At 42.1% G+C, this 60,948-nt stretch overlaps 1 protein-coding gene across 1 annotated transcript; it reads left to right on the plus strand.

The window, feature by feature from the left end:
- The first annotated feature begins 32,176 nt into the window (after positions 1–32,176).
- On the plus strand, positions 32,177–60,574 carry LOC136857832 (endoglucanase E-4). Its single transcript, XM_067136796.2, has 8 exons — positions 32,177–32,325; positions 42,238–42,399; positions 43,279–43,557; positions 46,600–46,777; positions 49,589–49,748; positions 51,333–51,497; positions 54,661–54,800; positions 60,235–60,574. Exons 1-8 carry the CDS (start codon positions 32,280–32,282, stop codon positions 60,446–60,448), a joined length of 1,344 nt encoding a protein of 447 aa, XP_066992897.2. The 5' UTR covers positions 32,177–32,279; the 3' UTR covers positions 60,449–60,574.
- The last annotated feature ends 374 nt before the right edge of the window (positions 60,575–60,948 follow it).

Consider the following 60,948-nt stretch of genomic DNA (forward strand, 5'->3'; position numbering starts at 1 on the left):
GTCTCGCCCATGTCCGATGCCTTACATGTTTAGTGACTCATGGAGGCGCTGACGATGTACAGGAACTTGCAGTATTCTTCGCAGAACTGGATAACCATCTTGCAGTAAACTCGAACTCAGGACCTTTCTTCTTCCAAGTTCTTGTAGAAAGCTGAAACTAACAAAGAGTCTTAGAAATAGCCCAGGATTCACTCTCGATGCTTTATAATTTGGCTGAAGACACTTATCTTAGGACAACCCTAAATAAATCGTAGTGAAATTTTCGAGTGTCTGAATTGCTGTAAAGTCTTCCGATGAAGCAAACGACGTCCAGTCTCTTCGGTTGCTGCAGTCAGAGTAATGCTCAAATTTAGCGTTCAGAAGTATAAAACCCTCTACAAAAATTTCCTCTGGAATTACCATTAATTTCCTGTCGTAAGACATAGGTGTGTCTCTTAATTACATCTAATTGGTGGATTTGTTGAATTCCTATGAAGCTTGTCACTTTTATTGGCTGCTCCAGTTTTACGTCACTTGACTTTCCATTTATTGATCGATTGAGATCAGGCTGCTCGCCGGGTCACGTGGTACGCACACATGTGTCTGAAGGCCACATAACAGGAATTCCACCCTGCTCCTCGTTCTCTCTGTAGGTCGGGAAAAACCGGTTCGCGAAGTGACTAGCTCGCACTGGCACGAAATACAGAATCTCACCCTCTTGCCGATTAAAATAATGTCCCAATACGCTGATGAAATAAATCATTTTATTTTTAATAAATTATTACCACTTTTGAAGGGGACATATTTCTTCCTTGGTTAAATAATGATTTGATCTGAAGATGGAATCATTATTACAGGAAATCTCCAATTAACATGTTCCCTGAAAATTTAGGTGGTAATCATGTGTCACTTCTATTTAGGGTTCTGTTCCAGCACGAAGCCTCGCGTTGTCTGCCTCGAGTGCAGCACCAAGCCGTCGAAGTTGATCCATTACCTTCTCTTGCAATTCACGGCATTCTTCACAAATCTCATCTTGTAAATTTACTCGGGTCGAAACATGGTGGTAGGTTGGATCTTCATCTATATCTCGCGGTATTTCTTCTTCTATTATGAGATTGATATGACGACCATCTACAGGTTTAGAAGAGTAATAACTTTTTAGATTCTGGGCGTTATGAATACCTTCATAATTTTTATCTAGACTTTGGATTCTGTACGCGTTATTCCCATAAACTTTTATGATTTTATAAGGACCTATAAAAAGTGGTGCAAATTTGGCGTAATATTTGCTGGTTGTTTCTGACGTAGCTGGCTTTTTCAAAAGAACATATTCATTGAGTTTGAGGGGTCGGCAAAACTTTTTATCCTTCACTCTGCCTTGTCTCCGCTCAGCTTGTTCGCGCAATGAAGTGGCGGCTTTCCGAATATTTTCTTCCAGCGTAGGCTTCAGATTACCGGGGCATTGGACAATATCGTCCCAAGGTCGATGCGGTTGTCGGTCGAAGTGAAGAGTAACAGGAATCTGTGACGTAGCCTCGTGTACTGTATTGTTTAAACATTCCATCATAATGGGTAGAACATCGATCCAAAGCCAGTGTGCATTTCCACAAAATATCCTGCAGAATTTAGATAATTCTTGCATCACTCTCTCTGCTGGGTTACTAGATGGATGTCGGATCGAGTTTAATATGTGTTTTATCCCAAGCTGTTCCATGGCTTCACGAAATTCTGCAGATGTGAACTGCGATCCGTGGTCAGTGAGAAGTGCTTTAGGCTTGCCCATATGCGGAATTAAATTACGGGTGATTCGTCTAATGACAGATTTTGAGTTGGCCTTTTGAATTGGATATAAAGTCACATATTTTGAGAATACGTCAATGGTGACGACAACATGCCGGTTACCTCTCTTTGATGTAGGAACGGGACCGAACAAATCCATTGCGTACAGCTGTTTAGGCTCGGAAGGTATGATTGGAATAGGATTATGTTGCAATAAATGAGAACTCGGCTTTACCCTCTGGCATGTGTCACAGGTTCGAACTATGTTCCTTACTATTGATCTTTGTTTGTCCCATATAAATTTTTATTGGATGGTAGCCAGTGTTTTATCGATACCGCCATGTCCGGTAATCCGATGTGCATGCCAAATTAAAGGTTCAAATAATTTCGAAGGTACAACAATTCTCAATTTCGATTTTTCCGGATCCACAAATTTAAATAGAATGTTATCTAAATACTGGTATCGGGATGCTCTTCTTCTTATTCTACGGTATCCAGGATCTCTAGGTTTAATTTTACCCTCTAGGAAATCAATGATAGGTCTTAAGTTACTGTCTCTTTTTTGAGCTTGCCGTATATATCTGAGTTTTCTTAAGAATTCATAATCCTCAGGAACTAGTTCAAGTTGGTTGATTTCCAGTACTTCCTCATTAGGATTACGGCTCAGACAGTCGGCCAGTAAATTACTCTTCCCAGAACAATGTTCCAATTGAATGTTGAATTGTTGCACAAACATTGTCCATTGAAATACTCGTTCTGATGCCATAGTAGCCTTTAGCATGAAGGTTAAAGCTTTATGATCTGTTCTAATAATGATCGGAAATCCGTAGATGATTTTCTGCCAATATTTCAATGCAAATACTATGGATAACATTTCTATTTCGGTTACGGAATAATGCTTTTCGTGATTTCGTAATTTCCGACTAACGAAGGCTAGGTAAGTTTTATTTTCCGGCTTCTCTCCGTCTTCCTGGAATAACACAGCCCCAATTCCAATTCCAGATGCATCCGTTTGTATTATAAAGGGTTTTCCAAAATCAGGATATCCTAGCTTAATGTAATTCAACAGCATCTCTTTGGTCTTGGTAAATGCCAGGTCACACTCTTCGTTCCATTTCCACCTGTTACCTTTTTTTAATAGATCTTGAAGTGGAGCTACCGTTTGTGTATAGTTGGGACAATGGCTCGCAAAGAAGTTGGCCATGCCTAGGAACTGCCGTACTTGTTTGACACGTATCGGCCTCGGAAATTTGCTAATAGCTTCAATTTTTATAGGGTTCGGCCTTATACCTTTTCCATCAATAATATGGCCTAAAAATAATATTTCGGACTGGCAGAAGCGTGATTTCTTTAGGTTGATGTAGAACCCAAATTTTGAAAGATTGCTCAACAGTTTTTCTAGCTTAACCAGATGTTCTTCGAATGTTTGACTCGCCATAAGCAGATCATCAACATATTTAGTAATAAAACTCTTGACTTCATATGTAAGGCATCTATCTAAGGCACGGATAAGAGCAGCCGAGGCGTTAGAAATGCCAAAGGGCAATTTTCTAAAAACGTATGTTTGCTGGTCAAACATAAATCCAGTCAATAATCTTGACTTTTCTTCCAAAAGAATGTGGTAATACGAGGAGGTAAAATCTACTGATGTAAATAAGTTCATGCCACGGAATTTTCTAAGGACATCTTTAATTGCTGGCGCCTGATCTCTTTCTGGTATCAGTTTGGAGTTAATATTTCGCGCATCTAAACATATTCTCAGAGATCCATCTGGTTTATGTACCACCACTAAAGCACTTATGAATGGTGTACTGGATTTCATGATAATCCCGTCTCTCTCCATTTCTGCAATAATTTTCCCTACGCGAGAATGAAATTTCTCAGGGATTGGATAAGGCTTCTTTTTAAACGGAGTCCAATCTGTGACTACTAGAGAATATTTAAAGTCAGGGATCTGGCCTGGTTTATCATCAAACACTGATTTATATTTTAACAATAACTCTCGGAGTCGGCCTCTTTCTTCTTCCGTTCCTATAGCTTGGTTAACCTTTGAGTTTATGAGGTCATACGGGTGTGTTGCATCGTCGCCCTCTTCTATAATATTATCCAGAGCCTGATTTACCTCTTCTGTGGCTTCCTGGTCTTCGGATTCCCACGGTGTCGAGGCGTTATTTATGAGAAACACACTCTGATCATTGATATCGGCTGGATTAACTATAGCCGTTTCCCATGTCTCATCCAATCGAAAAAGAATCTGGTTGGAATTCAAATCAATATTGGCATAGTAAGATGTCAAAAAGTCAACTCCTAGAATGATGTTAAATTTTATATTTGACATAGCCAAGAATACGTTCTGAAATTTTGTATTTCCAATTTCAACATCCAACAGCGTCTGTAGTTTGCAAGCCACAGTCTTATCCGGGATAATTCCTTTTATTTTAATGTGAGATACTGGTATAATCGGGATATCATGTCTGTCCTTTAAATCGTTTAGGAAAGAAGTTGAAATGACACTAATTGTAGATCCAGTATCCACTAAACATTTTACTTTTACGCCACATATTCTAGCCGAAATTATAGGTAGTGTTTTTAGGTAGTTCGAGTTCGACTCCAGATTTTCTTCGAGTAGATCATCTGATCTTGTCATCAAGGAATCAATTTGAACAATAATCCACTCTTGCGTTTCACTATTACTATAAGGGTTAGCGTCGAGACTATCTCCTACTAATTCAGGTTTTTTTTTTTGATGGCACCTTGATTGTACCCATCATCTTCCGAATGTCCTTTCTCTTCCCTTTGTTTTGCTCTTTGGTACTCCAAACTCTCCGCTCCAACAATATCAGGGTTGACGTCCTGCTCATGTATAGCCCGATGCCATTTCTTACGTTCTTGACTGGACTGCTGGAGTTCACGCAAATACTTCTCTCTCTCTTCCTCTCTCCAGTTTCTTTTCCGTCTCTCAGGTCTTCTATTCTCTGTTTCTCTTCTCCATCTGTCCCTGTTGTTTTCATATGGTCTTCTTCGGACATTACGTTTGGAATAATTCCATTCTTCATCATCTCGGCGTCCTGGTCTCGGAGATCGGTCTCTGGGTTGTCTTCCTTCGATATTTCTACCCCAATTTCTCCCTTGGTTAGCAATGTTCCTTTCTTCAGATCTGGTAACATTGGTTTGGAAAACTTGCTGTTCTTGGCCGGAATTTCGCCTCTGTGGTTCTCTAGATGTCATGTCGAGCTGTCGCAATATGGCTTCAGCTTGAATTGCGGTTTGTACATTTGAGGCAATCATAATTCGTTGCGTCTCTGCTGGAAGTTGCCTGGTAATAACCTTTATTAACTCAGCTTCCGATGGCGGTGTGTCTAGCTCTCGTAGCTTACGTAGCTGACTGGAGAAAAATTCTGAAAATCGTGTTGGCGTGGATAAGGCATACCTCTTAGCGTACAACTCTGTCTTGAGATTGTGTTGAATGTCCGTGTTCCAATATTTTTCTAGGAAAGCCCTCTTAAATCCTTCGAAATTGTCGAATGAATATCGGAACGCTGTGAACCATGTCAATACAGAATTCTCCAAATATCTTTCCGTTACTCGCAGTTGGCGCTCTTCTGGTATTTTGTTGTCCCGAAAATATTCTTGTAGTTCATTAATAAAACTCCTGGGAGTTACCCCTTTTACGTTATTAAATTTTTTTGGATGGTCTTCCTGCATTCGAATTATATTTACTATTTGCGTTTGACCTGACGTATTAAGTTGACTTACTCCTCCGCTATTATATCCTTGAGCTGGATTGGTGACATTTACACTGTTATGGACATTCATTTGGTCGTCCTGCTTCGGAGTTGAAGATAAGATTTCTCCGGATACCTTCTTTTCTAAATTACTTTGCCTTTCTAACAATGTGTTGGTTACAATATTATGGCTTTCGCCTTGCAATTTAAGCAATTGTAATTCTTTAGTGAGTTCCTGAATTCCATTCTGTAGTTCTTGTTTATAAGATTCCGAACTAGCTTTTACCTCTCCTATTTCTTTATCTATTGAGGTTTTCATAGTTTGCAAACTCTGTTGTGTCTCCTCAATCGTCTCGTAAAAATATTCAAGTTGTTCTGAGTTGGTGACTTGAGCTACTTTTATTTCAGCAATAACGCCCTTTTCTACCTGTTTCACGGTTTCGAAAATTTGAGTGAATTTCCTAGACCATGCTGTTTTGGTTGCTGTTAAGTCCTGTGCATTCTCATCGATTTTCTCCTCAATCGCTTGAAATTTATCTTGCACCTCGTCCTTATACTTGCCTAATCCTTGCAATATCCCAGTTTGTACTTTAGCCAGTCTTTCACTAAATTCATTAGACATAGCTGACATGGCATTGTCTATTCCGACCTGGATTTCTCCCTTTAAATTTGAAAAATTTTGTTTCACAGATACCAATTCACTTTGAACTGAAGCTAACTTCCCGTTAAATAATTTAACGTCCATGTGTAGCTTTTCGATATTTTCCTCTGTCTTGCTTTGCATTTCCTCAATAGTGTCTCTGAGTTCCCGCTTTAACCGGTTCTGATTTTCGGTAAGTCCATCCTTAAGTTCCCGTTTTATTAACTCACTATTCTCACTACGTTTTTGTTCTAGATTTACACTATTTTCGCTAAGTTTTTGTTCTAGATTTACACTATTTTCGCTAAGTTTCTGTTCTAAACTTTCACTAAGTTTTTGTTCTAATGATTCGTTATTTTCACTAAGTTTATGCACTAACAATTCATTAAGATTCTGCTCTAGTTTAGTTCGGTTTTCATTCATGTCCCGTTTTAAGTTATTTTGTAAGTCTGTCACTACTCCGTCTAAGAGTCTACGTAAATCCTCCATTGTTACAGTACTCATTTTTCTTTGAAATAAACGGCAATTCAGACATGGGAGGACTAAGTTCGATGGCCACATACCAGAATCTAATTCATCAGTCACAAGTGGATTGATGTCACAGCCTTCAGAGAAGATTAACGTCGCAAAATACAATCCTACAGCCTAAGTCCAAATTATGCGGAAAATAGCCGCTACAAGAAAATTTTGACAACTATCATCCAGATTTTGTTTATAATTAAACAACAAGGCCCTTCCTAAACTTAACCCGAGTGTAGTTCGCCACAAAATTTTGGGCTAATAAATGTCTCAAACAATAACCTGGGAAAATTTTATTTGTCGCCGCATCTTGTTTTTGTCCAAATTCTGGACTACAAGATCGAGTCCTTTTATTGGTACAGCCAATAAATCGGGCCTAACCACGTTGGCCGCCAAATCTATACCTGCCCCCTTTATGCCGGGCTCAGCTCGCCGGAGAGCGAGGGTCTCAGTGGTGGACCGTTCGCTATCGGCTGTGCAGAAATTTTTAAAGGCAGGGATAGATGAAGGACTAGCGACAAATGAAAGGAGACTAAAATAGGTTTACACATTTATTAAACTAACACTCTTTTAAAGAAAACAATTAAATTCACAAAATCTGGGTTTGATTCTTGAAAACATCTTCTCCTCGTGCTATCATTCATGAGGGATCTCGCTCAAATAAATTTTCAATGATTGTTCGTTTCTGCAATAATAAATATAGAAATCATTAATTTACTGAAAATTTGATTGAAAAACAAAATAATATCTGTTATCCTTCTCCTATGATGATAATCCAATTGTTTAAATTAAATACATTCCCTTCCGGATTTCACTTATTTTCCAAGAAAATGATTATTTTCTCCTCCTTATTTAAATTATTGAAAAATTTTTAATTCATTAATTTATGATTAGCAAGTTTTCCCTAGACTTTCCTTTCAACAATTACTTCATTTTCATAATTTTTGATTGAATAAACTTCTTGTAATAAATTTTACTTGAATTTATATCATCCTAACTTTTGCTCAATTTTATGCAGAAAGTGACTGTACAATATCTAACAATTAAATCTCGTGACATCAGTCCACGGACGTTGCCTTCTCTTATTCACTTTGACTTAGTAAATTAGGCCCTAATCAACCTTAAATTACGATAAAATCTTCTAAAGATTCAAAATTGATCCAATTACGGACACGCGAAATAATACAAGTCGGTCAAAACTTTGACGCACATAATGAAAATTACCATCACAAAATCATACATGAAATATTAAAAAAAAACACAGATTAGGATCAAACCTCACATCACACATTCACACAGGGGTACACGTCATTATTATAACATTATTTACACGAACACTAACCCATTATTATTAATTTTAGGATTTAATGCAAATTCGGGAAATCGTTCTCTAGATGACACTATCACACACATCCCAGGTATCAATTCAGAATGTGATAGAATTAAGGTTATCACTTATACAAAGAAATCAACTATACAACGATGTTCAAGGAGTATTTTAAACAGAAATCATCCTAATTTAGCGAGTAGAATAACTATAACACAGGTCAAAATAATAGAATACGCGCTTACGGTACATGAGTTGCGGCATTTATTTTTATTCATCATAATGTCGTGGCTCTCAATTATTCTGCACTGAAGCTCGAAGAAATCATGTCCAGTGACACATCTCTTCCCAAAATTGACTCTAATGGGTGCACAAATTATTACTCAAAATATAATGCCCATCTGCAAGTCATACACAAATTCATAGCGCAGAAATATACCTATAATTCGTCGATACTCCGTCCGGAGAATTTGCCATGTCCCAGGCTTACTTTACCTCAAGTGAGCACACGATAATACTTTCCAAAAATAACTAACATTAAACTCATGACCTTATTAAATCATTTTAGCCCGTAATTAGCTTTAATTATTCTTACTCATTATTATTATAATTATTATTATATTCCTGACCGTGCATAATCTCATTCGCAAAGTTGTCGTGTGAAGTTATTCGGATGACTCTAAATAAATTCGAACCCATAAACATGTCGTACAATCGTAGAATGAAATTCTACACGAAGAAAAACACTAGAACACTGTCCTAATTTGTTTCCAATAATTTTCCAAATTATTTCAAAATCAATCAAAATTAACGCGGGGTTCATTTAATTTTTATCTCTCCTGTCTTCTAAATTCTTAGGACAGTTAAGGTCTCTCTCGATGACATACACTCATTTCTAACTAATAGAGCAAACACACACTCATTCCAAGGTTCTAACTACCTCTCACCAAAGAAAGAAGAATGAAAAGTCAAACTACTGCAAAACTAATAGAAATCTAAATGAATAAGTAAGGCTACGCTTACAAATATTTACAAAGATAGAAAGAAATTGAATTCTTAAAGAGTACTCATGTGACTGGTGTGAACTGGATTGTGGCTGATGACCTAGCACGTGGTCACATCACCTTCCATCGAACGAAGTCTCGCCCATGTCCGATGCCTTACATGTTTAGTGACTCATGGAGGCGCTGACGATGTACAGGAACTTGCAGTATTCTTCGCAGAACTGGATAACCATCTTGCAGTAAACTCGAACTCAGGACCTTTCTTCTTCCAAGTTCTTGTAGAAAGCTGAAACTAACAAAGAGTCTTAGAAATAGCCCAGGATTCACTCTCGATGCTTTATAATTTGGCTGAAGACACTTATCTTAGGACAACCCTAAATAAATCGTAGTGAAATTTTCGAGTGTCTGAATTGCTGTAAAGTCTTCCGATGAAGCAAACGACGTCCAGTCTCTTCGGTTGCTGCAGTCAGAGTAATGCTCAAATTTAGCGTTCAGAAGTATAAAACCCTCTACAAAAATTTCCTCTGGAATTACCATTAATTTCCTGTCGTAAGACATAGGTGTGTCTCTTAATTACATCTAATTGGTGGATTTGTTGAATTCCTATGAAGCTTGTGTCACTTTTATTGGCTGCTCCAGTTTTACGTCACTTGACTTTCCATTTATTGATCGATTGAGATCAGGCTGCTCGCCGGGTCACGTGGTACGCACACATGTGTCTGAAGGCCACATAACAGGAATTCCACCCTGCTCCTCGTTCTCTCTGTAGGTCGGGAAAAACCGGTTCGCGAAGTGACTAGCTCGCACTGGCACGAAATACAGAATCTCACCCTCTTGCCGATTAAAATAATGTCCCAATACGCTGATGAAATAAATCATTTTATTTTTAATAAATTATTACCACTTTTGAAGGGGACAGTCTATGCCGTTGTGAGACCAGTGCTGACACACGTTCAACAAGAACATTTTGACTTTTCATTTAAATATTTTTTCAAGTTCGTTTCCACTTTGTTCGTGTGTTATGTGCATATAAGATTCGATGTTTAATAAACCCTGTTCAAAACAATTGTTCGTTCGTTCGTAATCTGTTTATCCTCCAGGGTCGGTTTTTCCCTCGGACTCAGCGAGGGATCCCACCTCTACCACCTCAAGGGCAGTGTCCTGGAGATTCAGACTTTGGGTCGGGGATACAACTGGGGAGAATGACGAGTACCTTGCCCAGGCTGCTTCACCTGCTATGCTGAACAGGGGCCTTGTGGAGGGATGGGAAGATTGGATGGGACAGGCAAGGAAGAGGGAAGGAAGCGGCCGTGGCCATAAGTTAGGTACCATCCCGGCATTTGCCTGGAGGAGAAGTGGGAAACCACGGAAAACTTCCAGGATGGCTGAGGTGGGAATCGAATCCACCTCTACTCAGTTGACCTCCTGAGGCTGAGTGGACCCCGTTCCAGCCCTCGTACCACTTTTCAAATTTCGTGGCAGAGCCGGGAATCGAATCCGGACCTCCGGGGGTGGCAGCTAATCACACTAACTACTACACCACAGAGGCGGACTCAAAACAATTGTATGTTGTATAATACTGCAATGCTCTTGCCCTGGATATCGTTCAAAAGGTAAGTAGACGGTTTTGTCATCAGTTCATCACAATGTATACAACAATTTTGGTATGTAGTACATTATATTATCGTCATGCTGAAACGGTCTGCAGTGAACCCCCCCCCCCCGACCACCTCAGCCCCCACACCATTACATCTTTCGTACCTCCCTAATTTTTAAATCAATTTCGCTAGTTCTCCCACCAGTTATCTCCTCTGCTGCACATTTATTTACCTACACAGCTATCCATACATTTTGCATTTAAATGTTCATTACCAGTACACTCTTGCTATAAGCACAAGTAAATGCCACACAAATTAGCAAGCTAGCTGTGCGTATCATCCAGAGAGTGCTACACTTGTCTTCGTATTTGCGTTCGAGCTACATGTCTCAAGAAAACCGTAGGTATAATATTTTGCTCTTTAACCATACAAGATCATACCTAATGTTTAAAATAACTGTTTTCAACCCCAACAACTCCCCTGACCCCCTCTCACCCTCTCACCAGGAAGTGTTCCTTAAGACTTATTTTTTTATACCGAGCTCGATAGCTGCAGTCGCTTAAGTGCGGCCAGTATCCAGTAATCGGGAGATAGTTGGTTCGAACCCCACTGTCGGTAGCCCTGAAGATGGTTTTACCTGGTTTCCCATTTTAACACCAGGCAAATGCTGGGGCTGTACCTTAATTAAGGCCATGGCCGCTTCCTTCCCGTTCCTAGGCCTTTCCTATCCCATCGTCGCCATAAGACATATCTGTGTCGGTGCGAAGTAAAGCAAAAAAAAGACTTAAGTTTACGTAAAACAATCATGTTCGTACATTAAACGGTTTAAGAGCTATAAATACTCTTGTGTTAAGGGTTGAAAAATGTACTATCGCTAGAAATCATCAAATTACGGTTCTAAATACGATTCTAGTGCTTAAACCTACCAATTCTTGCGTTTTGATGTATTTTTTACAATAAAGTGTTTTCACCTCTTCACACCTCCTCTCACACCCTTACATAAAAGAGTTCATCGATACTTAGTTTTAGGTAGAAGTATTTATGTTCATACGTTAATCGGTTTAAGAGCTACAGATTTTTGTTTTAAGGGTTGAAAAAGTACAGAATTATTTCTTCACAAACACCGAGTTCGGCAGTCAATAATCAAACCACTCAGTATCCACAAACCCATACAGGGAAGGGCAACCCTCTGTACAACTAAGCATCATCCATGGACAGGGAGGGGCATCCCACTATACAACTTGGCACCGTTGTTGTACTCAAATAGGGAAGGGCAATCAGCCGTAATAAATTCCACTAACTCCATAAGGTTGGGCAGTCCTCTGTAAAGAAGTTCAGAGAAGTTCAGCCAGCCATAAAACTGAGCTTCATCCTCCTTAGAGTCGTAGCACGGTTACCAGGTGGAGTGGCAAAGGGGAGGGAGCGGGGGGCTCAGAAAGGGGACGGGATGAGACTGTCGTCATCTTTTTTAGAACACGCACAACATTAGTGCTCCAACGTGCCACAAGACGTCAGCATCGTCGCCATCTTAGAAGGAAAATTGTATTTCCATGCGGAGGAATTTTCGTTCCGTCATGTTGGCAGCGAGAGAATTTTTGACGTCAGGTTGACAGCACTGCGCTGCCATCTTATGCATTAGAACATGCAGAGCATTAGTGGCCACCCTATATGCCTACTATCAACCGCACCATACTTGAAATACTCTCGTTCAGGCAACTACGCCTTCTTTTTTTGTTTGCTATTTGCTTAACGTCGCACCGACACAGATAATATGTCTTATAGCGACGGTGGGATAGGAAAGGGCTAGGAAGTGGAAGGAAGCGGCCGTTGCCTTAATTAAGGTACAGCCCCGGCATTTGCCTGGGGTGAAAATGGGAAACCACGGAAAACCATCTTCAGGGCTGCCGACAGTGGGGCTCGAACCCACTATCTTCCGATTACTAGATACTGCCCGCACTTAAGCGACTGCAGCTATCGAGCTCGGTACTATGCCTTCTAGACAAGAACATTTTACCCTTAACCCGTTAAGTGGGGAGGTCATAAACGAGAAATTCCTGCATAGTGGGGAATCATTTTCAGTAAAATTTTCCTTTAAAAAATAAATAGTTTTTGCCATCCTACACCCACTTAAGTATTATATTATTTTTAAAATAGCGTAAAATTACACGTTGCAGTGTAAATGCGTTATTATTTAAAATTAAAACGATTTTTCAATTCATCCAGTGTCAAACTGCATATGTGCCATTTCATATTTATTTTACTCCTATTCGGAGTATTATTTGTGTTGCCTATATTAATTGATCGTTGAAATGCGTAACACACAAAATGGAAAATGATCAAATACTCCATATAATAGAAGCACATTCACTGAAATATCACTTTATCCTGAAATAAAAAAAAAAAACGTATACTCAGCACGTAGGCCTGTAACTTGCCATTGTAGAGGGCAGCGAGTTATCCATGAGTTCATTCATCACGATTTTGTCACCACATTATACAAAATTACGCTACACTGTTCAACACTCTTCTTCTTCTTTATCTGTTTACCCTCCAGGTTCGGTTTTTCCCTCAGACTCAGCGAGGGATCCCACCTCTACCGACTCAAGGGCAGTGTCCTGGAGCTTCAGACTCTGGTTCGGGGATACAACTGGGGAGGATGACCACTACCTCGCCCAGGCGGCCTCACCTGCTATGCTGTACAGGGGCCTTGTGGGGGGATGGGAAGATTGGAAGGGATAGACAAGAGGAAAGGAAGCGGCCATGGCCCTAAGTTAGGTACCATCCCGGCATTTGCCTGGAGGAGAAGTGGGAAACCACGGAAAACTTCCAGGATGGCTGAGGTGGGAATCGAATCCACCTACTCAGTTGACCTCCTGAGGCTGAGTGGACCCCGTTCCAGCCCTCGTACCACTTTTCAAATTTCCTGGCAGAACCGGGAATCGAACCCGGGCCTCCGGAGATGGCAGCTAATCACACTAACCACTACACCACAGAGGCGGACCTATTCAACACTATTTACACTAATGATTTACACTCAATAGCTACCACAAATGACTGGAGAAAAAATTGAAAATCTGTCAGGATTGTCACTGATAGTTGCCGGCAAACAGACTGTGCAGCGGTCACCGAGTGTACACTACGAGCTTCTCAAATTCCCCGAGCATAGAACCTGAGACTCACTGGCATATTTTCAATGTTCATACTTCAGCTGTACGATAAAGCCTGAAGCAAGGAGAGGGGCACAAAACGACACTACATACTACACAACAATACTGAGTGTCACGCCTCTGGCCTTTCGCCACGCAAACAACGCATCTCTTATTTGCACGCAGTCTCGATTTTGAGGCTAGACTGAAATCTGGAGAATCAATTTGACAAGTCAACAGTTGTGGGTCTCACTGATCGAATTGGCAAGGCCGCGTTAAGGGTGGCGTTCGCATACTTCTGAAATAGTTTCTGCACAATTTGAATACAAAACTCCAGCTGAGTGAATTTACCGCCGTGTTTCTTGCATATCACGAAAGCATTGAACATTGTTATGTCCAGCAGGCGTCTAAAAATTTTGTGGTAATACTTCTTCATTTTCTTTCTCGCCGTACTGTATGGCACGATACATTGGTCCGATAAGTCCACCCCTTCCATTGAGTCATTGTACTAAATATACACGACCGGCTTCTCTTTGGTTTCTCCTTTCTTGTTTAGAACAGTGCACATTTCCGCGCCATGAATACTATTCAACATGCAGGCATCGCTCTTGTCTTTCCACTTCAAGGCCATGAATTTGTCTTTATAGGCAAAAGCCAAGTCTCCTTTTTTCAACTTTTTCCCCATGACGTCCTTCGGAAGACTTTTCTGTTAGATTTTACAGTATCGACAGTGTCTGTCTGAAACTCACTGAGTTGATCAAAGAGTTCCGGGCTACTGTAATAATTATCTAGAGCTACGAGGCATCCAATATTTAGAAGAAGTTCAGCTAGAGCAAACACAACTTTCGAGGGCTTGGTACACTGAGAAATATTTACCCCACAAACCACGTTTACCAGCTCAGTTTCCTTGCCTGTATACCACAGGATATTCCACGCATATCCTATTTAGCCTAACATTGAAGGATTCCATCCCGAAACGAGCTTTCTTCTTCGTAATGTATATTTTCCACCCCAAGCGACCTTTCCAAAGGGTAAACTTTCTTCAATAGATAGACGATCATCTGGCAAACAGGAAATTTTAAATTTCGATACAAGACTGTCTAAAACTGGCTTTACTTTGTAGAGTTTCGGGGATAGTTGCCGATCGTAAGCCTCATTATCGGAGAAATGTAAAATTTTCAGAAGGAAAAAACGTTTCTCGGACATGGTCTCGTTAAACACTGGCGTAGCAAACAATCTATTACGTGAAAAATGATGAGATAGCTTCGGGTTTTGAATTATACCCTGAAGTAAAAATATCCCAAATAAAAGTTTTATTTTTTCCTTGTTAGTTAGAACCCAATCCCTCACTCTGTTCTTCTTTTCATTTTAGCTGTTCCTATACTAGCTTGTATTGACTGCTGAGCGTACAGATTAGTTTGCTCTGCAATAAGTTCCGACAGTTCATCATCAATGAAATATTTCGTCCAGTTCCTTTTCATTTAAAGTTCACTCTGAATTTCACTTTGGTATGTAGCTGGAAATCGGGCTCTCCTACATCCCCTTACATCCCAGTCACTAGCCGGAGTAGGAGGCAAATCGCTCTCATTTTCTGACTCGCTACTCTCATCGGAGCTCGAACACGTCACCTGTCCACTGCATTTAGGCAGCAGGCCTACTCTGACGGAAGCGCTCGTGCTTGGAACATCTAGTAGCGCGATAGTTTCATCATTACTATCTAAACTAGAATCACTGCAACTATCTTTCTCACTGAGTTCGAGAATGTCACTTGGAAATCTACAATTCTTTTGGACATGTTCACAACAAACAGGAAACGCTACATGTAGAATTTAAACAATAAATCACAAGATATATCTGTATACAAACAAAACAACTTTTAAGAGTAAAACATTCACACCGAGACATGCAATACTACGCACCAGGGGGGTGACATTTCATAGGGAGCGTCCCAAGCAGTCCCGAGATGGGTCCCTCAATCTCAGCCAACTAGTGAAAACTAAAATTTCCTTTTGGGGGGTTAATTTAGAAGGCAGTGGTGCAGTTGCGCGGTACAACAAATTCATAACACAACACCGGTATCGTTACGCGAAGGAAACTTGGTTGTATGGCAAGTAATATTGCATGTTAGACGAAAATTTGTTGAGATTCTTTCGCATGGAACGAGATTTTGGATCCAGTTTTTTGAGAGTATGGAGTGAAATTAGAATTATACGCGTTCTTAGTGTGAAGAAATAGTATTATGATCATGAACTTAATTCACATTGAACTACCTAGCTGTTGCGAGTAAACGTGTGTGTGTTTGTGCTTTTTACCTGTTGTTTGGAATAAATAAATTCAAAATATAAACTGTGTGCATTATGCTGTGTTTTACTTCTTCCTTTCCTTCTCCTGATTTCCATTCCCATACATAAAAGTCGTGGGAAGGGTTCAACGAACGAACGAACGAACGAACGAACGAACGAGCGAAAGAAGGAGGTTATGTTAGATCGTGATTTAGGTAAGTATGGGCGTTTTAGGTGATTTATATGAATTGCATGATTTCCAGTAATCAATGTTGCATTTATTATTTAATAGATGTAAATTTACATTAAAATGCGAACGCTGAAACAACGATACAAGCTAGCGTAATAACAGGATAACCGGGCGAGTTGGCCGTGCGCGTAGAGGCGTGCGGCTGTGAGCTTGCATCCGGGAGATAGTAGGTTCGAATCCCACTATCGGCAGCCTAGAAAATGGTTTTCCGTGGTTTCCCATTTTCACACCAGGCAAATGCTGGGGCTGTACGTTAACTAAGGCCACGGCCGCTTCCTTCCAACTCCTAGGCCTTTCCTATCCCATCGTCGCCATAAGACCTATCTGTGTCGGTGCGTCGTAAAGCCCCTAGCAAAAAAAAACAGGATTGCCAACATACAAATACGGTAATTGCAATTTACTTTTCAAGTAAAAGACACGAGAGAAGCTAGTGATACAAGTTTCCTACCTAAATGCAATCATTATCTCTATCACAATTAAAATGTTAAAAAAGTAACAGTCATTGTCAAGTTTATTACGAGGTACTATCGTGGTATTTATTTCCTTATGTTGGCGGAGAAAAAGGGGCCACTATAGCATCCATGACCTGTTTTCTCAGTGAACTTTATTACACAGGATTGATGGATCTATTTCTCCTTACGATCATTGCTACGCTCGACGTAGCACACTGACTGAGCTTCCCGCACCAGCAATAGCCAAGCGCCACATTGTTCTTGCGCTACACACACTCAGCTGTGTAGCAGATAACAAGGGGATTCCCAGACGAGAACTGCTTAGATACACGAAGGTGAAAATAATTCTGTCAGATGGCAGCATGGAACATACGGATAAAGTTTCAAACCTACAGCTTGTTTCGTAACGGAGGTAAAAAGTAAAAACTTTCCGCGCTTCACATGACGCGCGCCCACCAGCCGGCTCACTCCGGCCGCGTCACCTAAAGCGAGCCCCACTCTACGGGTTTTAAATGATTGCTGATGGAAAGTAGCCGCGCGTCTGCGGAGTGTCGGACACGAATAAGTATTCCGAATAGAATTGTCGGTATCAGGCTTCATGGTGACCATGGCCATCAAGGTAAGTATGTAAAGTCTGACACCGAGCTTATCCGGTTCGAGTCCTTTTGGTGAAAAAAAAAAAAAAAAAAAAAAACTACCACCATCAGAATGTTGGCCGGCAAGGTAGGAGAGGTGGTGGTATACAGTTTCTAATCACTAGATTGCTTGATAAAAACTTGAATTCAATTCCTAACCTGCCCGCAGTGTTCATGGAGAGACGGCTTTGTATGGCCTCAGCGATCGCGTGCCGGCATTTTAATTCAATGTAATTTAGGTTGGCTGTTGATGGCGATTCGTCCTTCGGATGGGGATGTTAGAGCTTTGAGCAGACAGCTGCAATCAATCAATCAATCAATCAATCAATCAATCAATCAATCAATCAATCAATCAATCAATCAATCAATCAATCAATCAATCAATCAATCAATCAATCAATCAATCAATCAATCAATCAATCAATCAATCAATCAATCAATCAATCAATCAATCAATCAATCAATCGATCAATCAATCAATCAATCAATCAATCAATCAATCAATCATAATAATTTTATGGCCCCAGTGATCGTGTGTCAGAATTTTAATTCGATGTAATTTACGCTGCTTGTACGTCATTTTTTGACGTTCAGTTCAAAGGCGCCCATGCCCGGGGGCAGGGGTCGCCCCCCCCCCCCACCGCCACCTTTGCTCTCAGGGAAAGGAAAAATAAAATGTAGTCAGGTGTTTTTCTTTCAAGAAAATGATTTAAAGTCGGTATTACATAGAAGTGGTAGTACCACCCCCACAACAGGCAGGGGATACTGTGGGTGTTATTCTACTGCGGAATACAAGTAGCTATTCATCTTCCAAAATGTTAAAAATACTACATACTCACAGGTCAAGTCCTCTCCCGCCCCCCACCAAACAAACTGTCATATGGGCGCCCATGGTTCAGTTTCATTCTACCCCAAACAGAAGATATTGGACCTCTGTTGGACGAACAATGGCTGAGTTTTATTTTATTTTGTCGGATAAATAGCAAATATATCACCATTTTCACGCCGACATCATACGACATGGAGTGTCGAAAGGACTTTCTACCCCCTTCAAAAACCGACACCCTCGGGCAGGTTTAAACCCGCAGTCTTGGTATCCGCAAGCTGACACTCCAACACTCATCCACATCGAGCTGTTAGCGCCATTAAGATACTGGACATAATAAAATGACTGCAAAAATATATTTTCTTGTGTTTTATAACAGAGATATTTACAAGTCTAGATTTGTTTCTTCTGAAATATGATACTGTGTCTTATCCTATTTTAAGTAATGAGTTATTTCTATGTTATAACGGTATGTTAAAAATCGAATGTCCTGAAAATCAAACAAAACAAGAAACATTCGAGAGTACGACGGATAAATAATCCAGCTCCGTCACTAGCTGATTAGCACGTTGGCCATTGGTCATTGGGGGTAATGAATTTTATTCCCCGCCGGATTGGGGATTTAAAACGCCATTGGTGATCTCCTCTGACACGACGACTACGTGCCTGTGCCGTTTTGAGCTTCAAAATTAGATTTCAATCAATCAATCAATCAATCAATCAATCAATCAATCAATCAATCAATCAATCAATCAATCAATCAATCAATCAATCAATCAATCAATCAATCAATCAATCAATCAATCAATCAATCAATCAATCAATCAATCAATCAATCAATCAATCACTACTGATCTGCATTTACGGCAGTCGCCCAGGTGGCAGATTCCCTATCTATTGTTTTCCTAGCCTTTTCTTAAATGATTGCAAAGAAATTGGAAAATTATTGAATATCTCCCTTGGTAAGTTATTCCAATCCCTAACTCCCCTTCCTATAAACGAATATTTGCCCCATTTTGTCTTCTTGAATTTCAGCTTTATTTTCATATTGTGTCTTCTTGAATTTCAGCTTTATTTTCATATTGTGATCTTTCCTACTTTTAAAGACACCACTCAGACTTATTCGTCTACTGATGTCCTCCCACCCCATCTCTCCACTGACAGCTCGGAACATACCACTTAATCGAGCAGTTCGTCTTCTTTCTCCCAAGTCTTCCCAGCCCAAACTTTGCAACATTTTGGTAACGCTACTCTTTTGTCGGAAATCACCCAGAACAAATCGAGCTGCTTTTCTTTGGATTTTTTCCAGTTCTTGAATCAAGTAATCCTGGTGAGGGTCCCATACACTGGAACCATACTCTAGTTGGGATCTTACCAGAGACTTATATGCCCTCTCCTTTACATCCTTACTAAAACCCCTAAAAACCCTCATAACCATGTGCAGAGATCTGTACCCTTTATTTACAATCATATTTATGTGATTACCCCAATGAAGGTCTTTTCTTATATTAACACCTAGGTACTTACAATAAACCCCAAAAGGAACTTTCACCCCATCAACACAGTAATTAAAACTGAGAGGGCTTTTCCTATTTGTGAAACTCACAACCTGACTTTTAACCCCGTTTATCATATTACCATTGCCCACCTTCCATCTCACAACACTATCGAGGTCACCCTGCAGCCGCTCACAGTCTTGGAACATATTTATTACTCTGTACGGAATAACATCATCTGCAAACAGCCTTATCTCTGATTCCACTTCTTTACACATATCATTGATATATATAAGAAAACATAAGGGTCCATAAGGCCTTGAAGAATTCCCCTCTTAATTATTAGAGGGTCAGAAAAAGCTTCGCCTATTCTAATTCTCGGAGTTCTCTTTTCCAGAAATATAGCCACCCATTCAGTCACTCTTTTTTCTAGTCTAATAGCACTCATTTTTGCCAGGAGTCTTCCATGATCTACCCTACCAAATGCCTTAGATAGGTCAATCGCAATACAGTCCATTTGGCTTTCTGAATCCAGGATATCTGCTATATCTTGCTGAAATCCTACAAGCTGAGCTTCAGTGGAATAACCTTTCCTAAACCCAAACTCTTGGTAAGGCCTCATCACTTGCCCATGGGCATCATCTCGAACGACCTGCTTTAGGACCTCTCACGAGGCCACACGCCGTTGACGTCATACTACCTGACAGTACTATTGTATTGAATAAGACCAAGAGCTTCATGGCTGAATGGCTAGCGTACTAGCCTTCGGTTCGATTCTCTTTGTCCGGTTAATTCATCTAGTTCGGTGGCTGGGTATTTGTGTTTATCTCAATATACATCTTAATTTGCATCCAGCACATTACACTACAAATCACCACAGGAACACGCAATAGTGGATACATCCCTCCACTTAGGGTTGACGTCAGGAAAGACATCCGGCCGTAAAACTAGTCTAATTTCATACAACGTGCTGACCCCAGGAAGTGGGGAAAAGGCCAGTAAGAAGAAGAGGAAGATTGACTAAGACGGAACGTTCGTTGTAAATGGTGTTTATACTGCGATTATTTTACATTTATTTACGTCGTACCTACACAGACAGGTGTTATGGCGGTGATGGGATAGGAAAGTTCTAGAGGTGAAGGAAGTGGCCGTGGCCTTAATTAAGGTACAGCTCCAGCATTTGCCTGGTGTGAAAATGGGAAACCACAGAAAACCATCTTCAGGGCTGCCGACGGTGGGGTATGAACTCACTATCTCGCGGATGCAAGTTCATACCTGCGCGCCCCTAAGCGCACGGCCAACTCGCCCGGTTGTGTGTTTTTTACAACTTCTTTGTTCACCGACACAGATAGCGGGAGGAATCGGCCGTGGCCTTAATTAAGGTACAGCCCCAGCATTTGCGTGGTGTGAAAATTAGAAACCACGGAAAACCATCTTCAAGGCTGCCGACAGTGGGGCTCGAACCCACTATCCCCAGATGCAAGCTCACAGCTGCGCGCCCCTAACCGCACCACCAACTTGCCCGGTGTGTACGATTTAAAAAAAAACATGTTTTAGCTGTCCATAACTGTATTAGTCTTGTAGGCATAACAACGGAAATGTAGCTTTCTTCTAATCATGCTTAGTCATGGTACTGAATTGGAGCACTGAACTGACGATGGTTGAGCGCATGGAGATTGATGTTAGCATTACGTCACTATTGAGTAATATTGTTCATGAAAAGAGTGTGCAATAAGCAGAGGAAGTTGCAGCAGATATAACGGATGCTGTCTCTGTGTGTTTACCCGGAATTCCGAACTGATTTTGGGTAAAGAAGTGAAGAAGATACATAATCTAGCAGCATTTCGTTTCAACTTACGGAGAAAGACAGTTTTATCGCTATTGCTGAAGAATATTCTTAACCATTTCATCAGATATGAACACCCAATACATATACGAGGGCTGTTTTCTTTTTCAAGTTCCGATAGGCCATAAATAATAGACGTATTGAGATAACAAGATGATTTTATTACCAAAAGATTTGTACATTCTTACTTATTTTTCTCCATAATCACCATGAAGGTTGAGCATTTGTCATGACGAGGGACCAGCTTTCCTATACTCTCTGTTAGGAAGTCTGCCGCCAGTGACCTCGGGTAGGTCCTTACAGCGTCTTGAAGCTCTTCGTTGGTAGCGAAGCGTTGTCCACCTAACCACGCCCTCATTTCTCGAAAGAGGTGATAGTCACTGGGGTGCTAGGTCAGGACTGTAAGGTGGGTGGTCAAAGACTTACCATTTGAACTTTTGGAGAAGTTCTTTTGTCACATTGGCACTATGCGGCTGTGCATTGTCATGGATCAGAACCACGCCAGATGAGAGCATGACTCTTCGTTTGTTTTGTATCGCTCTTCGGAGGCGACGTAGGGTCTCACAGTAGACTTCCTCATCTCGCATAGACTGGCGGCAGACATCTTTGCAGAAGGTATAGGAAGGCCCCCGTAGTCCGCTCCCCCGCCGTGACCATCGACTCAATCTACATGGCCTCCGACATGCTATTAATTTCTAAGAAAAGAGATAGCTGGGTAGAGTGGGAAGTGATACAAGGAGTATCTGCCGGTTTCCGAGTCAGACTCGCTACCACGGCAAAGTTTGTGTTGGTTGGATAGTGTTAAGGTGTGGTATTGAAGGGTCAGGGAAAAACCACATAGGCAGAAAGAAGAAAGAGCCTACATGTAAAACCTGACATCTTTTGATAGCACATGCAAGGATGTGGGCTGGAAAAAGACCAGAGGTTGTATTAGTTAGGAACAAGTAACATGCACAAAACATAAGCCCATTCCTCGCCATTCCATCGTCTGGGGATCAGTCCGTCTGGGCACTGCTGTGACTAGCACGGTCCTTGCCGGCTGCGGAGCCATGCGTCGAGTACCACTAGGGCCTGTCGCACGGCTCCACCTCCTTGGGGTACCTCGTACCCAGTCTCCGATCCCGGAGAATGAGGCCAAGCCCGCCGAGGCGGGGGCCTCCTGGAAGGGGGTGGGTCATGGCGCCGGGCCTCCTTCCTCTCAGCCCGCGCCATGGCCCTGTAGACTGGGCAACTGCGGTGGGAGGCCGGGTGGCCTCCCGCGCAATTGGCGCACACCGGCGCCTCCTTAAGTGTTGCGCAGGCCGTGTAGTGGTGATCACCACCACAGCGGTTGCACTTCACTTGGAGTCCACAGCTAACTTGACGGTGGCCCCACCTCAGACAGCGGAAACACTGCAAGAGCTGCTGAGGGGGACGTTGTACTCTCACCTGACTGCCGCTACCCGCTGAGGTCCTCTCCTGATTGGCTCCTCGGTTGACTGCTGTCCTGGGAGCAGTCTTGGGTTGCGGCTGGGCGGCCCTCACCTGGTGGGCCGGCGTCGCCTTCTGCTTCGTGGTCCGGCGTCTTCTTCTTCTTCTTCTTCTTCCCGGGCGTGTCTTCTCGGCAGGGGAAGAGGCCTCGGCCTGGTGACCCCGGGGTAGCTGGTGGCTCCGCAGCGTCACCTTCTTCCTTCTCCTGGCTGGCGGCGGTGGCGGCGTCGGTCGGTGCTAACACTTGACTGCGTTCTCTGTCCTGTGGGGCGCACATCGAGGTCTGCAGCTCGATAGACGTGCTGGCAGGCTGGGCCTGGACAGCAGCCTCAGAACGCCAGGGGACATCCTCCTCCACTGAAGTCGCACAGTCGCGGGGCCAGAGGGCGTCATGCCCCACCTCCGTGGTGGCGTCGCTGGTCGCCGGCTGGGTGGCCAGGACTAGGTCGGTGTTAACCGCCCTATTCCTTAGCCTCCTCGGCGTCTCCCTGGTCTCCGTCGCGGCCCTGACTGCGCCGGTGTTCATCCCTGGCACTCCGTCCCTCCCTGGTAGACGGATGACCTGGAACAGAGAAGAAAGCTCCCTCTCTGCGTCGCGCATCCGCTCCTGGTCGTGATGCCGGATAATGAGGCCTCCTGGTAGGAAGCTCTCGACGGCCATTGTTGTCGAGATGATCCTGCCTCCTCGGCGAGGGCGCCGCATTCTGTCCAGGACGAGGCCCCGTTCAGAAGTTACAGGCCGCCCCGGCCTGTAGTACACGAGCAGCGCTTCGTACGCCGGGTCAGTGTAGCCTTCGGAGAAGAAGAAGCCATCAGGGGGGTCACAGCCGTCCCTGTACGGCTCCATCTCCACCTCGATCTCCGGCTCCTCCTGCGGCAGCTCCGGCTCGGGTGCCGGGGTCTCCGGCACAGGTTCCAGCGTCTGCGGCTCCGTGTTGCTCTCCGGTGTCGGTGTCTTGCCGGTGAATAGATCTCGGAGCAGGAGCCCGATCGCCACCGCCCGTTCTTGGGTCGTCATCGTATCCGCCTGGTTGTCCATCCTGGTCCTCCTGTAATAAACTCTGAAAGAGAAAGAGCGAGCACTGAGAAGTGCTCAGCTCAGACAAATGCTCTTCCGAAGTCGTACTAATAAGTACAGCTGCCTGGTTAGCACTTGAGTAGTACTGAGCGCCTGGCAAGGAGAGAGAGAGCGCAGCGAGAGGCACGTACGTTCTTTCACTTCGGCAGTCAGCTCGTCCTTGTCTCCAGTGCGGGCTGGCCTTTTATAGGTTCAGGCCATCGCGTGTAAAGAGAGAAGCACTGCTCTGGAGGGAGCGTCAGCCGGATTGCGATCGGAGGGGACCCGTAGCCACGAGAGGCGAATACCTCTCCGTACAACTTTATTAAGCAATGTTATATAGAGAGGCAATGCAGCGGTATAAGTGTACATTAAACGGCCCCTTCCAGTTCGAAGGGTATACAAGGCCACGGTAGAGTACGTGAATATATTTAAATCTGTACAAATAAGGTTGCGATTTACAATTTCATTAAGCACCATGAGAGCACCATACAATGCGGCTGCGGTCTCCGCAGCGTTAATCCTAGTCGGCACCTGGAACGCTTGTGCCCAGGCCAAGTGGAGTTCCGGGCAAACGTAGGCAATACTGTGCGGCGTAGCGTCCACGTAGACAGACAGCACATGCGTACCTGTTGCGATGCGATGCGGAGCGGAGAGAGTTTGCTGGGTGAAGACTTGTCGAGGCCAGTAAGCTTCTCGGGAGAGCACGTGCTGAATGGGGAACATAGGCAGGCGCATTACATACGCCACCCATGCTAGGTATCCTGCCACAGCGCTCTGTAGTCTTGGGATGAGGGAGACGTACTGCTGAATACGCCGTTGTACTGTGGGCGTTAATACCAGTGTTTGGCGGTTGGTGTCTATTTCCACACCTAAATACACCAAAGACGTAGTCGGCTGGAGGATTGACTTGGATTTATTTATAGTGATGCCCATCACCAAGTCTAGGTAAAGCAGGATATCTTGAACATGTATGTCGTGTCCGTATATCAACCAATTGTCCAGATAGGCCACTGCTTGTACGTTAAATTGCTCGCAGATGATATCCGAAACTGCTTGCGCCCATCGCTGCATGATTGATGAGGCCAGAGTGTGCCCCATCGGCAGGCGAGTGAAGGCTTCTTATCATAATGTTTCCCACGATAATACACTCCGTATAGATGTTGCATGGAGCGGATCTTGATGTGAAAGAAACCCGACTTTAAATCTTATTTGATCATTTTGGAAAAGGGGGGTATCTTATGAAGTGCCTATGCGGGCGAAAGTAGGGAAAACTTAGGAATCTGGTAAAACTCTGTCCACCGGATAAGGTCATGAATAATACGAGCTGCACCGTCTGGTTTGGTGACGAGGAACAGTAGGTGAGCATTTGTAATAGATTGTTCACTAAGGATTTCACTGGTCACTAGATCAGTTATCACTGTATCCATTAATGCAGAGGCTTTGTAGGAATGAACACATGAGGTGCTGCGGTAGGCTTTGCTAGATTAGCACCCTCCGTCGTGAGTATCTCGGCGAAACGGCCCAAAGGCGTATCCTGGTACGGAACTGGTGCTGCGAGCGGTACGGCCACACTATTGTAGTGTGTAGGTCTCTGGGCCGCCGGCTGGAAGTCTGGTAGCTCGGGCATTGGAGGAATGTCAGGATCTGGCGGTAACAGTGGCTGGCGAAGAGGGCGATGAAAACTGTCGTCCGCATCCCAGATGTCCCAGTCGTCGTCGGCATACTGATGAGGTTGCTCATCTGGTACGGATTCCGTCTCATCCTGCGGGGATGAGGGGCGATCGTCCAAGTCCCTCACGTCACATGGGCTTGAGTCGCGTGGGAGTGACCAATCGTCCCGTATGATAGGACTTTGTTACTTTCATTGATCTGTCTCTGTCTTATCCTTGGCTTTGACAATATGAAAGTGACTGAGGTATGAGCGATGCTAGCAATGCCAATCCTTATGCAGCCAGTCCCTGCTATGAATGGTATGAAAATGTTGCTCATAGGGTCGGTTGGTGTATACATTTCAGTGGGCTTGGCAGACTGATATGTAATAGTAGCTCTGGCTCCGTGAGGAAAGCAACGGGAAACTACCTCACTCCTCATTTCCCTAGTACGCCTCTTTAGTGATGCCTAGGCCATCTATGAAAGCTGATGGCAGAGCTGTTAAGGATCCCACCAGCCTTAGGGCTGACGGAATGAACATACATGCATAAGCCCCTTGGCTCGGAGACTGGGTGTTTGTGCTGCCCCAAACGACCTTCCAACTCATACTACACACACAACACACCAACACCCAGTTTCTCATACACGACAGATGCTGCCTGACCAAAACGCAAAAACCGTGTAGAGTTTTGTTCTGTTTAAAACATAACATACTTACAAGAGAGCTGATTGCGTTAGACCAGACCGATTGCCAATGAAACTTGATATTATAAGACATCATAAGTTTAATAATAATAGTCATTCTGCCGTAAAACATTATTATTTTATGTAATAAAAAAAAGGTAATTTTCTGCTGCAGTTTGAAATATAACATGGTCAACCGAGAACGTCAACTGCAAATGAACATTGCAGCAGGGCCATTTTTTTTGCTAATGGCTTTACGTCGCACCGACACAGATAGGTCTTATGGCGACGATTGGATAGGAAAGGCCTAGGAGTTGAAAGGAAGCGGCCGTGGCCTTAATTAAGGTACAGCCCCAGTATTCGCCTGGTGTGAAAATGGGAAACCACGGAAAACCACCTTCAGGGCTGCCGACAGTGGGATTGGAACCCACTATCTCCCTGATGCAAGCTCACAGCCGCGCGCCTCTAACCGCATGGCCAACTGGCATAGGGCCATTTGAAAAATAATGATTCTGAATAGGAATATGACAGTTTGCTTGTTTGTTCTAAAAAAAATACTATAGTAACAGTACGCACGACGAAGATTTCATACTACGTAATCTTTAAACTTCTGACATTTTTCATTTTATTTTTAGAATTTACTTTTTTGTTGCACCGACATAGAAAGGTTTTCTGGCGACGAAATTTACGTTATAAACGATACAGAAGTACTGAATCCACAATAGTTAGACATATTCAAGTAGTCTACTGTTCGTGTCATTAAAATAGCGTTGTAGAGCGTGAAATTTTCTTCGTCTTGTCAATATATTTGTCAGTATAAAATGTTTTATATAATTTGAATGAGTTGTAGAGTTCATACGTCATCATCTGCTAACCACTTAATTGCTGTCATTAAATTCAGGATATGTAGTAATTGATAGTTTCTTGGAAATTCTTCCCTTCCAACCTAAAAAGTCCCCTTGTTAGACAACCAGACATTTTGAACTACATCACATTCTTGAAATTTACGAATGGTATTATTATTATTATTATTATTATTATCATTATTATTATTATTATTTTGCTAGTTGCTTTCCGTCGCACCGACACAGATAGGTCTTACGGCGACGATGGGACAGGGAAGGGCTAGGAGTGGGAGGGAAGCGGCCGTGGCCTAAATTAAGGTACAGCCCCAGCATTTGCCTGGTGTGAAAATGGGAAACCACGGAAAACCAAGGCTGCCGACAGCGGGTTTCGAACCCACTATCTCCCGAATACTGGATATCGGCCGCACTTAAGCGACTGCAGCTATCGAGCTCGGTATGGCATTACTATTCCCTGATATACTGGGTAGCATTTGCCTATGACTTTATAGGGTTAACGTCCTCTGTGCTGGAAAACTAGATGAGGGAGTGGGGAGGGAGGTAATTACAGTTTCATTGGATCAAGTGAGCATCAAAACTTCAACTGAAACGGGAGATAAGTAATGCAGAGTCGGGATTGAAGAATATATCGCACGAATCTGGCAGTAACGTTGCGTACTAGATCGTCGGGGCAGTCGGTTTCAATATAGAAGTTATGAACCAGTCACTCTTCACCATCAATCACCGCGAGACATCTCTGGTCCAATCCCATTTATAAACATTTATGATTGCCAGTTGATACAATCATTATTATTAAACCTCAATATGATTTATTTCAAAGAAAGAGCAAAAGAAAAAAGCAGTACGGTACCGAAACTTCGGCTATAAAATAAAAATAAAATTTACTGTGCTCCTTCAGATCATTACGATGACGCGTCTGAGGATGTAAGTGGCGTGTACTATAGGAACAGATGTTTTGCCACACCTACAAGTGCATAACATATTGACTCAACAGTTCGACTAATATACTGAACAGGGCTGCACAAGTTTTTACGCACGATACTATCTATGGAACTCTGGCGTTATATGAGAGAAATTTACCTATGTCCGCCTCTGTGGTGTAGTGGTTAGTGCCACGCACAGAGGTCCGAGTTCGATTCCCGGCTCTGCCACGAAATTTGAAAAGTGGTACAAGGGCTGGAACGGGGTCCACTCAGCCTCGGGAGGTCAAGTGAGTAGAGGGGGGTTCGATTTCCTCCTCAGCCATCCTCGAAGTGGTTTTCCGTGGTTTCCCACTTCTCCTCCAGGCAAATGCCAGGATGGTACCTAACTTAAGGCCACGGCCGCTTCCTTCCCTCTTCCGTGTCTATCCCTTCCAATCTTCCCTTTCCCCACCAAGGCCCCTGTTCAGCATAGCAGGTGAGGCCGCCTGGGCGAGGCACTGGTCATCCTCCCAGTTGTATCCCCCGACCCAAAGTCTGTAGCTCCAGGACACTGCCCTTGAGGCGGTAGAGGTGGTATCCCTCGCAGAGTCCGGGGGAAAAGCCAACCCTGGAGGGTAAACAGATTAAGAAGAAGAAGGAGAAGAAAAAGAAGCATTTACCTATGCTAGTGTATACGAGATATGACTGAGAGGAGAACATGAGGAAGCGAGGTGAAGAATAAGACACATCACATTTGATATCTATACTCATATTACACTGGCGGAAAAAATACACTGACTGACAGAGCAAATGCAACACCCAGAAGGAGTGGTCAGAACTTTATGCCAATTGCAGGGTAGACTGACGTCACTGAGGTATGCTCATGATGTGAAATGCGCCGCTGTGCTGCGCATGTAGCGAACGATAAATGGGACACGGCGTTGGCGAATGGCCCACTTCGTACCGTGATTTCTCAGCCGACAGTCATTGTAGAACGTGTTGTCGTGTGCCACAGGACACGTGTATAGCTAAGAATGCCAGGCCGCCGTCAACGGAGGCATTTCCAGCAGACAGACGACTTTACGAGGGGTATGGTGATCGGGGTGAGAAGGGCAGGTTGGTCGCTTCGTCAAATCGCAGCCGATACCCATAGGGATGTGTCCACGGTGCAGCGCCTGTGGCGAAGATGGTTGGCGCAGGGACATGTGGCACGTGCGAGGGGTCCAGGCGCAGCCCGAGTGACGTCAGCACGCGAGGATCGGCGCATCCGCCATCCGCCGCCAAGCGGTGGCAGCCCCGCACGCCACGTCAACCGCCATTCTTCAGCATGTGCAAGACACCCTGGCTGTTCCAATATCGACCAGAACAATTTCCCGTCGATTGGTTGAAGGAGGCCTGCACTCCCGGCGTCCGCTCAGAAGACTACCATTGACTCCACAGCATAGACGTGCACGCCTGGCATGGTGCCGGGCTAGAGCGACTTGGATGAGGGAATGGCGGAACGTCGTGTTCTCCGATGAGTCACGCTTCTGTTCTGTCAGTGATAGTCACCGCAGACGAGTGTGGCGTCGGCGTGGAGAAAGGTCAAATCCGGCAGTAACTGTGGAGCGCCCTACTGCTAGACAACGCGGCATCATGGTTTGGGGCGCTATTGCGTATGATTCCACGTCACCTCTAGTGCGTATTCAAGGCACGTTATATGCCCACCGCTACGTGCAGCATGTGCTGCGGCCGGTGGCACTCCCGTACCTTCAGGGGCTGCCCAATGCTCTGTTTCAGCAGGATAATGCCCGCCCACACACTGCTCGCATCTCCCAACAGGCTCTACGAGGTGTACAGATGCTTCCGTGGCCAGCGTACTCTCCGGATCTCTCACCAATCGAACACGTGTGGGATCTCATTGGACGCCGTTTGCAAACTCTGCCCCAGCCTCGTACGGACGACCAACTGTGGCAAATGGTTGACAGAGAATGGAGAACCATCCCTCAGGACACCATCCGCACTCTTATTGACTCTGTACCTCGACGTGTTTCTGCGTGCATCGCCGCTCGCGGTGGTCCTACATCCTACTGAGCCGATGCCGTGCGCATTGTGTAACCTGCATATCGGTTTGAAATAAACATCAATTATTCGTCCGTGCCGTCTCTGTTTTTTCCCCAACTTTCATCCCTTTCGAACCACTCCTTCTTGGTGTTGCATTTGCTCTGTCAGTCAGTGTATATCCGAACACCAAGAAGGCGTTGTGCAATTTTTTTTATAGATTAACAAACGTTGGTAGGCGTGTTTATACATATGAAAGATTACTTTGATTCATATTTCCCGCAAATCGTATTAGCCTCTACCGCCTCAAGAGCAGTGTCCTGGAGCTACAGACTCTGGGTCGGGGGATACAACTGGGAGGATGACCAGTACCTCGCCCAAGTTACCCTACCTGCTATGCTGAACAGGGGCCTTGTGGGGGGGATGGGAGGATTGGAAGGGATATACAAGGAAGAGGGAAGGAAGCGGCCGTGGCCTTAAGTTAGGTACCATCGCGGCATTTGCCTGGAGGAGATGTGGGAAACCACGGAAAAACACTTCGAGGATGGCTGAGGTGGGAATCGAAACCACCTCTACTCAGTTGACCTCCCAAGGCCGAGTACCACTTTTCAAATTACGTGGCGGTGCCGGGAATCGAACCCGGGCCTCCGGGAGTGGCAACTAATCACACTAATCACTACACCACAGAGGCGGACAGCTAGTAGTCTTCGTACTTAAAATGACACACAGTTTTAAAAGTGCTTCTGCCCGGATTAGTAACACCATTTTATGGCAATAAGTACAATTTTAGTTCCCTCTGTGGAACAGTGGTAGAATGTCGGCCTCGGGATCGCAAGATAGCGGGTTCAAACCCGGCAGATGTAGTCGGATTTTTGAAGTGCGGGAAGAAGTCTTTTCGATACTCGTTGTCGTACGATGTCGGCACGTAAAAGGTCTCTGGTAACACATTTGGTGTTTACCCGACAAAATTCATTTATAAACTCAGTCACAGACGCCCAAGAGAGATTCAGGTTACTCTGCTATCTAGTAGGCCTAGAGTAAAACGGAACGTCGGAACTGAAATCTATCAGCCAGATGGCGTCAAATTAAAATGCTTGCACACGATAGATGAGGCCGTACGGTTGTTATTAACTATATTTTGAGCACAATTTTCATAAGGTAAGGTAACGTGTATTCTGCCCGAAGGCAGGTCCGGACCTCCACAGAGGTGTGCCTGAGCCGGAGTTTACGTACGGTAGGGTGGCCAGTTCCTTTCCGCTCCTCCGTTCCCTTAGCCCCCACCAACAGCGCGTGGCAACCCATCCAAATCTTGACCACGCCCAATGTTGCTTAACTTCGGAGATCTCACGGGATCCGGTGTTTCATACTGAAATCGAAAGATATGTTTCATTTTCAGAAAGTAGTGATTTGGAATCTCCAGTCGAGTGCGTTCCTTTGACTATAATTCTATACATTTTTGAAGCCAACGACCTCAGTGGCTCAATAGGTTAGTCGTTGTCCCTCACTTCCGAATCTAGTGGGTTCGATCTCCGCTGAGGTCGGTTGCATTTAAGAGTGCTGAAATAAAACATCACCGTGTTACTGGCTTTCAGCAAATTAAAGAAATGCTAATGGAAAAAATTCTGACACCTCGAAGTTTATTATTGAAGATGTGGTACATCCCCATGCATTCTCCACACTTCCATTGTGAAGCGAATTGCTTCATCAAATTCCTCCTATTAACTTACTAACTCATTCCCATCCCCCACCAAGGCCCCTGTTCAGCATAACAGGTGAGGCCGCCTGGGCGAGGTACTGGCCATCCTCCCCAGTTGTATCCTCCGACCCAGAGTATGAAGCTCCAGGACACTGCCCTTGAGGCGGTAGAGGTGGAATCCCTCGCTGACTCCGAGTGAAAAACCAACCCTGGAGGGTAAACAGATTAAGAAGAATAACTTACTAACTTGTTCCTGCTTACACTATTTCAGAAGATTTGAGTACCCCTGAAATTGAGAAGGGAGTGTTTGCACCAGCTGGTGGGGCGTGGATTTTCAATACCACTTGTATCAACAGAACAGTTGGTGGTATATAAAGGCTACCGAAGAGCTGCAGTGTGCGGTCTTCGAAATGAGGCTTCTAGTTTTCGTGGTGTGCAGCCTCGCTGCTGTATATGGTAAGTTCTCTCCTGTGCATTATTATATTACAAAACACAAAGTATACTGGTTCGGTTTAGCTAGAACCAGTTTCCTCAAAGTTATCCTATATCCCCGTAATTTTCAAAACGCGCATTTAATATTAATTTACTCCATAAGGGTGGTAAGGAGTACTTACCAGTCGAGGACGGTTTACTGACAGTAAAGTTCGAGACAGATCAAATCTCCTTATGTCACGAATTGAATTTTTTTTTCCCAATTTCACATTCTACATAACAAAATTTAGATTTAAAAGAATTATATTGAATTTCCACCAGCTAATATCAGGGAACACGTTATTGTTATGAAACATTAAATTGTCCGCTAACCCTTTTTATTTCTTACTTGCCTCTCATCGTCGATTACAACCACAAATATGACGTCAAACAGACTTACTCGCCTACAAATGGCGGTTTCTTTTTACATCACACCGACACAGACAGGTCTTATGGCGACGATGTGACAGGAAAGGCCTAGGAGTGGGAAGGAAGCTACTTTTTTCTATTTGTTTAACGTCGCATTAACACATAAAAGATTTTCGGAGTTGGAGAGATAGGAAAGGGCTAGGAAGCAATAGGTAGCGGCCGTGGCTTTCATTAAGGTACAGCCTTAGTATTTTCCTGGTATGAAAACGGGAAACCACGGAAAACAATCTTCAGGGCTGCCGACAATGGGGTTCGAACCCACAATCTCCCAAATGCAAACTGATAACTACGTGACCCAAACCGCGCAGCCACTTGTTTGATTAGAAACAATGTAATAAATGTATGCTTACTGTAGTGAAGTGAAGAAATTCTCGTTCCCTAGCTGAAGACGATCTTTTCAATAGGTAGCCTATCTCTTTTACAAATTCCGATGAAATTCAAACATGCTTTCAAGAGGCAGAAGACTGTTAGAATTTTGTGAGCAGTAAGAGATGGTCATATCAAACACATGTTTTGAGGTACAGGGAGTCAAGGACTTAATATTTTACAGATAGAAGGGGATTATCTAGTTATAACAGAGGCATCCTTCTCCATTGTGTAGGACAATTTTCTAAATAATTATTCTAACGTTTTTGATATGTAATTTTGATCGTAATAATTTATTTAATTTGGCCGTGTTAAAGTAAACATAAGTTAAAGTCGGCCATTTCCATACAGGCCATGAAGGCCCTTGGAGGATCATAAAATAAAGGCTTCCACTATCCGTAACCTGGGCACGTGGTGGGGTAGAGCTCTATTCCCGGCCACCTTTGCCTCCAGGAATTAACCTGGTACTCGTGTTTGGTGTGGGCTGAGTGAACCTCAGGACTATGTGAACCCTCGCAATGAAAATCATTTTTCTTACATTTTTCGAGTTCTCGACGGGGAATCGAACATCTGTCCTTGCAGGCGAATCGGTCACACATCTACCGCCTCAGCCAGGCAGTCCCTAAAGTAAACATAAGATGAAGACAAACATTCCTTAACATTTGAAACAAATTATTTTTTGTTAAATTCTGAGAAAAGTAGGCCTATATTTTATACAACAAAAAGTGAGTTTTCTCAAAGCAAGCGACAACGTTAGTGGTTATCTTCTACTATATTCCAGCTACATATATTATCTTCATCTTCTGTGAACTCCTCCTCCAGTTCTTTCTTTTCATTTGTTCTCCTCTGTCTTGCCAACATGTCTATGCTACTACCATTTTTCCCATGACGTGAGGCCACAATTGTCCCTAAGGCCACAGCGCGCTCAAAATGCATGCGATTTAATCAAATATGACCACATGTCATAATCTTACCTAGAACTAAAGTGATTACGACTCCATGTTCGTCGTAACAATCGTACTTCGTCTCTCCTCCACTGCGTTCTTACTACATCTTCCCCATCTTACCTTTCTTCGCGTTCCCATTCCTTCTAACATATTGATAACAGAAATACAAGGCCTCAAACATCAAACTTGTTCGTCATTGCTTATCATCGAACTGCCGTCCGACTCGTTGGCTGAACGGTCAGCGTACTGGCCTTCGGTTCAGAGGGTCCCGGGTTCGATTCCCGGCCGGGTCGGGGATTTTAACCTTAATTGGTTAATTCCAATGGCACGGGGGCTGGGTATTTGTGTTGTCTTCATCATCATTTCATCCTCGTCACGACGCACAGGTCGCCTACGGGAGTCAAATAGAAAGACCTGCACCTGGCGAGCCGAACCCGTCCTGGGATATCCCGGCACTAAAAGCCATACGACATTTCATTTCATTTCATCGAACTGCCACACATAACTCATTTTCTGTGTTTGCCACACATGAATGGAACCGTTTCCGGATAACATCAGAGGAATACCAACCACAGCGTAACTTTAAAGAGCGTCGGAGCGTTCAGAGGTACAGCAGGATACGAGTGAACTGTTCGTTTTTGGTCTTTCATTGATCGTGCTATTTCAACAGTATTGCGGTGATATTATTATTATTATTATTATTATTATTATTATTATTATTATTATTATTATTGCAAGTAGGCTATGTATGTCTCATTGGGGTGAGATTTTATTTCAGTTATAAAATATTTTGATTGTGTATAACTGTGCTTTTTAGTACGGTATTAATTATGACAATATTATTTATGATTCTAATGCATAATAATTGGTTTAGTAATAGGAATATAATCAGGGAAATTGTTCACACAAGCGGATTTGAGGAATACGAGAAGAAACCAACACGACTTACTTGGTCGGAGCAACATAAATCACAACAATCGATGAAAATGAAGAACTATTGGGCAAGGAGGAAAACTCAAAAAATGTTGATTCCGCGTGGTCCTAACTGACACATTCGCGCAGAAGAAGAATAATTGGTTTAGTGTAAGAGAATGCCTAATGGCCTTAACTACGCCAATAAGGACATGCATCTATCTCTGTCTCACTCGCAGTCCGCTTCAGCCTACACCACACCGTGTAGAGGTCTTAGTTTTGAGCTGCATCTTCCTCCTATTGCTGGTCGGAGGACGAAGGAGCTCGAAGACGCGCTCTCGTGTCCATCAGCGTTCTAGAGCAGTGAGAAGTAAATACACACACTGTACTTAAAGCACAGACATTCTTAATGAAAAGACACAATTCAATGTATTACACTATATAAACATATCAAACAAAGTTGTTTTCTAGTCATTAAGTTGGTAACGGCCCCAAGACATAAGAGTCATTTACTGAGGAGGACATTGTTTGAAAACGACTCAGCAAGGTTATTCATTTATGATCAAAACCAGCAGTGAAACGGGCATAAATCTTTATTAACACCGGAGAAATGTTATATAATGTTATTGGGTAATGTGTGTGTGACACACAAATAAAATAAGATCATTACAGTGATAAACCAATTAATGCGAAATAGTTAGGTAACTTAGCATTGCAGACTTGTGCTGGCGATCCTCTCGTAGATTTTGCCTTGGCTGCTGCAAAGAAAATGATACTAACCGCACACGCAGAAACTTACCTCAGGGCTGGACCGACCATGTTTCTTCGAATTTAGGGCCGATGGGGGATCTAAATAACTACTATGGGTCAAGTTAATTTACAACAACGTAGCCCCGACTGATTTGAAACCAATTAATATAATTTATTGACAATAAACATGAAATCAAACCAAGATTAAAGTTAACTGAAATTGGAAAATTGGAATGAATTTACTACCGCTCAAGTGAGCGCAAATGCCACAGAATAAAAATGATATCCTGAAATAACAATATCCAATAGACAATATCAAAAGGAAAACTATCAGCTAACTGCATTCAAGAATGACTCAAAAATCAACTTAATAATTAATTATATACAAAGAAAATAATAAAAAAGTAATTCAACTGCTGAGGGAATTAGGATTATTGATTCCTAAGACCAACATGATCGATAAAATAAGATCATTACAGTGATAAACCAATTAAGGAGAAATAGTTAGATAACCTAGCATTGCAGGCTGTTAACCGTGCGAAACCAATTCACCCATGACCACACACTCTTATCCCTAAAACATAGTCCGGCTCCATGGCCAAATAGTTAGCGTGCTGGCCTTTGGTCACAAGTGTCCCGAGTTCGATTCCCGGCAGGGTCGGGAATTTTGACCGCTCATGGTTAATATCTCTGACACGGGGACTGGGTGTATGCGTCATCTTCGTCATCATTTCATCCTCATCACGACGCGGAGGTCGCCTACAGGTGTCAAATCGAAAGACCTTTATCTGGCGAGCCGAACTTGTCCTCGGACACTCCCGGCACTAAAATCCATACACCATTTCATTTCTAAAACAAAATTTCTTTTGTTGTTATTTTACACACACACACTATTATCAAATGGCTCTCTTCAAATTTAATACAATGAAAAATAAATCAATTTATCAGCCACGAAAAATATAAAGTTACTCACTGTGACAGTCATTGGAAACTTTTACATTTCTAAACACATTTTGTTCTGCCATTGATCAATTGAACTCACCTTTCTACACATATAGAAATTATACCCCTGCTCACTCTTAGCAACCACTAACATACAACCTATTACTTTGTGTACAATTGCGGCAGGTTTTCGCACTCTTAACCAACACGGTTCAATGATATGACATAATCTCACAGTTACATTTTTTTGTTTGTGATGATTTATGTATTTTACTGAGATAAAGAGAAATGTTGCAATTTAATAACGATGACCACCGGTTTGTCCTTCCTTCATATTATTAAATCAAGGATCAAAACGCCCTTGAAAAGTACGTACAAATATACACAACACTGTCAACATAGCGTTCATCAAAATATAACATAACAAAAGCACATAAACATGAACTACAATATCTACGTTGAATTTACAACATAATTTGACATTCACGCACCTTCCTCGTTTATTGATCTCACATCTTCATTGGTTCATTTTGTTTTCACGGTAATGTCTACGAGAATCTTCGTCTCTGAAATAATGACTTGATCTTTCATTCTTTTTTCTAATATCTTGTCATCCCTGCTACATACTGGCGTATTCAACACCTCTTATTATTTTCATTTCATATTTATCCACATAGATTTGAGCTCCGATTCATCGAACTAATTATATTATATCTATATATATAAAATAAGAGTTTTGTCTGTACATTGCTCAGAATTTGAAAATAATGGTATTTCTGTATCGGTCATGTCCATAGTAACAAGAAACTGCATTTTTTACTTTTCCGTAATTTCTGTCTGTCTGTCTGTCTGTCTGTCTGTCTGTCTGTCTGTCTGTCTGTCTGTCTGTCTGTCTGTCTGTCTGTCTGTCTGTATGTATGTACACGCATCACGAGAAAACGGTTGAAGAGAATTTAATGAAAATTGGTATGTGAAGTCGGGGGATAAGCCTCTACAATCTAGGCTATAAATCATTTTACTCACGCTGAGTGAAATGGTAGTTTAGGGGAAGGCCTAAAATTGAATTCTCAACTATTTATGTTATTAGTGGTCTAATGAAAATCGGTATGTGAAGTCGGGGGATGAGCCACTACAATCTAGGCTATTAATCAATTTACTCACGCTGAGTGAAATGGTAGTTTAGGGGAAGGCCTAAAATTGAATTCTCAACTATTTATGTTATTAGTGGTCGTATTTTAAAGAAAATAGGTATGCAAAGTTGGTGAATAAATTGCTACAATCTAGGCTGTCAATAATTGTATTCACGCTGAGAAAAATGTTAGTTTAGGGGAAGGCCTAAAATTTAGTTCTCAAATATTGTTGTTATTAGTAGTCCTATCGTGATGAAAATCGGTATGCAAAGTCAGGAAATAAGTTGCTATAGTCTAGGCTGTAAATTATTTTATTCACGCTGAGTGAAATGGTAGTTTAGGGGAAGGCCTAAAATGTAATTCTCAAATATTTCTTATTAGAAGTGTAGTCGATGAATGCTAGATAACTAAGGTTATATAGTATTAAATTTCCTATTATTCCTGTCTTATACATTGTTACCGTACTGGCTATGATCACCAAGATATTCATGAATTTGAATTTTTGTTACTAAGTCCATATCAGCGCCGAGTAACGAGAAAATGGGTAAACAGTATTTAATGAAAATCGGTATGTAAAGTCGGAGAATAAGAAACTACAGTTTACGGTATAAAATATTTCACAAATCACAGAGTTGAAAGAAAACTAAATGTGTAGGCCTACAATATAGAAAGCTCATAACACTGATCAACAATAACATTACATTGACCATTGTTTGTCCTGATGTGCTTTGTGTCTTCTGTTGCCCCTCATCTCCGGTAGATAGGATTACTGCTGCGTACAGAGTATTTTTTATTAGATTTACGTCGCACCGACATAGATAGGTTTTATGGCGACGATGGGATAGGAAAGGACTAGGAGTGCCTTAGGCCTTAATTAAGGTACAGGCCCAACATTTGACTGGTGTGAAAGTGGAAAACCACGGAATACCATCTTCAGCGCTGCCGACAATCTCTCGGATGCAAGCTCACAGCTGCGCACCGCTAACCACACGGTCAACTCGCCCAGTCGGACAGAGTGTAACAGCCTGCCTGAATATTGATGGGAAGTAGCTGGTGAGTTAGATAACTTTCTTCTTTAGCATGCCATTCCCCTGGTTTATAAATTTTCTGATACTACTGGTACGTAACACACTGGATCATCATAGCATTCGGGCTATTCAATCCCTACTCTGAGGTACTGATTGGAATGAACAGTGTGTATATTTAGCGGAATAATGACAGATGAGTGTTCATGGCAATCTGCGGCCTGGTCATCCCAGCTCTGGAACTTCGGACTATTAGATTGGCACCGCAATCTAACCGCAGCACTGTTCGTTAAAAGTGATAAAACGTGCGGCTTTCCATTTGATCGAGTATTTTATATGACATCATTGCTTTTAATCGCTACATTCATACTTACGTTTTTGTAATGACCTATGTTGATTTTAGGTTAGGAAAACCAGAAAGTCAGTCTTTCTGAGAATCCCGTAGCGAAGCACGGGTACATCAGCTAGTTATATTATATTAACATGTCATATTCTATACCTTAACGACGATTATCACATACTTTCTTCACGACGCGGCCGTTCCAGTTTCTACATTCTTATTTCACCTATTAACTACACAATGGATATCATATTATGCTCGTGATCGTATTTTCAATCTTTCACTTGGACCTCTTAATCGTATACATCTCAATTATTAGCATCTCCTGCAAGTTAGCAATGGATTCCGTATTTACCAATACGGAATTACTATTTCTGTAATCAAAATATGATTGCCTACACAATACATTTTTCCTTCTACAACTAAAACTCGCCGATAATTATGAATCTTTCCTTGTAAATTCTGACATAAAAAATTATTATTATTATTATTATTATTATTATTATTATTATTATTATTATTATTATTATTATTATTATTATTATTATTATTATTATTATTATACATAATATTCAATTACACTGTTTTATATTTTACTACATGACGATCATACGCTACCTCAGATGAATTCATTATACGTTCAAAATAAATTTATTATTGTTATTTATTTTTATTATGCACACCTATTCGGTTATTTATTTATTATGGACATAAATTATCACTGTGACCAATTATTACAAAGTACACGCTAACTACAAAGATTTGGTATATTTGGCAAACTTTAACTGATATTTTCCTCCTCTCCTTCTCTTTTATTATTCTTCTTATCATTATTGTGGTAAACCACCCTCGAACAAAATTATTGGTATATTAATTCTGATAGGCGTCGGATATCTCAGATTATAAGAACAAATATTTTAAAAATGACACCGATACCCTTGAAATTTATCTCATCCATGATGCTAGATTAAAACATTCAAATCCCGATCGTTAAACCCGACTGCTCCCATCTCTCAAATGGACTATAATCATTATTATTATAAATTTTATTATATTTAGGTACGTGAATTCGACTTTTACATTTATAATTAATCACATAATCCTCCACCTGGGGATTCTAATTGCATTCTTACATGGACAACGCTTTGCTCACCGTCATATTAAATACAAAAATGGTAAATTCATTTTTTTTTAACCTTATTAATGAATCATCGGTTGCTACTGCATTCTGTCGGTCCTAGTTTCCATGGCGAAGTTATTTCATGACGACATTCGTTATCATGTTATATGACCAATAGAATACACCGATGGAATGCATTTTTAATTCACAAATCACACGCAACAATTTATTACAAGTTAATTATGAAACTCATTCTATATTACACAGTAATTCCACAAATAAAAATTATACAATTAGATTATAACCCACGTTTGTATCTGGAATAAAACGATTCACCTAACCGAATTAATCCTTTACCGATCAGCTGTTCAGACGTCTTCTCCCTCTGCAGTTTCCGGCTCCCGATATCTGGTTGTAAACAGAACTTAGTGGTCATTATTCCTTTGTCTTGAACTGGACTCTCCTTTGGAATGTACCCTTCACCGTTTTCGCTTTATGCTATGAGAATGGCTGGCTACCGTCTACCCTTCTGCTTGTACAAAACTGCGACATTACTGAATTTTACTGTCTTTCAACTGCTTACTTCTCTACTTATTTTTATCAATCGCTAGATTATTGTGGCCACTTCTCTGACAATAAGTTATCTTCACTGTTCAGCATTTTTGAGCTTGTTAAATTAATTACACGATTTCATCCCACATGACTTTTTTAAAGATGCAAGTCTGATTAAAGTTTATGAAGTACAACTTACACATTTTTTTGAGTCAGACACGCCGAAAGGTACTGCTTCGCGGAAATCTTGGCATGTTTTCAACTCTCTTCCTACACGAAGTTAATATCACTGCGACGCGACTGATACCAAATAACGGGGAAGTCCCACCCTTAGAAAAATCGTAGCTGAGAGCTAACTGACTGTAAGAAGTAGGAATGAATGTACCACACTGTTTACTAACTGCAAGACTTAAGACTGTATACAGACTGCCTGTAAGACGTAAGAACGAGAGTACAACTGATTCCTTCCCGGCGTCCTCAGTCTATTTTGTAAAATTCTCAAACCATGCTCCGAAACTATTTTTTGGAGAGGGTGTGGCGGAGTGATATGGTCAATTCACGTTGATATCTCTGATTTCTGTAGCTTAATTAATCAACTAAATATTGTCTATGTTTCCAAAAATTGGTGCCATTGCACTGCTGCACAAAATTATAAAAATCTTTCGTGCACATTTAAATAAACTGATCCGCGTCACTGGTGTTTTTTCTCCTAGTGGATTTGTAACGACTTACCGACCTTCCGCACTTTCTCTTCGACGAATCTACTTCACACATTTTTACGACGTAGTTGCACCTAACCAATTATCCATGTTTTAGTTTAGCACTTATCACAAAATGTATTCTTAATTATATAAAGACGAGAGCACTGTATTTCGTCCTTAATTCGCCTCTCAGTAGCGAAAATGAACTACTGTACCTGAGATTATTACTACCGTAAGGCGGTTGAAATTTTCGATGTTATGATTTTTGAATAATGTTATGACGTCATGTAACTAGGACCAAACCACTTTATCAATGGGTGTAGGGTGTCTCTCTGTTCATTTCTGCCATCCTCTTTCCTCGTCTTTCTTCTAGCTGTGGCTCCTTTTGTTCCGATATCCGCTTTCGCGTGGGAAGCTTTCAGTTGGTGTTGTCAACAGTCGGCTCATTAATTTTTATTGAAGGCATTTATGGTGTAAGTCTCTACTCGAAACGTGACTATAACCAAATGCTGGGGATATACTTGGGTCATGAGAGGTTTCTTTGTTGCTGTCCAGTGAAATTCACTGTATGCAGTATTCACATATCCAAATCTGATAAATTGATTAATTTATCCGTGAGCCTATTCGCCTCATGGGTGCAAAATATATATACAGATATGATAATATTGGTGTATTGTCCCCAGGTTATGACTACAGCGAGGTCCTGTATAAGTCCTTGCTCTTCTACCAGGCACAGCGCTCTGGTAAGTTGTCGAACATGGATCCTCTGGTGTCATGGCGCAAGGACTCAGCTCTCAACGACAGAGGGAACAATGGCGAGGATCTCACTGGAGGATATTACGACGGTGAGTTTATGAAAAAAATAATTCCTGCTCTCCCATTATAGAAGCTCAGCGTTCAGTTTCAAGCAGGGCTAATCAACTCATAGTGCACCTGAACATGCTGTTGTTCGGGCTTCACAAACGTAACTTACAATAAGCTGTAAAGTGTCTTCTTCGACTGACATTCATTAATAGAGTGAATTTAAGATCCTGCTAAGTTGAATTAAGTTAGGCCTAAACTGATGTCCAGTGTACCTATCAATTGATGGTAGTTCAAGATAGGGCCGATGACCTAGCTGTTAGGCCCCTTTAAGCAACAAACATCATCAAACAAAGGCAGTTCAAGATTATCTTGAACCCATCCAGGTATCTCAACTGCACAGTAGATTAGACCAGAGTGTTTCATTAAAGGCGTGAAAAAAATAAAAAGAGGAAATAAGGGATGTTGTATTGAACATGTTGAAACATGGAAATATATATATATTTCTTTATTTTGTCTTGGCTATCTTACACCACAAAGGACATCCCTCATATTCATATTATTTTTCTTTGGGGAACCGCTCCACTGTTGGTATTCGTTTTTTCCAATCTACACGATTGATTTAGAAACGATAACCTTCTTTTCTTCCGTACGGGCTTTCAATTTTGCACCGATTCAACTCGATTTATTATCGATTATTCTTCGATCTTCCTCTAATGCGACATGCTAGGACAGAATACAGCTAAACTGTTGAATGCGGGTTGCTCAGGGTGACTGAACGATGGACTTCAATAAGAAGGATGTACGGCTGGATGTCAAGTCTCCCCGGATAAATGATCGAACAGGGGTTAATGAATATATTAACATAAAATAAATGCTTCTTTAATTGATGTCAAAAATTAACTTTTGTGTTCTATTTTCAGCTGGAGATTTTGTGAAGTTCGGCTTCCCCATGGCCTTCACCACAACGATGTTGTCTTGGGGAGTGATCTCCTACGAAAAGGGTTACTCTGCAGCTGGACAGCTGGATGAGGTTAGACGGGCCATCAGGTGGGCTACAGACTACTTCATCAAATGCCATGTGTCCGCCAACAAGCTGTACGGTCAAGTTGGTCAGGGACAGCCCGATCATGACAACTGGAGTCGACCAGAAGACATGCATATGGCTCGTCCAGCTTACTACATCGATGAGAGTCGTCCAGGTACGGAAAGACGTCATCTGCAATGTTAAGTAGAACTTGAGTTTTCATAGAGAATAATTCCACTGTTACGCCTCTATATTGTACCCGTTTGACCGGGCTGAGTAGCTCTGACGGTAGACGGAAGGTAGTCTGAGCTCAAGTAGGTAGGTTCAATCAATCATCAAGGAGTCATCAATGATCTGCATTTAGAGCTGTCGCTCAGGTGGCAGATTCCCTATCAATTGTTTACCTAGATTTTCCTTAACGTTCTCTGAGAGGTTGGAAATGTATCGAATATTTCCCTTTATAATGTTCTCCAATTCCATTATCCTCGTCCTATAAATGAACATTTTTCCAACTAGTCATCTTGAATTCCAACTTTATCTTCATATTATGATATTTCCTACTTTTAAAAGTTTCGCTCAAGCTTATTCGTCTACTAATGTCATTCTACGCCATCTTTCCACTGACAACTCAGAATATACCACCTAGTCAAGCGCCTCCTCGCTCCCAAGTCTTCCCTGCCCAAAATTTGCAACGTTTTCGTAGCATCGCGCTTTTGTCGGAAATCACCCAGAACAAATCATGCTGCTTTTCTTTGGATCTCGTCCAGTTATCACATCAAGTAGTCCTGATTGTGGGGTTCTATACATTGGAACCATACTCTAATTAGGGTCTTACGACATACTTACACGCCCTCTTCTTTACATCTTTAAAACAACCCGAGAAAAGATCTGTAACCTTTCTTGATAACCCCATTAATACGAATACTCCAATGAAAATCAGTCCTTGTATTAACACCTAGATACTGAGAGTGAACCCGATATTATTACGCCGCCAACACAGCACGTAAAACTGAGAGGACTTTTCCTCTTGGAGAAATTTACAACCTGACTTTTCTTTCCGTTTACCATCGGTGCTACTATTGCAACTTTCCATTCATTCCAGCTCAGTCCATTAGTATTTGAAGGTGCTCTAATACGTCAGACTCAAGACGGCAGATTTACTAGCACGTAAAAGAGCTCGTGTGGGGCATAATTCGGACACCTCGGTATCTTAGGTATCGGTAAACATAGTGGTTCGTAAAACCAATAACATTAATTTTCTTCATTTGCCACTCTAACTGTTGATGTCTGTGAAATCAGTATTGTGACTACTCAGCTTCAGAACTGCCTACACGGAAGATAGGCTATTCTGACAGGTAAGAATTCCACTTTCACTATCATAGCACTCTGCTATTTACCTAAGACGTTGAACATAGCATCCGACAAATCTAAAAAATACAGTAATTGGGCCGATGACCTAGATGTTAGGCCCTTTAAACAATAAGCATCATCATCAACATCATCACCATCATCATCATTATCATCGACACATTCATTTCCTATGAAGGTTCTCGTGTCTCTACGAATCCTCTCTTTAGGCCACATGGACTCTGTAGAATTTAAACTGAAATTAAACTTGAACTTGGAAACGGTTTCAGGGACAGATTAGCGTAAGTCAGTAGCTCAGAAATTGTTAGACTTTGGTGTGGCAACCACTGAGTTAATCATTACCACCAATTTCTATTTCCTGGCCTTCTTCCTTTTAACTTCACTCTTCTTAGTCAAATCCTCTTCTGACTCCGACGGCATTAAGTCTGTGAGTACTCGGGCCTTTCGTCACTTCTTGAATTCCCCTCATCGTTCGGGTTGTCTTTCCTCTAAGATTGTTAAAACGGTTATATAATATCATTGCCAGAATATCACCGTAAAAATAGTCTGTCTACTGAAACTCTGATACTGCTGCTGATACATTGAGCAAAGGAGATGGACATCTAAGCAACTAAGTCATATAGTCCGTCTTGAGCTGAGCTATCTTAGCAACGGCTAAACAATATACATTTAATTTGAAATTAGGTTGAATTCTTATGGTATTCAAAGCTGCTTAGGTATTGGGTCTAGTGACCAATCCAGTATACGAATATCAAGTACTTCAACCAATCATCAGCGGTTTATGGCCACAACATTACCTGTTTTTTGTATTATTATTTTCGTTATACCACACCGGCTTGCACTTGCTTTTATATACATTCATCACAATAGAACCCTAAAACATCTTCAATAATACATTTGACCACAGATCGCACAACGAACGGGACGTAATGGTATTATTCTGATAAAGCCGATATATCGGGGGACAGCGACCCAAAGGAATAACACAATACATTTGCTTGCTGGAAGATTTGTTCTGTGTATAGGTTATGAATATTTATGTATTTCTAATATCTCTAGGCATTTTTCTTATCATTACTTGTTTAATTATGTAGTTATTCGCTAATTAGTCAAAATAAATACAACTCCACATTAGCTCCACATTCCCTCTAGATAAGTATCTTAAGCTCTCGTTGTATTAGTACTGAAAATACCATTAAAAAGTAATCTTTGGAAATCATCCACTTGTCTAAACAGTGCTGATATTATAAACATGCTCTGAACAGCAAACAGTGCTCCATGTCATCAGAAACCCGCCACTACAACGACCATGGATGAAGGAAATTGGAGCTGCTGCCCACACCGCGAGGGCTCACTTGCCCTTCTGCGCCGTCACCTAGGAGATCCATACCCTACCACTCCCCATATCTCGTGCCTATATATGGGGCATTTTCTATTTATTTCTCTTCTTTCAAGTAGCGAAGTCAAGGTGCATGGTCCTCTCTTTCCAGTCAGATGACCTACCTAGGAATGTTCCCGAATTACGAGGAGGATACAGTCGTCCTTTGTCACCCTACGGCAAGCTGTGTTCATCAGTATGTTGGACGATATACAGGACCATTCTGAACAATGCATCAGATGTGAAGGTGCACATTTTGAACACATGCTGTACGTGTTGCCGCCGTCACCTTGCATGTTATAATGATGTTCAGAGAATGTTGTTTGTTTTTACGGATACTGTATTGTATGACTATCCATATGACATCGGAAAACAAGGTGCTAGATGTGTAGAGAAAGAGGTAGTGAAACATATATCAAGAAGTAATTGAAGTGAAGCACGAATATTCACTTGATGAATGCTCCCATCTAGGATCCGACTTGGCTGGAGAGACCGCTGCTGCCCTGGCCGCCGCATCCCTCGTGTTCGCTAATGTGGACCCCAACTACTCCAAGACTCTACGAAGTCATGCTGCCCAGCTGTTCAGCTTTGCCACTAAACACCGAGCTGTCTACTCAGACTCCATCACTGATGCTGCAAATTTCTATCGGTAAGTATTTATGTGGTACCATTTCCTTTGATGAGTGTAAAAAATATATGTAAAAAATTATGCTGTAAATTAGCACTCATTTATATACTTTGTACATGAAAGTGGTTAGGTGTAAAAAATGGTAGGGATCCCTAACTTCGCCACAATACAGTCGCTTTAATAATAATAATAATAATAATAATAATAATAATAATAATAATAATAATAATAATAACACCTTGCTAACGCATATACGTTTTCAGAAACAATGGAATAGGGAAGGGTAGAATGCGACCGTGCCGTTAATCAAGATACAATTCGATGGCCTAGATTGAATATCTCGTATCTCACAAAGTTCTTCCTATCCATTATTTACCTTAAGACTGGTCACGCCTTCCAGCCACATATTGATATGTAGTCCATCAGAACAATGTTCGTTGGGTTTGTTTTCCTATGCTTATGAGTAAAGAATAATTAACCGTATAAAAATTATACTCTAGGAGTTAGTAAATACAGTAGGTCACGCAGACATACTTTCCTATAGTACGGTACGGTAAGGTTCATTTTCCTTCACACACCGGCATAGGAAAAAAGAACACAACGAACATTGTTCTGATGGATTACATATTCATGTGTGACTGGGAGGCGTAACCAGTCTTAAGGGAAAATATTATGGATAGGAAGAACTTTGTGAGATACGAAGTATTCATTCTAGGTCATCGAATTGCCTGGCGTGAAAGCGGAGAAAGCACTGAAAACAACTTCAGTGCTATCGTTAATCGGATTCGAATCCACAATCTCCCGAATGCTAGCTTATAGCGACACGATCATCGTACTATTTCTGAACCCTTGTATAGGAAGTTAACAGATGTGAATAATCTGCTCAGCTGTGTTGGCAGGTCGTGACGATAATATCGAATAAATTTGACATACCTTTCCTCAACATATTATTATTATTATTATTATTATTATTATTATTATTATTATTATTATTATTATTATTATTGTCGTTATTTTCATCATTACCAGCACATACACAAGTGAAGAATTATCCACACGATTGATTACTGGCTGGTAAAACTGCACAACCTCGAACTAGTGACGGATGCTTCGGTAATAACATCTGATTACGATGTAGGATCACAACACCGACTGCTTGTCCTGGATATGCGAATAGGAAATATTAAAGCGAATCGTCCACAGAAAACTGGCCCGGAGAAGATAAAATGTTATACGCTCAACAGGGAAAGGTATTTCGTTTATATCGAGGATCAACCCGTTAAGCGTGAACGTTGACGAGCCAGTAGAATCCATGCAGAAGGAAGCAACAAATCAAATACACATAGCAGCAACCGAAATCCTGCAGAAGTTTCCCACAGCTAGATGGATTCGTGAAGGGGCTCATCACAACTAGTGCAATTCATGGCGTTCGCCTGCTTATTGATGTACACAGAGAAATGAACTGGTCTCTACTCCTGGCATTCTTCGATCCGGAGAAGGCCTTTGACACGGTATCGCTGGAGGTCATCTGGAAAGCTCTTCGTAAACATGACTTTCCGAAAGCCGATGTGCGATGTATTTAGATCCTTCGTCGAAATGTCTCAGATACGGTACACTGTCCAGATGGAACTTCACTACCTCTTTCTCTGAATGTTGGAGTTCACCAAGGATCAGCACTCTCACCCCTTGTGTTCACCTTATGCATGAATACAGTGACAGCTGATATACAAATACGAGTACCTCACCAACAGACAATCTTGTATGGTGATGAAGTGTTTTTTGGCGATCGAAACTGACAGAGTTTAGAAGATCGGACTCTAAGCTTGAAGGATCACCTTTGCGGCTGGGATGTCATCATCTCCTCAAGATAACACAATTGAAGTAAATCAGTTTGCTTATCACTTCGGATGGAGAGACGTTTCTAGACACCCGAACATGGGTTATTGCAGCGTACCAGAAATGGCGCCAACTCACTAGAGTGCTTTGTGATGAGGAAAGTACACGAGTACAAAGCTCTCGATCCGTTCCAATTTGACTCAGTAGATTGCGTGACTCTGCTTTGTGATAAGGAAAGTACGCAAGTACAAAGCTCTCGATCCGTTCCAATTTGACTCAGTAGATTGCGTGACTCTAATCACTCCATGCATACATACAAGATACATGAATATGAAATATTACATGAAACAGAAATATTCGACGAACGTGATACGGTACAACAATGCTAAAATTATCGCATAAACTATCGCATATTTTGCTAATCGTCTCCCAACTTAGAAACATTACTTTTCTACACGTTGTGAAAAGCAAGAACCGTCGCAACCAAGCTGTTCTTGCGTCAAATACTAGGGACATGCTGTTTAATGATGGCTTTCTCCACCATTAAATTAGATATGCAAAATTTGCACGATGCTTAGTATTCATCGCCCATAACGGGACCTAACCGTCTCACAAATTCGTATTCAAACTTCCACTTAGAAGTAGAATATATGTCTGAAGTCTATGTTTTTATACTTTGCAATCCTCCACCCCCGATTCTTTGAATACATTCTGGTATTTTAGGTATTTTATCTTAGTACACACTATCTAAATGACTTTAAAAAGCGTAAACTTAATAACAATGAAACCGCCCATCTAATGCGAGCCGTCCGTGGAAAGGCAGGTTGGATTCCAAATAGTTCAACAACCAGCTAATGTAGAAATCTCTGACGTTAGTAAAGAGGCGTCCTAGGAAAATGAGATAAGTAGTTTACTGTTGTTTAGGAGGAAAATCTACCCACCTCTTTCCTGTTGCCGAGAGCATCCGAACTAATACTAACTTCTCTTGTCTTTCAGCTCTTCTGGCTACGGCGACGAGTTGGCGTGGAGCGCCATGTGGTTGTTCAAAGCTACCAACAATAAGAACTACCGTGAGATGGCGGAACAACTGTACAATGAATTCGGTCTGCAGTACGCATCTGGTCTAGGCTGGGATGAGAAGAGATCCGGAGTCGATGTAAGTGACATTAGTTTAGACAAGAACACCTTAATGGTGATTTTGACAGTCCGCGACAGAGTTCAATATCTCTTTTCTTCGTTATTATTCTTATTCTTCCTGGCCTTTTCGCTAGTTACTTGGGGTTGGCACTATGTGTAGAGTCAACCCAGTTTTACATCCGGATGCCCTTTCTGACACCAACCCTCCTAGGAGGGATATACTCACTATAATATCGTGAATATGTGGTGTTTGATAGTGTGATGTGTTGCGTGTAAATGAAGTTATGCATTAAGAACAACAAAAACACCCAGCCCCCGAGCTACATAAATTAACCAGACGTGACTAAAATTCTCAGCCGACCGAGAATCGAACCCAGGAGCCCTCTGAACCGAAGGCCAGTACACTGACCATTCAGCCACGGAATCAGACTTCCTCCATCGTGCTGTAAATGAACTTTCTTCCGTCTTTCGTATTGCTGTGGTAGATATAAGAAATATACGTCGTATTAACAGCATTGATAGTGTTTCTCTACATATATTTTCTTGTACCACGGTGAATACGACGGCTCACAGGAAAGCCTCCTTTTCTCGTCAAGGTTACTCTATTGGCAATGTAATTCTCTTTAGAAGCAGAGATTCATCTGGTTATCTTTAACACAGTTGGTAGAGCAATACAGAGAAGTTTATTGATTGTTTCAGGTGTTATTTCCAGTCGTTGTACTTCCCATACTGCAGCCGCCAGGCACGTCCGATAGTCACACAATTCATTACACGTCCTTCTGGAGCCGTGTCATAAGAATTGAATTCCCCGCTGAAGACGATATCAGTCTCAATATAAACACCTGTACCACCGGCCTCTGAGAACGATGTGAGTGCTCAGGTCATCGCGAACGTACTAACAGTAGGCTATGCACAATTTCTTCTTCTTTCAAATGGGCTTACTTGGCACCACGCTTATTCAACCGGTGGGCTTTGAACTTTGCTCAGCATTGTCGACCTTTTTCCGATGTAGCTTCTTTCTTTCCATCGACCAGGGGTCAACGGTTTTTCCTCAAACCCGCGGACTTTCTTCAGGATTTGTCTATTTTGTAAGTCGGTCAGCTCCTTCTCAGTATCCATCAGCCATGTGGTACGGACTTTCGTTTCTTCCCAGAAAGTGAACAGGTGGTTGGTCAGTTTGTTGGAAGAAAGGAAAACTTGGCACTTGGCCATAGAAAGCTACAGTACCTCCTTTACCTTGTCCAGTCCAAGAGAATCTCTGCCTGGGAGTAGAGGGTTGGATTGTAACTTATCCGGTATTCCCCTCTTCCTAGTGCCGGATTGGGGTTCGTAATTAATTCCTTTGGCTCGGAGACTGGATATCTATGTTCGTCTTATTACATTTCTCTTCAATTACCTACAGTACATCACACCACAAACCACCGCAGTAACATTCAACAGTGAGTACTTCCCCCACATGGAGTTGCCGAAGGCAGAGATATATTCTGAAGTTTCGTTCCCTTTTCTACAAATTTCCTTATAGTATATGAAGTGCTAACTTCATGAGCAATCTGAAATTTGTGTTTAGAATTGAAGATTAAGAATAAATAACTGGGTGTTTCAGATTTTGCTCGCGGAAGCCACCGGGAAGCAGACGTACAAGGACAAGCTGAAGGGCTACTGTGACTACTTGGTGAACGGTCAACAAAGAACTCCCAAAGGGCTCCTCTTCCTTGGACAATGGGGATCCCTGCGCAATGCTGCCAACGTAGCTTTTATCCTCATGAAGGCGAGTATCAATAAGTATATAGAACGTATTACATTTGTAATATGTATTTCTCTTGCAGGTTTCTTTGTCAGTCACTGATCATCACGATAAATTAGAAGGCTACACTTTATTGTTCAAAATCCTGACCCCAAGGGACTGATGGATTCGTTATTTTATTCCTCGTTACAATACACACTGCCACTACTTGTTGGGTACACGTTCCAATAACTCCTTTTATAATTTTCGGAATGGAGGTCAAAATAACTCCGTATTAGAATCAAACTTCGGACCTTTAATAGCAGTGTAAATCTTATTTTGCTGTATCTTGTGAAACTTAGAAGTGACGAGAATGAACAAGAAATTCGTCAACAAATGGCTTAGAAGTATATTAAATACTGGCCAGGTATACTGTTCTGTTTAATGGAGAAACTTCGGAAAAGATCACACCAACGCCAATACAACCAGTGGATCAAGACAAGGAAAGGTAGTGGATTGGACATACCGTACAATGTGAAGATCCGATGACATAATCGCCAGACGAGCTCTTCGGTAGAATTCACAGGGACAGAGGAGGATAAGAAGATGCCCTAAGAGGACGTGGTAGAGATTGGTGGAAGAGGAGACTAAGGCCGTACAGCTCAGGATAGAACAAGTCGGCGAAACCTGATTTCAGCCCTATGCTCATCACCAGGAGTTAAAGGAAGGACGTTAAGCCACTGTTTCCGGAGAAACCGAGATGCCGCAATTTAGTCTCACAGGTTCCAAACATCTACGAACATAAGGGATCGAATCCACCACCTTGGGATCAGAAGACCAGCGCTTTTACCTTCTGAGTAGTTCTCAGCCCAGTACACACTATTCTGATTGTCTTTCTTACTTAATCATTCTCTCATCTACTGAGCGGCGTTGAGGATTTTTGAAAAGCTTTCAAGGCAGCTCAATCCACACAGCAATAGAGCAGGATATTCCTCTACCCTGCAGCATCAATTGAATATGATGCAATGATGTTCTCCTTCCACGAGGTCACCTCCTTTCTGTCTATGTGTTATCTTAAATGGGTATGTCTTACGATCACCGTAGAAAAGTGCATATTTAAAATAATAATAGTGGGGGACTACTTTGGCATTTGATCTTAAAATTCAATAAGTTCCGCGTGTAGCAGCCACCTTGTACAGCAATAGGAACAAGACCGCCCTACTACTGTCCAGATGTTAACGAAAGTAATAATAATGTTGTTGGTATTACGTCTCACTAACTTCTTTTAAAGTTTTAGGTGATCGGGGTACCGGAAGTTTTCCCAGCGAATTATTTTACATGCCAAAAGCATACGAACACGAGGATAGCGTATTTGAGCACCATGAAATACCGCCGAACTGAGCCGGTATATCGAACCGGCGAATTTGGGCTCAGAAGGCCAGTGCTATATCGTCCGAGTCACTAATCTGGGCTAAACAATGAGTGTTATGTTTAGATTAACAAACGGCAGTTCAGTTATCTATGGTGGACCATTATTTAGTGACATTTACGAAGTTCACCATTATTGTGCTCTATTTACGAATATATTGGATAAAAGGAAGCAAGTTTTAGTTTAACGTGAATGTTGATACCGTAATCATGACCACGGCACGGCACGTCCAGTGTTTTGTGGAGTCTAAATCACAGGGACGTACAAATCCTTCATTCATTGGTTGGAATTCAAATCACGGCTGCCAGTGATGATATCACGCTCCTATATTGCCAAGACACCTCGTGTTTGATATTATATCTGTGAGAGCCAGTTAAACAGAGATTTCATACGCCAGTAGTATGTCGTCTTATATGTGGTTCGATGGTGTATAGCCTCAGCTTATGGATGACAAGAGTGATTCGCATCGGGCTACTTTGGTAGATGATTCATGGGAAGTGAGGGTATCACTAGATTGGGTTGACCGTCTGGTTTTCCTGATCTCGACTTATCAAGCATAATTGGGATACATTCAATTATCGTAATTCGATGTGTTAGACACCTTGAACCACCAGAACCAGAAGCATCCGATGCCTTTGAGGCACGAGTGTATTCCAAAACCGGTCACTGTTGGACAGCCTTGTTGTTAGCATGAGAGAACGTTATACTGCATGAGTCACCCTTCAGTATGGGTGATGTGATGTGTTATCACATTAATTATTTATAGCGATTCTAGTGTTGTACAAATGCCACTTTAGTCCAGCTCATATGAAGTTGTTTATTAGCCTTGCTTAAATTTGGCCATGTTATATGAGCATTTCCCTCCCTGCATTCTCAAATCATTACGAAAGACCATATGCAGGATAAGCTTCCTTGAATAAGCTCTGAGAACCCTCATTGGATAATCAGTCACCCTATTCGTTGTCCGGAATCCTCACATATACCGAGATCCACATGCACTTAACTGAATTGTGTTTAAGCATTCAAGTACTAGTTTAAATTGCAGCTTCGAGGATTCCAGAAACGTTTGAGCGTCGTAAGGTTTCTGGCACGTAAATTCGTTGGAAAACTTCCGGTTAAGATTCAGTAAGGTTCTAAAATCAAGATTTACCTCAACGACTAATTTCCGAGCGTTTTCTATGTACAGATGTACGGTCAGAACCAGAATGTGTTGACGAAGAAGGTGAAAAGTTTATGCTCAACATTATTCTAAACATAATAATTATTTTGTTGAAATTAAGTGGACTTTTAGTCAAGAAATACCATGGATATAAACACCACGTATGTGGACAAGTAACATACAGTAGGTACTGATCACTAGGAGACTTCCACCCTCCATCATTTATCCTGGAGATCATTAGTCCATCCTGGCACGCTGCATTTTAAAGAAAAAAAAAGGCTGCCAATGAACAAGTGTAAAGGGGATACGTAGAAAGGAAAAAGAAAAGAAAAATATAGCAACAGCTGAGGAGATATGGAAGAAGTCTAACTTCCCCTCCTGGGAATGGCTGTCATCAGTGCGACAAATTATGTACCTTCAGTATACAGTATACAGTACCTTCAGTCTTATAAGACAAACAGAAAATGTCGATAAATTTTTAAAATATGCACCTGCAAGTTGTACGAATTTTGTCTGAAGGTATTTTAAAACAGAATCCTAGACAGCCAGAGTCCCTGGATTTTTACCATCAGAACCAACCGTGCTCACAGTCTTGCCTAAAATGAATTTCTTGATTTCAGACTGCTGACCTTGGAATCAACAGCGATACGTACAGGAAGTTAGCCAAGAGCCAGATCGACTACGCTCTGGGCGACGGTGGCCGCAGCTACGTGGTAGGCTTCGGCAACAATCCTCCCACTCACTGCCATCACCGCTCTAGGTACGTAAAAGTATGCAGTAAACGAGGATTTGAACTATTCGAAAATGAGTTGATCTTTATTTAAAAATTGCCACACCAACAGGTACAACATTCGATGTGTTTAACAACGATAATGATCGCTCTTCTGACCAATTTTCTGGTGTCTTAAATTTAAGCTTATCCAATAGATATTATTATTATTTATTATTATTATTATTATTATTATTATTATTATTATTATTATTTGCCATTTAAGGACTACTGATGACCACAGGGCTCGTATCTACTCTTCGGTAAACTTGTTGCTTTCTTCTTCTTCCAATACTCCTTCATTTGCTGACTATCAACCAGATTTCTCTCCTCTGTCCACTTAGTTCCTGTAATCTTCTTATGTACTTGTAAGGGACGTTGGGAAAACACCGTGTCGGATGGCTTGACGGAACAGTAGTCGCTCATGAGTTTGTCCCAGTGGGATACCTAGTTGTTCCATATCTGATTTAACTGACGTGATCCACTTGTTCTTAGAAGCCTTGCATCTTCCTGTTGCTGTGAATATCCTGTTGGTAAGTCTTTCGGAATCCAGACGGACCAAGTGTCCATAAAAGGTCAGGCGCATTTTCCTTATACACGTAACGATGTCCTCCTGGTGTTCATACAATTCAGCATTATGGCGGATTCTGTAAATGCCTCCTTCCTCTCTGATTGGTCCTAATAGTAGTAGACCACGCGTCTCAACGGACATGTGGGCGGGGCCCAGGTCCATTTGAGCATTAAAGCCCTTCGGCCTTTTCGGCCTCAAGTGCTGCTTTCGGAAAGTGGTGAATGAACTGAACGGTTTGGAAGGTGGTGGTACCGTTGTTTTGATATCTCATTGGTCAGAATGTGACCTGCACCCCGAGAGGGGTGAAAGAATGACCTAGGGACGTGCCCAACGGTGTCATGATTTCCCGTAGAGGGATATATAATTTGAGTTCGTGATATTTTGTTGGGTTGGTAGGTAGAGCAAATGGCGGACGAATGGTCACCCATCCAAGTTCTGACCATGACCAATGTTGCTTAACTGTGTGAGAATAGCGGAGTGAAGAATTCTTTAGAGAAGGGAGGAGAATGGAAGGAGTGTCTGATAGGGCTTAACCGGGTAGTTTACTTGGTGATCGGTTACTTGGTGGGGTTAATTCATGATTAATTGCTTGGCAGGCATGGCTGGAGTTACAGGGGTTGCTTGGAGGGAGATTAATTGGAGTATTAGTCGCAGGAGGGAGGAGGGGTCTAGATTACTTTGCTGGAACGGGCTGGAGGGCTGGGTTTGGCCTGGGGGTGGGGGGATATAACAATTTAGGAGCGGGGGTGGTGGTTTGCAGGATTTGAGGTGCTTGAGTTGTTTGTAATGAGTTTTGATTGCCTTTTTAATGTAAGGACAGCCGGGAAACGAGGCGGCGTGGCTTGCGCTGCAATTAGCGCACTTGGCCTGATCCCTGGGAACCGTGCAATCGGCGAGGCGGTGTGGACCTCCACATCTAATACAGCGGGCGGCATCCTTGCAGGTTGCAGCAGTATGGTTTAGTTTGAGGCAATTGAAACATTGCATTACAAGTGAAGGATTCGGCGGTATGTGGGCTCGTTGCTGGGGAAGTGACTTGGTGGGGGAACGAGATTTGGAAGCAGGTTTGGAGTTTCTGCTTTTGGATTTGGGTTTGCTCCTCGTCTGGACTGGGTGGCTAGAGGTGTTTGGGGTGGGCATAACAGGTGATGGTTCGGACGAGATGGGTGGGGTTGAATTTGAAGTGGAGGGAGGTAAAGGGGGTAACTAAGTTCGGATGGTGGTTTGAACGTCTTTACTGAGGAGTTTGGGTGGGTCAGTTTGGTTTTCTCTTGATTTGGTACGGCTTTGGATATTGATGGCTTGAGTGACAGCGTTAGAAGTGGGTCTTTGGTTCGTTGAGTTGGGTTGATGATGATTGGGGTGGGAATGTCCACTAGTTGTAGTTTGTTGAGAATGGTTGGTATTGAACGGTTACGGGTGGGTGTGATGACCATGTGATTGTTGTGCGTTTCTTCAATGATCGCTATGTGCTCTTGAATGATGGGTTCTATAGCCAGAATTACTGCTTGCCGGATGAGAGGTACTGGACCAGGATTGGTGAGTGGAACGATTAGGAATGTGCACTTGGAAGAAATAGGGAAGATGGAGTTGTTCCGTGTATAGTGGTATGGCTGCTCAAAACGGTGTGCTTTGCTTGTTTCATCAGAGTGTTCTGTGGCTTCTTCTTCGAGGTCTGATTTTGCTGCACCGTCGGAGTCTTCGGAAACTTCTGTGCTGTCTTCATCTTCCAGTTGATCTTGGTGTGGAATTGGGGGGAGGGGGATTCAGGGGGAGGGAGGGAGTTTAGTCGGCATTCGGTGATCTCATAGAGAGTATTTACGTCGTCAGGATTAATTGGCAGGATAAAGATTTCGTGATTTGATGATTCCTCAATATTGTGGATTAAGTGGGTTACTAGGAGGAGGGTTGAAGCCAGAAATTGTCTGTGGGTGTAGAGAGTAGATGGGGATGCGTCTTTTATGGGTGAGATGTAGAGGGCATGTGCATGTAGAGGTGGGGACTGATGAAAAGTGATATTTAGGGGAAGTTTGAAATTAGAATATGGGCCTCAGCTACTCAATCCACCGGGAGTATCTATATTTCTAATTGCGGGGGGGGGGCGCGAGGCAGGAGACTGATGGGGCAGTAGGGTGGGGAGAAGCAGCACTTAAGAGGTCAAACTCCGAAGAGGACCTTAGTCGAGAGGGCGCACTCGGCGGGGGCCAGTCGTGCCAGGTGTAGTTTTGTCGGGATGCGCCGAGCCAAGACACGAGCAGACACCACTCCGGGTGCAAGACAAATTTGCTTTTTTCCTTTGAATGCTGAGTGTGCCCGAACAATGGCAGGCTGGCTGGAGCTTGGGTGGACGTACGGCCCGGTCGGCTTGACTGGAGGGAATCAAGGTCCTAATATCCTCCTCAGGATCTTCCCCTCTTTTAACTCCAGCTTTCTGAGTGGGCCCTTCCTGGCCATTAAGTGGTACTCGGAAGCATATAGAACAGATGGTTTGACAACCGAGTTGTAGTGTCTGAGTTTGAGGTTCTTGGAGAGGCACTTAGATTAATTTTTATTTTTATTATTATTATTATTATTGTTATGCTCTTTCTGACAAAATATTGAAGCACACAGAAGAGGAGGAGATAAGGGAATGAAACTTCACGGGTTGAGAGTGTATGTGATGTTATTTCGGAGGTTAAAATTGATTCAAATTTACAAAGTACTTTTCAGTATGAATCCAGTTACCAGTATGACGTTGCGCCCTCTCCTGTCTGGATGCATGCTCTGGTTTGGTTGGGAAGGGTGTCATAAAGCCGTTGTATCCTCTCCTGAGACAAACCGGCCCATGGCTGTTCAAATGGTCCTTGTTATCCTCGATACTGGCAATGGGTCGGAATTGACATCCGAGCTGGTCCCACACATGCTCTATCGGAGACAGATATGGCGATCTTGCTGGCCACGGCTGTACCTCAACATCACACAGACAGTTCATAGAGACATGTGCGTGTGAGGACGAGCATTGTTCTGTTAAAAAATGGCTCCACGATACTGTCGCATGACAGGTGACACATGAGGATGCAGGATGTCCGTGACGTACCGTTGTGCTGTGCCTTTCTAAAACACTGCAAAAATGGATCCTCTTCCCAGGTCGCCGCCATACTCGCAGACGATGGTATTCCTAGGTAGTGTAGAAACGCTATTCATCACTGAACACAATGCGACGCCACTCCTAAGCAGTCCAGGCTTCCCGGTCACGGCACCACTCCAAACGCAGCCATTTGTATTGTGGTGTTAACGCATGGGACGGCAATTCCCTAGTCCGGCTGCCTCTAGTCTTCAACCAATGGTGCGGGATGACACAGAATTTTACAGGAAGTCCATTACATTTTCTCCGATGGCAGGCGCAGATGTGAAGGGGTTACGATGTGCTTGGTGCACAGTACGGCGGTCATCCCTGGTGGTGGACGGACGTGGTCAACCGAAACCTTGACCGGAACCTGCCTGCACGTTCCCATACAGTCCAATATCGGGCCATTGGCACATCCGAAAGGCCCGCAAATCTGGATATTACACGATTTCACCAACCGGCCAAATGCAGACCTACAATGAGACCCCCTTCAAACTCTGTCAGGTGACGATAACGCTGTCTCAAATGAATATCTCCGTGTCCTTCACGGTGATCACTCTACATGTGACGCTTTTCACGCTCCATATATATACCCTACCATGCCGAGTAACAAAAATAACATGAACACCAATGCACACTGGTGGCCGTTCTGCCTGTCTGAGAGAATTGCTACTCTAATCATTTACACAACCGCCGATGGTGTGTACTTGTACGAAGTTACATTCACATCCGACAATTTCTTCTGGGTGCTTAAATTTTTCGTCAGACAGTGTATTAGGTATCACCCCCATGATTAAAGCTGCATTACTTATACTATGATACCGTTTGCGAATAAGATTGATGGACATACAATTCCGTATTGAGAATCTTCGAATACCTTGTAGGGCTACTATTTTGATGAAAATGTTTCCTTAACAGATAGGTCATTATATCCTTACATCCGAATGTAATTTCTTACAGAGTTAATTCAACTGTTAGTTTACAGACATACTGTACTATGGAATACGGCGGGTTCCTTTTACTAAAACTGTAGGCACGGGGATAGTCCAGAAGTAAAATTTTTTAGCATCTTGACTTGTGCTTCGGGAGAGCTTTTTGAGGTTCTCTCAGCCTACATCAGATTCTATGCCACTTAGAGCAGAGGTTGTAGACTGTGTTAGGCCTTACCTTCCACTCCACCAGGGGCTTTTATGATGTTTCCTGTTTACAGGCATGCAGATGATTTTGTCTCAGCGATCATCGAGAGTACCAGGGAAATGTGATACTGTATAACGTTAGGTTAAATACAATATGTTACAATAGTTATTTTGGATTGAATGATGTATATGGAATATAATTGATTTGATTTTATATTCTTTATATTCCACATACATCATTCAAATCAAATCAAATCAAATCAAATCAAATCAAATCAAATCAAATCAAATCAAATCAAATCAAATCAAATCAAATCAAATCAAATCAAATCAAATCAAATCAAATCAAATCAAATCAAATCAAATCAAATCAAATCAAATCAAATCAAATCAAATCAAATCAAATCAAATCAAATCAAATCAAATCAAATCAAATCAAATCAAATCAAATCAAATCAAGGAATGATTAATAAAATTTATCTAATGGTACAGTTCAAGGTAATTGTTATTAATGCATAGTAAAGTATTGTAGTTTGCTGCAAGATGGAATTTACGCATGAAATAAACAAGAATCCGAGTGTACTGAGCTCTTGCTCTGTGGTTTTGTTACAGTTCGTGCCCTGACGCCCCCGCTGCGTGCGACTGGAATACATTCAACGGCGGCCAACCTAATGCCCACATCCTATACGGTGCTCTAGTTGGTGGCCCTGGCGCCAACGATGATTACTCGGACGTCAGGAACGACTCTGTGCACAATGAGGTTGCTGATGACTACAATGCCGCCTTCCAAGGAGTTGTGGCTGCTCTTAAGGCTCTAGGCTACTGAACACGACGTTTCAAATGTCAAACTGGAAATTAAAGAATTTTAAAAGGAGTTACTCATCTGAACGATGACTTTCTATTGTTAATTCTCATACTGCAATATAAAATAAATTAAATAAAATATCTTGTATTGAATGATTTCTTTCCTAGAATTCCTGTACATCTTCAAGTTTCTGGAAATATATTTGAATACACCAACGAGGAAAACATTTAAAAATGATCATGGAATGTTCGGAAGACAGATGGATTCGAATCCCTCTCTCTGATATTCTCAAAATTAATTTAAGATAAACATCACTCAGGCCATAATAAATAATAATAATAATAATAATAATAATAATAATAATAATAATAATAATAATAATAATAATAATAATAATAATAATAATAATAATAATCCTGCCATCCTGGGCCCAATGTGTAGGAAGCCAGTCTCTGTCTGTCACAAGCCAGAACAAAGGGCGAGTGATAGAGGAGTAACACTTCTTTAAAAAACCTTGGTCC

Source organism: Anabrus simplex, chromosome 1, assembly GCF_040414725.1.
Source record: "Anabrus simplex isolate iqAnaSimp1 chromosome 1, ASM4041472v1, whole genome shotgun sequence".
In the NCBI taxonomy this organism is placed as follows: domain Eukaryota; kingdom Metazoa; phylum Arthropoda; class Insecta; order Orthoptera; family Tettigoniidae; genus Anabrus; species Anabrus simplex.

Bases quoted from the DNA above. Each gene is read 5' to 3' on its own strand.
- LOC136857832 (XM_067136796.2), top strand. From the start codon at position 32,280: ATGAGGCTTCTAGTTTTCGTGGTGTGCAGCCTCGCTGCTGTATATG. The intron at 43,558-46,599 runs GTACGGAAAGAC...GCTCCCATCTAG, and splicing joins CATCGATGAGAGTCGTCCAG to GATCCGACTTGGCTGGAGAG. The intron at 51,498-54,660 runs GCGAGTATCAAT...TCTTGATTTCAG, and splicing joins TAGCTTTTATCCTCATGAAG to ACTGCTGACCTTGGAATCAA.